This window comes from Pinus tabuliformis, chromosome 6 (genome assembly GCF_031772625.1).
Source record: "Pinus tabuliformis cultivar Carrire ecotype Pingquan chromosome 6, CPIR1, whole genome shotgun sequence".
In the NCBI taxonomy this organism is placed as follows: domain Eukaryota; kingdom Viridiplantae; phylum Streptophyta; class Pinopsida; order Pinales; family Pinaceae; genus Pinus; species Pinus tabuliformis.
Genome location: NC_142292.1, coordinates 1505332133 through 1505404221, shown reverse-complemented (window position 1 = coordinate 1505404221; position 72089 = coordinate 1505332133).

Here is a 72089-nt window from a genome sequence, read left to right as displayed (position 1 = left end):
TTTAGCTCTAATGAATTACAATCCTCCTACTCTAATCTACGCAACTGAAAGCACTTGAACTATAAATGAATCCTACTCAATCACATACAAGAAATCAAATCAGCAGACTGTAAATTCTAAGTGCATATCAAAACAGAGGAAATAAAGTGCTGCAAGGAAACAAGTAACAATACAACGAAGAGGAGGTCTATTGCTCTCAGGTTGGGCCCTAACCTGAGAGCTATAGCTCCCTTAAAAGCTCAGAATTAGATCAAAATCTGCTTGCCTTTATTCATAATCAAAAGTCTGATGTCATGCCAAAACTGGCTTACAAAAACAAACACCGAGCTGTAGCTCGTGCTCAGAAAGTACAATAATAGTTCAAAGGTTCAAAAAGCTCCTATCAAAGGCTATGGCCTTCATATTTATACACAATGAAGATCAAGCTGGCTTCCTCCATTCGTGGAGCTTGGCTGTCCAACTGAAAGTCAAACTGCTGTAAACTACTGATCCTGTAGAACATGTTGGCTGCCTTTAAGCTCAGTGGGGAGAGCTGTTGGAGCTCGGAGTTAAGGTGAAAATCACGAGGGAGGTCATCAAGACTGTGGAAAAACTCCCTATGAACCCGCAATGTCACCTTTGTTGTCTCCTTGTCTCCATTTGCGTGGTCTTTTGCTCTCTTTAATGCCAAAAACCTGAAATCATCATGTATTAGCCACATAGATATAATGCCTGCCCTTCTTCCTACAAACAACACGAATACACTAAGAAATGAATGCATAAGTGATAAAAGATGAATGGTTGAGCAAGGTAAAATAGGCCAAATGAGCCCAAATTGTACCAAAAATTGGGGCTCATCATCTACGCACAGGAGCGGCAGTACGGACCTGGGTTTTCTCTTCTGTGTTATTTTGAACTGGCGCTACGCACTTGGGAGAGTGCACTATGCACCTGGAAATTGGGCTACAAACAGTTGCAAATTCCATCAAATCGCTTCAAAACTCCCAAATTCCTCCATTGTAAGTAAGTAACATCACTATTCTTGCTCAAAGAATTGTTGCATCAGTTTTGGGTTGTGTTGTCTCTCAAAACCATCAAACCCTAATTAGCACTAAATTATCTCATATATTGTAAAATACACTCATTTCTGTTGTCCCATATCATCTTTTACTGCTTCCCTAAACCCCATCTTCCCCCCATCCTCTCATACATAATTCCCTAGACATCATTCCCTAAACCTTTCCCTAATTCCCAAATCCTATACCCATACATCCCAAACCCTATACAATACTCCCAAAGCCTACACTATTCACTAACCCTACTTACACCCTACATCCATTTCCCATTCTTGTTCACCCTCACTTACTTTCCTATTCAAAACCTCTTCATACTCATCTTACCTTCATTCACCAATCCACCACTTTTCATTTACCATAAAGACAAACAGTTGTACAACAATGGAGAGGGACAGTGAGTATGAAATGGAGGAAGAAACACATAGTGATAATTCCAAGGAGAGAGACACTCAAGGCAAAAGACCTCATAACGGAGGAAAACATATCAAGGAGGAGCCCACCAGTTTGAGGGAACTATAAGCCTACCAATTTTCCCTTTCCTATTTCAGACATCAGTCATGTTTCGGTTTTTGTGAAATGGTGGAAAGGTTTAAATCTCATCATGAATTATCAAGGTTGTTTGTGACACATTTGGATAACAATGAGGTACACCTTGCTGGAGTCACATTCACTTTGTCACCAGTTGTCATTTCAATGGCTACAGGTATTCCAAATGTGGGTGAAAAGTGGAACAAAGGTCATTACATTGACAGGGAGTAATATGAACCTTACATTAAGGCTAAATATCATAACAAACTCTGTAGAGTATTCCCCTTTAAATTCTTGGATGATAGGTTTTCTCCATTGGTGAAGATCATCATCAAATACTTTACTTGTGAAGGAAGGTTCTCCCGACTGTATGCCTACCACATTAGATTGTTGATGCATTTCACTAGGGTGAGAATGATGAATATCCCCTACTTCATATTCAAAAACATTGAGAAGATGGCACTCATTGTAAAGAAGAAATCATAGCCCCAATAGCTAACCAACATCTACCACTTCTCTGTGATTAAAATCATTATTTTACATCAGCTGAACCTACTTAACATACCATGGGAGACCTTCATTTCTCATGAAATTTTCAAAAGCCCTCAAGTCTTTTCATCAGTGCCTCAAGAAGAGGGTGGACCTTCAGGATAGAAAAAGGTCCAAGAAACTAAAACTGTGGGAGTGCCAGTGTTTGTGACATATGTGAGGGGATCTACAAAACTTTTTGCAGCTGCCAGGTGAGTATTATCTCCACAAGGTGTGGAAGGGGTCTCGCCTTCATCTTCAGGCCACAGGCAAATGCTATCTCCACAAGGAGTGGAAGAGGCTTTGCCTTCATCTTCAGCTAAACAGGTGCAGATTGGGTAGCACAGCAAAGACAAGGGTAAAGGCAAGAAAAAGATGCATGAGAAGGATCTTAGTGATGGGAAAGAGAGATATTTTAACCTTGTTGATCATGAGGAGACACAAGGAGTTGATGTCATTGATTTGGAAACTCAAGGTACAAAGACTACTAAAGACATGATCATCAAGGAGCAAGAGGATGAGATACAAGCCTTGTCAGTCAATTTAGAGAGGGAAAGTGGATCATAAATTATCTAGAGAAAGAAAAAAACTGTTGACCGACAGGCAAGTCCTCATGGAGTTACAAATGATAAAGGAAGGCAGGAAAAAGATCAAGGAGGCCAATGTTCCATTAACCCCTATTGAACAAGAAATTGGGAATGATAGGGAAACATGGCTTGAGAGGGTTAGCCCCAAGAGCTAGCTCAATCGATCAAGTCAGGGCCTCACCGTTTAGGAGGTCGCAGGGTCAATTCCCAAAAGCTCTTGGGGTCAGGTCTTGTTATAGGTCGAGGGGCGTCAGCACTAGATTTTCCTGTGGACGTAGTGCCACCCGCTGACTGAAGGTTTCCATGAACCACAACATAAAAAATAAATAAATAAATAAAAAATAAAAAATAAAAAAATGGCTTGAGAGGGTCAATATACACCTTGAGGGGCTGCTTGAGAAGCCCAATAGAGACAAGAAGATGCTTGGCCCCATGGCCTATCACTATATGACCTGGAACAAAATATGCAATATAAGGATGAGAAAACTTAAGGCAAGGTTGAGGAAGGCCTTGAGGAGCAAAAAGGAGCAAGACAAGCTAAAAATCTTGGCTGAGGCCTCACTAGCCCATCAAAGCAATTAATGAGAGTGCCTTGTGCCAAATCTGGGCAAGTTTTGGTGAGTTTTTGTCATTTTGAAATTTTGAAATTTTCCAACACAGAAAATTGCATTAGGTGCGTAGCGCCACTGGTGCTACGCTTTTGACTGGAGGACTTTTTGGAGAAATGGTTTGCATATTTGGATTCAGCATGATGAGAACATCAATCCTTGAAAGTTTCAGCAATTTTGGATCAAATCTTGGTCACATAAAGGTCAAAAAACCATCAAATAATGTCCTGTCTGCCTCTTTTTAGACACACAACAAGCAGCCTTGGGAGATTCCACTTTTGATGGGGAAAAATACCTCCAAATGAAAAAATTGAAGATGTTCTAGAAACTAGACAAGAAGACCTTTCCAATGAGCTATCTTGGGCTAAGACCTCCAAAATCAGCTAAGACGTGGCGCTACACACCTGGCCAGTAGTGTTATGCATCGAACCAGTTTGCTCAAAAATCCAAATTTTGCCTAGTTTTTCTACAAGTTGACTTTTTCTCTCATTGGATGAATTTATGACTGTAAATGATGCTATGCTATGTAAATTTAATTGTAAAATTACCTTATAGGGTAGATTCATCATTTTAAAGTGGTTTGAGGGTTAATGAATCAGTTTCCATGGTTTTGGAGGCAAGTTGTTCCACCGCCTATATTCTTGTTCCAAGTTTAGATATGGTTGATACAGTCCCTTATCCCTTGGATTCAACCCCTGATGGCTAGCATAGGTGGTTTTCATGTCTATATTATGTATTTTCTTCCTCATTTGTAAAAGTTGGACTCTCTTGGATGCTCTAAGCTACATTGTACATCTCCACAGTAGTTTGGCAAGGAAATAAACCAGGATTTGTAGCTATTTTTGTGGGATTCTTGTGGTAATGTGTTTTTGCATTGTTTCTCCTTCTTCCATTAGTTTTTCTCATGTGTTATATGTGCCAAAATCTATTTCATTCTTATTAAATAAATGAAATCAAGATAGATAGGTAGAATACATTGGTAATAATGTTGTGCCTTGGGAATACATTTAGTTTTTGATGTTTTCAACTATTTGAAGAGGAGTCATGAGATTTGCATGCCCTCCTCGACTCCTCACCAGTCTTAGACCTACCATCTCACTCAATTCCAAGTGTCAAAACACCTACCTACCTCTCCCCACAGAACACCCTGCAATTCTGACTTGATTTCTCAAACCCAAAGCTGCCTGCTCCATTTGATCCAGTAAAAAACCTTCAAAATCAACAAAAAACCCTAGAGATACTATACCTAGCCTAAAATCCATATTTGATTCAGTCATCTCAAGTGAGATTGACAAGGATAGATCTGTCCCCCAACCTGGTATGTCTAGATACTAGGTTAAGCTTGGTTTGTGGTTATCCTAGGATTGCCTCCCTTCGGCCTGAGGTCAATCTAGGCTCTAACATAGTGGTGACCATACTGGAGAAGAAAGACAAATCACCCCAGTACAATTGAGAAGTTTTGAACTTTTGGATGATAGCGTTTAGAATTCAGTAGGCTGAAAAGGGGAAAGATGTAAAGCGATATCAAACTCTTGAAAATTTTGAACACACTGGCTTCAAGAAGATACACCAGGCCCAATCCCAATTCTGATCCTCATCCCATATTTGAAAATCCTAATCTCATTCCAAGGATACTCAGACAAGAAAGTGTATCAAGTCCTAGACTAGTTTTCAGATCTCATTCATGCCCACTAGAGTGGTTGTTCCTTGAACATCTTCCTTTTGACAAATACTTTGGTCTCTACCTGTTGAGAACCACATCTGATAGTGAATTGCTAGACATAGTCGCAGACCCAAAATTAACCGGAGAACTTGAAATCCAACGAGCCAACTTGATAAGTAAAAAAAATATTCAAAACTCTCCTCAGTAATCCATCACCGTTGATCAAATTCCTAAAGTCTCTGATTCGGCTTTAACATCTTTTGCTTCATCATCAGCTCCCCATATTCTAGTGAGTCATTCGACATCTCTATTTATACCTTCCCTCCCTCATCAGCCTATCATTACCCCTCAAATTCCCATTACTTCTGCTACATCAATAGCTCTTATTGTCACAAATCCTCCTCTTTCTCCAAGACCAATTTCAAATCTGCCTCAAGTCATGGCTTCCAGATATGCACCTCTTGTTCTGCCTCAGAATTTGGATGATATGCCTGTGGATTACCAAATTAAAATACCTTTGTTCAATGCACAGCACAGCAACATGTTGATAGGATGAATGACTTCTTTGATCTTCATGAGGTAGATGCCAAAAATGTGTCCATGAGGTTATTTGTGTAGAGTTTTGGAGGCGAGCTTTGAAATTGGTTTAGAGCATTACCAGCAGGATCTATCAATACTTTGCCAGTTCTTCATAGACAATTCCTAGACCAATGGGAGGTAAAGAAAAATCCTCTCCAAATTCTATCTAAGTATAAAAACAGTAAAAGGAATGTAGGTGAAAGTGTCCAAGATTATTGCGTAAGGTTCAATACAGTTTATAATGCTATTCCAACTGACATTAAACCATCGATGGGGTTAGCATTGATCAAATTTCCCGATGGCTTCAATGTTGATATGGCATATCAGTTGAGAGAAAGAGATCCTACCACACTTGAGGATATGCAGAAGAACGCAGCGAGTGTAGAGGAAAAATCTGTTGGCCAAAAGAGCAAGGATGAAAACTGAAAAGAAGGTTACTATCAAGGAAGAAGCATCTTTCTCAGATGTTAAGGTAGACCATATACACCGGAAAATTGAGAAGATGTTCGGTTGATTAACAATTGCAGACAAGCCTGAAACCACAATCATAAATTCAAACTTTAGAAGACAGCAACAACCTCAATTCAAGATTAAACAAAGGGAATAGATGGCACAAGATCAATCATCGCAGTAGCAAATCAAAACTCCTTTGTAGAAAAACTATGTACATGGAATGGAGAGTGAAGATGACAATGATCTAGTAGTGGAGGAAAATCATTTCTTTACTGTTGATGGTTTACCTATCTATCTCACGAAAGATGAAGAATATTCAGAGATCCCTGATGTGCAAAAGGATGAAGATTATATATTGGCAAATGAAGCAGTTTTGGAGGATGAGTCAGATGATTATCAGCATGGATATATGAATGCATTGATAGCACAGTAGAAACAATATTCATTGAGAAGCAGAGATGTACCAGTCAGCCTGGTTCAAAAGAGAAAGGAAGCGCAACCTAAGAATGACTCCTTGAACATTCAGAAGAAGGGGAAGGAGCCTGTTGATCCAAATTCCAGCAAAGGATCATCTGCAAATGAGAAGACCAATTAGCAAAGTGCGGCAAAGGAAAAGGTTGAAAAGAAGGACCCTCCAGTCAAAGAGGTAGATAAAGTTTCAGCTTTTAGTTTAGAAAATGAGATTGCTAAATTAAAAGTTTCAATTCCTTTGACTGAATTGATGAAGAATGGTAGTTATAAACACCAAGTGTCCAAGATTTTGAACATGGATCCTTTATACAGAGGAAAAAATTCATTCCTACTCAAAGAGATGGATGGACAAGATTGTTCAGGAGGACCAGTCAATTGTAGGCTCCTGAAGCGCTACTTTTTCTAAGGTGATTTCTGAAATCATGAAGTGATTATTATATATATTGTTTTTATTTCATTACAAGTGTTCAGAAGTTACAATTCATTTTAGCCTGGGGCCTGAGGTGAAGGCTATAAGGTTGAGTCATTTGTATCAATCTTTGAGTCTTGAGTCAATCTTTGAGTCTTGAGTCCATTTTCATAGTGTCAGTTTCAGTCTTTGAATTATATTGACTGTATTGCCCAATGGATGAGGCACTACTCTACTTATTCCATAGATCTATGATTCTTGGCACCTCCAAGGAGCTACCATCCCCATTGGAGCCAATGTTAGTGTTATTATCTTCACACTGTCATCAATGATCAAAATTCACTCTTTTGCATTCATATTAGGAGTCCCATTATAAATGAATTGCATTCCATTAGGTCATGGATCAACTGATGGTAGGCACATGTCAGTTTTTCCCTCATGACACATATCTGCTGACCTCTTTTCATGTGTGATTCAGTCAATGGTTCAGGTCCAGGTTCATTTTCATTTTATTTCATTAAATAGGTCTTAGGTCTTAAGGTTATAGTCTCATTAGGTATTAGGGTTCCATCCTAAAAATAGTAATGCTGGCACAAATCGAAAAATGGCCCTATAAATGACTCAACCCTCCTCAATGCAGAAAATATTGTTCAGATGAAAATGTGATTGTGGAGATCCATCCCAAAAATAGTAATGCTGGCACAAATCGATGAGTGGACTAGTTCTTTTTGTTGTGGTTGATCCTATTTTTTTAGGATCCTCCAGAGTTAACACCATGGACATTCCTACGTCATTTCAAATTATTGAACTCTTGTTTTGGAATGTTGACTGTGTGTTGAGTAAAGTACCATGGGACAATAGGATAATAAGATACTATTATTATTATCAATTATATTTTTTTCAAGAAATTGACAAATTATGCCTGGAGACCTCACTTATTTCTGGTATTTTTATCAATTTATTACATAAATATATATCACTACTTTTTACATGTATCACTCCTTTTTACATGGGCTTGAAGTTAGTTATATACTTTCCATGTCAATTTATTTTTGCTATCTAATATCCATATGGTTTGTGTTTAGATCCTTTATGATATAAGTTGAACTCTTCACTTTATGCATGGAGCCTAAGATTATCAAATTAGTTGTAATAATATTATTTTTTGGATTTGGACTCAGAGAAATTATCATACATTTGTTAGAAACCTTTCAATCTTATTATTTTGAAACACGGAGAACATCATCAATTTTATATACATAACTTTGGTGACATAAAATATGTAGTAAAGTGTTTGGAGGAATAGGATTTCATAGTTGTATTATGATGATGAATATGTTAATCATACCTTATATATAAATTTGTTTGATAATGTTTATTGGTAGAAAAATCTAATCACTTATCATATATTAGATTTTTTGTCTTTTTCAAAAAAATAGAATAAAATAATAAGTGATGAAAATGTGTTCAAATTATAACTAATTAAAGATACATAAAAATATATGAGGTAGTGATAGTCCATATAAGATGCAAGATTTTGAAAAATCATTGAAACTAAAATTTTTGGAATATATATATATATATATATATATATATATATATATATATATATATATATATTACAATTATCTTTTTATTTTAGAAATGAGATCTAATATAGATATATCATTTAAGAACCTTGAAAAATATAGAATTAATAATATCTATGCATGAACCTTAATGATAAAATAAATTAAGTAAAGAGTTTTCAGATCTCTATGGGAAACAACAACAAAAGATAGCCCATGCTCACTCAACAAAAATGAAATGAGAAGTTTATCTAGAAGAATTATATGCTAGATATACTCTAGAATAATAAGATAATCTTCCTAGGAGGTACATCACTTATCATTGAGTTCTATTTAAATAATCTATTTACGAGATGGCCTTGATGATATTATGGGAAATAGCTTGGAGTTATATTTTTCTCAATGTTTTTCTTAAATTAGCAAGCACACTTCTTGGTATTCTAACCCTTTCTACAACCCAACAGATCTACCTTGGTTCAACCATATATTGGCTCAAGGTGTTCACTATAAAGCAAATATCAAGCTTGGTGTTAACTAGGTACATCAAAGATACAATCAATTGCTTGTATATCATGAGATTGGCTGAATCTAAATATCCAATCCAAAGAAATAGTATATCAAGCTAAGATCCTTCATTTCAAAGAGGTCACCTCGCTCTTACACTGAATAAGATCATTTTGTCGTAGTCCGAGTTGCTCCCTCTACCAAGGAAGTAAATACTCCTGTAACTATTGCTCCCTTGATCATGTAGGAAAGCCCTTCTACCACTACTGCCCCCTTGTCACATAGGAAAGTCATTCTTCCAGTACTTCTCTCTTTTTCATGTAAGTAATTCCTTTTTCTATTGTTTCTCCCTATGTCATGTAAGAAATTCCTTATGTTATCTCACATGGTCTCCTTAAAGAATTCATACTACTCTTAGAGACCTTCTATATCTATGCATATTGACAATCTCAACCCATGGTCTCCTCTTATAGTCTTGCCCCTTCCACTTTTCCTAATTGTTTACTCTCTCAGTACTAAAATCTCTTCTATTCATTTGGCATGGTCTTGGATGTATGTACAATTTATTCCTCTCTAACACCAATCACTCTTGTTGATTCTATTCTCAATTCCTCAAACCATACAATAACATTTCCATTGGAGATTGGAGAAAAAATATCCTTGTATTCTAGTCCCTCTTATTAGGATAATCCCCTTGCCACAAACTTTTCTTTTTCCTTCCTAATGTTATCATCTACTGCCATATTCATTATCTTGGTATCCTTCATGATGTACCTATAAACCTCACTCAAGAGGCCATGGAAGAAGCAATTATAACCAAGGAAAAAATATAAAGACAAGAGGTTAACCAAGGAATAGGAATAATAAGAGTAATCAAGGGAGAAAGATATGAATTACTTATCTTTTGATTAGACTATTGAAAGTTGTATGAAATTGTCAACTTCCTCTTAATCCAGAATTTGATGAAGTCCATCTACACTCACATCAATCTTATATTTATTAGTCTTCTTATGAGGTGGATGCTCATCCTTGTCTTCAACATTAACTTCTCATGCATGTTTCTTTCCTTTCCTTTTTCTTGCATGAATTGTATGAGCTAGGGTTTATTCATATTGTGGATTCATAGGGCTATCAAGCCACACCAAGGACTCAACAAAAATATTGCATGAATGCCAAGTCCACCCTAGGATATCCCACTTATATTCCACAAGTTATTAAAGAGATATGTATGGATCACACAAACTCTTACATTCATCACTCCAAATATTTCTCTAGGGTTTCGTCCCACAAACCATAGGACTCCAAGATGAATACATTAATAAATACTCCTGAGCTTCCTATCTTGAGTGCTATCAAAATTTCAAGAGCTTCTTTATTAGAATACCCTTTATTCATTGATAGCTTACATTCATTCCCATCATTTAAAGGTTGTGAATTCGAACCTGTAAAAAGGAATCCACTAGCAATCATAAAACTTGATGGTCTAAGAACATTTTCATCAAATTCATTCTACCTAAGAACTATTTTCATGGTTTTTTTGTCTGTTGTCATTTGTAAGCATCTTTACTATCCTCTTTTTCCTTGATGTATCTTATTGTCACACTTCTTCTAACACATGTTATTATCCTTGTGGAGATATCAACTCTTTTTAATCTCTGGAAAATTTCTTATTGTAGTTATCATTCCTTTGATGCTACAGACTCTTTTTCACCTTGTTTTCATCTCCTTTTCTTGCCTAAAAAACTTCCCTTCATAGCCCTTCCTTCATCCCTTTATCAATTTTTCTCAATCATCCTGCTATAGAAACCTTTCCATTGGACATAAGGCATTCCTTCTAGGGCTAAAATTCATAAATTCAAGTCCATCACACTTATCTCTTCAATGACTACTCTTTAGCAAGCTCTAATATTGTGTTAAAATTTCTACAAGGTGAATAGTAGAAACCAATTTTCTAATATGATAATTATTACCTAATTAAATTTAACAAACTTATGTTTATTCCATTTATATCATTAACCAATTATACATAGAAAATATAAACATTAATGCAGCAAAAATAGTTAGATCATAAAGAGACAGCGGTGCACAATAGAGATAATAAATTTACCCTAGGAAATTCAAACTTGGGGAAAAAACCCAAAGAATTTTCTTATAGGATAAATTATTCTTCAGCAAGGTTTGCAATTACAAATTATCTAGAAATAAATGCTAAAATCCAAAACCAAATACCGGTCAAACCTAGTCAAATTCATACTAGTCAACCCTAGTCAACTTTATCAGAAACCAGGCCCTACAACCTTAATTAGCATTATTCATGCTTGGATCCTTATTTCTCTCTTCCACAAAATATATCTCTTCTTTTTCTTCATTTCGTTGTCCAAGAGGCATTAGAAAAATTGAAGAAGACGCTTACTTTCTTGGTGTAAAATGAGAAGTTACATTATCAATATATAGGATTCGAATGGGGAAAAATACCCAAGGGACATGCCCCTTCCTGGCTTGGCCAGATTGACCATTTTCAACGTAGATGACGCCCCAAAAAAATAAATTTTATGTAATTTATTTTAATTCGACTTGAATATTTCCTTAGCAAGAGAATAATGCCTCCTGATGCGACAAAAATCAACGCAAATTCCACTAGCTTAAGGCCCCTTTAAGATTCTTTTTTTCTTAATTCAAATTTTTCGATATATTTCTTCATTAACTACATTCTCTTGGTGTTTAACCATTTATCTTTTGTTTGTTAATTAGGTGAAAATTATTTAACTTGCGGTTGTTTTTTTCCAACTAGTGTGGCTTCTTGATCTAAGTATAGTAGTAAACTTGTTAAGATTGTTTATATAGAAAATACTGACTAAAATTGAACGACCCTAAGTAGATGTATATTTGTGATAATAATATTTTTTTTATTAATACTACTCCCATAATTTAAGTTGATGATGGTTGAATGTTAAGGTTTATTTATATGTGAATATTGTTAAGCATTGGAGCTGCACTCCATCAGTCCTATTATACCATAAAACAAAATCTATTGTACCTCTAAGGTATCTTAGAACATGTTTTGTTGCTTTCCAGTGAAGATTTGTAGGCTCCACTATAAACTAACTAAGTTGATTAACTGCAAAAAAAATATTGGCCTTGTGTTCACCAAGTACATCAAGGACCCTACCAACCTTTTGTATATAGTGTCATCAACTGCCTCTCCTATAGTAGAATCCTCTTTCCTCTAGTTATTAGTTAGATGAGTTTCCATTGGCTTGGAATCCTACAATGGAATATCTTTATTCCATATGTGTACCTCTTAACCAAAAAATAACTCTCCATCTCCCTTCCACACCTCCAAACCAAAGAAGTAGTGCATCAAGCCCATATCCTTCATCTCGAACTCTCTTGCAAGGTCCTCCTTGAAAATTTGGATCAACCGCTCATCTCCTATCAGTATCAAATCATCTACATATAGGACTAAGATGAGCAGACTTCCATTTACCATAATGTAGTATAGATTTCCATCTTCCTCACTCTTAGTGAATCCCAATCCACTGAGATAGGAATCTATGTAAGTGTACCAAGCATGAGGTACCTGCTTGAGACAATAAAAGGATCTCTTTAGTATACACACGTGTATCATTATTAAATGTCTCAAATCCCTCAAGATGATCAATGTAGATATCTTCCTCAGCCACTCCATTGAGTAAGGAAGTCTTAACATCCATTTCGTGGATCTTTCACCCAAACTGTGCTCCCAATGATATTATGGTCTTGATAGAGGAATATCTTGCCACAGGGGAAAATGTCTAATCATAATCAACTTACTCTACCTATGAGAAATATTTGGCCACAAATATGGCCTTGTACTTATCAAGACTACCATGAAAAACATGTACACTCAACTAGTATTCAATTAAAAAATGCAATGTGCCTTTTCCTCCACCTTAACTAGGAAATTCGAATTCCATGCATGACTAGGGCTATTTTTCATAAATTGACTAGTTAACTAAGAGATCGTTAAGCTAACAATAGTTACAACTACTCAACAAAACTCCTATTGACTCTATTCAAGACTAGATCGCATCTAACTTAGTTTCACTAACTATAACTCCATTAGATTTCTATATCTTAGAAATCAATGAATGCACAACTCTACTTCTATCCCATAAACTCCAATTGAATAATTTAACTTAGTGATTTGTCCATGTCACTCTTGCTAACTGAAACTCAAGTCATTGTGCTGATGTGGAATTTTGAATTTCTCCATTTGACTAAGGCACAGGTCAAGTGAAGCCCTTTCTTACTAGAATTTAACAACCCTGAGATGATTTCTTTAGCTGTAACTTCCTTTGTAATAGTGACAGAATTGAATATGAATAGATTGAACATGAAAATTGTTGATCTACAAGCCAGGCTTGTTTCCTCTAAGAAAAAAATTGCACAAGTATAGAATGAAAACCAAGCCTTGTGCATGAACCCCCCAAGAAGCAAAGTATTGCAAGCATCTATTCAAGAGGAGGTGGAAACATTAGAAGATGTTATGGCCCTGGTCTATAAAGAAGTGATGAGGTTGCATCAAGCTACATCAACAATTTCAACCTTAAAGGTTGAATCTAAAAAGATGTAGCCATGCTAAAATGGGACACGACAGTTATTGATAACATACATGAATGGACCACTCAATATCCAAATGCACCAGAAGCTCTCCCAAGAAAGGACTAGACAATTTCAAAAGATGATAATATTTAGATCATCAAGGTTCATTCACATAACAAGTTAACAAGAGATTTGGATAATGTGTTAGCTTCATATAGGCATTTTCTAAGTGGGTTGGAATATATAATTGAGGTGCAAAAAGTTCCTTATATTGGATAGGTTGGTGAAGTACGGCTACAAGAAGAAGTTCTGCAAGAAATCAAATCATTCCTCAACCCTTTCAAGAAAGTTTCTACCATGGAAAGCTTACATGTTACAAAGGAAATAGTTACCCAATATGTGGTGGAGGTTGTAAGGATATACACCAAGATCGTGACCCTATCTAATCATATCAAGGTAAAGAAGAACAATATGTTTCCATGTGCCCTATAATGTCTTTAAAGACATGGAGATGAGAAACAAAATAAGTTCATTGATGTGGCAAAGGAATACAAGCTTTTGCTCACATATCTTGTACAGGAATTGCATCTAGATGCCCAAATATGTCCATAACTAGATCAGTAGAATAGGATCTTTCCTTTAATGCAATATGATAACAGTAGAATAGAGACTGTGACAGAGTAGAGAGTCTCATGGGAATGTGAAAGGTCATGGGGTAACTCAAGAGTCACGACTCTTTTGTGCATATTATTTGAGAACTAATATATCTTTTGTTGAACGCAAGAAGTGATTTTGTATTTCCACTCAAGGGTTTGATGGGCTTCTCATGTGACAGTGCTATGGATATTTCAGCTTAATGTTTAAAGATTTATGAACTTTGGTGCACAACTTCTTCATGTGTCATCGAGAATCTAATTAGGATTCTACACTAGGGAGATATCCTTCTTATTACTGGTATATTTTAGTTTGTCAACACCTAGAAATGAAATTATTGTAGGATTGTGAGAATGTTGATTTATGTTCTTCTATATATATAATTTATATCTATAGTAGGACTGTAAAGAGGGATTTTCCTGTTATTTTGTGAAATTTTAATGTTCTAGTGGTATTCTTGGCACTACAAGCCTTCCACCTACTGTTACAAGTGTACAAATTAACAGAAATTTGCTACTACTGATGAATTACACCTAAAATCAAAAGATTACAAATTTCCTCTACAATTCTACAAAATGAAAATCACAATTTAGAAATGTTAAAAATAGCAACAAGAAATCCTAAGTTTATTTGTCCTTGAATTAAATTAGGAATTAAATCAAAATTCTATTCTCATAGTAACTCTTAATAGTTATCTAAGTTGATTTGACGTAGTTGGCTCAGTAAATTCGAGTTGGAAGTCTATCTAGAGTCATGTAGAGTGATTCCTAAATTTTAGGGGTCCACGTTGAGTTCTTTTGAGTTGTAATTAATTAACTCAGTCTAGCTGAGTTAAAGTCAGTTAAAATAGTTCAAACAATTGGAGGAACTAGTAGGAGGTCTAGTAGTGGTGAGCAACTTCAATGTGACTTCATTACTCAACCAGTTAACTAATGATTCACTCATAAATAACTCATGCATGTCAGTTCAGAGAAAGACCAAGATGAGATTAGAGTTCAGGGACAATGTACTATCAATTGTATAATTTTTCAAGATCTACATATGGTGCATGTAATCAGTAGAAGGCCTATGATGGATTACACAGTTGTGGTGATGGATTCTCCCAATTAAATATGGGCTAATTGTCTCAAGAATTGCGCAAGGATGTACGGGCTTGGCAAGAAGCAGATTTGGTTAAGTGTTGGCTTGAGCTAGTTTGTGAAGGAGAGAGATATATTGTACTTGTGCAAAGATTTTTCGAGTGGAACAAGCATTTTATTTTCTTATAATGTATTCTGGTTAATGCAATATAGATATTCGGCGTTTTGAGAAGTTAGTTTCCCTAGAAAAATATTGTGTTAAGTGTGATTTAAATTATTCCTTTTATGCTTAGTTTTCTCATCGATCAATTTTTGTTTTTGTTGATGAGTAAAGTAGATTCAAGTCTTTTGTTTTAGTATATTACATAAGTAGTTTGAATCTACAAGTAAAAATCTACATGGTATCGAAGTTGGAGACATTATAGAAAAGGACAATACGAGTTTGTTTTGCAGGTGAAATCAAATTTTCAGTTTCATACTTCAGAGTCAGCAACATGTCATTCTACGTTTTGATACTTGAGTATGCCTTGGAGGGTAGCTCAAATTACACATCTTGGAAGGACGGGATGGAGGCAGGTTTGGAAGAAAATTGGCTAAAGGAATCCATAAATCATGATATCCTAAAGCCTCCAACATTAGAGGCTAAAGATTTGGCTGAATGGAGAAAGTGTGTGGCAAAGGCAAGAAGGATTATCCTAGAAGGAGTTTGATATCATATTGTCTCGAATCACCACGGTAAGGAAACTCCATTTCCCATGTGGAATGCATTGATGGACTTGTTTCAAAATAGTCATGACAATGGGAAGCTAGCACTAAAGTACAAGCTCAAAAAGAACAATATGGAGAAGGGTGACTCAATTCTGAAGTACTCGACCAGTTCACCCAATGTCAAGATGAGCTTAGAAGTGTTGGGATTACTATTTCATAATACAATTTGGTGAGCCTAGCATTTCTAGGACTTCCCAAGAGCTGGTACAGTTACGAGGTCTCAGTTAATGGGAGGGAGAAGCTACCATAGTGGTTGTAATTATTGTTTGACTTGGTAGAGGAAGTGATTTGGCGGAACACCAGAGATGGATCATGTTAGTTCCTAGATTTACCTCGGGCTAAAAAGGTAGGATCCAAGGCCAACATCAAACCACGCTCAACCTGGTAGCTAGCCCTACCAGGTCAGTAGAGGGCTCTCTTCAGGTCAATCTCAGCAAATAATGATCGATGAGGGCTTGAGATGACTGACAGAAATACTGATCTTAGGCTAGGTATAAGTGCAAAAGAGTTTGATTTGATAAAATGGTGTTTTGTTGGCTCAAACGGAAAGATAGATTTTGGGTGCGGGGATTGAGGCTCAGTCCTGCAAAGATCTCAATGGGGCAAGGTAGGAAATCATTTTTGGCACTTAAAATTGAATGATATGGAAGTAATAGACAGGTGTGGTGTTTAAGAGGGTAGGAGAAACCATGGATCCTCCCCAAACAACTGAAAACATCAAGAAACTAAAGCAAACTTCAAGTAGAGCACTGCAATTTCAATGGATTCTACTTACACTCTTGTTTGTTTAGTTTAGAAGAAACAAGATAGAGAATGGCATACATAACACATCAGAAAATTCACAATTGCAGAGAAAAGCACTATACCAAGACAAATTTCCACATGGATCCCAAAGAGTGGTTCAAATCCTGGTCTCAATTCCTTAGCCAAAATTTTGATATGAGTGTACAATGAAGCTCAAGGCTTTCCCAAAAGTCCAACCATGCTAATGACTGAAAAACAACATAATATAGACAAAAATAGCTCATCCTTGCCTCTAGGGGTTGAACTCACATGTTTAGGAGCTGTTTCAACTAATTCTAAATTGAGAACTAGAAACTAGGCAACAGAACAGCATGCCTCTAGAACAAGGGAATTGATTCATTCACTTTCAAACAACCTTTAAACTGATAAATCTACCTCTACAAGTGAACATTTGACATATTTACATCATGATCCATCAATGTACATTAAATTACATCACAAATTTTCCATTAGGAAAGTGAAAAAGACAAATTGGCCAAAGCTGGGCGAAAAACAGAGCAATACTTGGTCAAACTGGCAATTTTTTCTCTATGCGCCGCGCCTAATTCTCTATGCATTGTGCATCTTTGGACCCACTTTTGGAGACCTTCCCAATGTCCAAATGAACTCCAGGTGTGCTTTTTGGAAAGGTCTACCTGTCTACTTTCCAACCCAAGTGGAATTTTTCAATTTTGCCTCCATTCTCTCCCCCCCCCCCAAAGGTTATTTCTCCCAACACTGCTTCCTGTGTGTCAAAATAGGGGCAGTGAGGTCATTTTATGAGTGTTTTTGACCTTTTTGAGGGCTCAAAACCTGTCCAAATTTCTTTTCCATTGGTAGGAAAGCATATTTTTTCATGACAAATCCAAAAATGCTGAGTTTTTGTCATTTGGAGGCTCCTAGCAAAAGCGAGCGCCACGTGGCGCGGCGCATAGGGCAGAAAAACCTATTTTTTGTGCCAAAAATTTCAAAAATACAAAAAGTGCTCCAAATTTTTTGAAATTTGGGCTGAGTCTTCTCCATAAAACATTGTGTTGGGCCAAGGAAGCCTTAGCCAATATCTGAAGTCCTTCATGCCCTTTTTTCCTCCTTGATGTTCTCTTCAACTTTGCCTTTAAACTCCTGATTCTCGCTTGGCACACCAAGTTCCTTGACAAGTAATGATATGACAGGTTTCTAAGCATATTCTTCTCATTGATGGCCTTTTCTAGCTTCCTCTCCAAGTGGATATTGGCTCTTTCAAGCCATGAATCCCTATCGGCATTAACCTCTTGCTCAAGTGAAGTGAACTCCACCCTCCTCCTTTGGGCAGTTTGGCGATTCTCCCGAATGTTTTGCAACTCCATAATCACCTGCTGGTCTTCCAGCTACTTGTTCCTTTGCTCCAAGTAATGTATTTTCCATTGGGCTCTATCCAAATTGATAGAAAAGGCATCAATGTCTGCCTGCTGCTCCTGAATGATTTCTCTAAGATTTGTGCTTTGTGGGCCCATATCAGTATCATCACCCTCAATGAGAATGAAATCAGTCTCCCGCTCACCTGATGGTCCTTCCTCCTGTAGTGGCCTCTTGCCTTTGTCCTGAACCTGTTGTGCTGATGATGGAAGCGAGGCCCCTTCCACCCTGGGTGGAGATAACACTCGCTTTGCTACTGCAAACAACCGTCTAGTGCCCTTCTGATAGGTGATGAACACTGGCATGGTAGCGGTCTGTGTCTCATGGTCCTTATGCCGATAAGAAGGTCCACTTGTCTCATGAAAAGCCTCTGAAGGTCCCTGTGGAGCTCTGAAAAACTCACGAGTGATGAAATCCTCCCAAGTAATGCCTTGTAAGCCAAGCTGATGAATGACCACAATTTTAATGAGAGCAAAATGGTAAATACTATTGAACTGCTGCTGAGGAGTCTTGTGCTACACTAGGGTGGTCATCTTCTCTATGTTTTGGCACATGAAGTAAGGGATGCTCATCATCCTTACCCTAGTAAAATGCATTAGCAACCTAATATGATAAGCATACAAACGTGAAAACCGGCCCTCACAGCTGAAATACCTCATGATCAATTTCATCAAAGGAGCATAAGCATCTTTGAGGTACCAGAAAGGAAATACTTTGTTGAGTTGTCTCAAATAGCTCGGTTTGATATATGGTTCATATTGTTGCTGATCAATTTGCTGCCTCTTGTTCCATTGCTCTCCAATGTTGGGAATACCGGTTGCTAGTGAAATGGATTCTGGTGTTAATGTGAAAGTGACACTAGCTAGAGTGGCTTGACCATCATGTAAATGGATCACAAACAAACGAGCCAATTCATGATGAAACTAAATGCTAGCAACCTTCTCACAAAATTCATAGCAGGACTGGTGCTGAAAACAAGAGATGGCAAGAGGGCAGGCCTGTAATTTAGCAAGAGTGGTTGGTTCTTCTCTAATATGTTTGCCACCTCTGTGAGGCCTCCTAGGTGCATGTACCTCTATAGGTGAATCACTGTGGGTCTCCTCTTCATAATCATATGAAGGATCAGATGCCATGTCTGCTAGTGGATGGAATATTTTGGAGCTGTCTTGATGAAAAATAGGTGATTTTGTGATGTGTTTAACCTTTGCCACCAAGGGAAACAATGATATGAGGGAGGGGAAACAATGAGGGATTTAGGGACTATTAGGACAGATTTAATTAGGGAAATAGAGAATTAGGGAGTGATTTAGGAGTTTTTGGTATGGGGTTAGGGTTTGGGAGTTTGTATTTGGGTTTTTGGGAAAGGGAGCTTGGGATATGGGATTAGTGAATTTAGGGGGTATGTGAATTTAGGGAATAGGGAAATGAGGACAACATAGAATAAGGAAATGGTGAGGTGAGGGAATCACTTGGCAGCCAAACAATTGATACAAAACCCTAGGCAACAATTTCCTTTGAAAATTTTGAAGAGATAGGGTTTGAACTTCTTATCCAAACATCATAAGGCAAACACCATCAAACAAGCACCAAATTTGGATGAAAAACAATAATAGAAGCTCAACCTACTTGTCAAGTGAAGACCCACACATTTAGAGTGATTTGGAGCAAGCTTTGTGTTGGCATTATGATGCATATGTTGTACTTGATGGCAACACTCTCATAGAAGATCATCTCACTTATATACATTCAGATGAATCTACAGAAGAGATATCAGATGTGACATATTACAGGATAGCTCAAAGGAATCAAATGGCAAGCTCTTTGTAAGCAGAGGTTCAAATATTGTTGAAATTATGAAGGACGCAGGTACACCTTACAGAAAGTGCGTCCCCGCAGGTAATCCATGCAGAACCCGCGTCCAGAGACGCCGGCCAGCCGTTCAGGAGGTGCGTCCGCCCAGTGCACACATTTCAAGGCAGAGAAAAGCATGTGGGGGTTTCTTGCATGGTATCTAGCCGACGGTTTTGCGTTTTTATGGTGTCGGCTCGTGGTATTGTTCCATGTTTTGGGGAGAAGCTTGCCTATATAAAGCAAAGGAGTTCATTTGGATTATGTACCATCTTTGTTGAATATCTTTTGGTGAGATCTAGTCCAGATCTATGAAGGCGAATCTTCTAATGGACTATGATCGCTATGGCGCACGATCAGATCTGTAGATCTGACTGGTCGGGTTAGTCTTGAAGTCTTTATATCTTTCATATCTAAAGAGACGCAGGTGCAGTAAGGTTTCAGGTGCGTCCGGGACGCAGGAGCGAACCGGTTCAGGTGCGCCGGACGCAGGCGCAGAAGGGTTCAGGTGCGCCGAGACGCAGGCAGTTCAAAAGACTCAGAGCGAGGGACGCAGGCTAGCAGTTGAGTAGAGTGCGTCCGGGACGCAGGCTAACAGTTGAGCAGGGTGCGTCCAGGGACTCAGGTCAGCAGTTGAGCAGGGTGAGTCCAGGGACTCAGGCTAGCAGTTGAACAGGGTGAGTCCGGACTCAGGCTGGCAGTTGAGCAGGGTGCTTCCTTCTCTTAAAATCTTTGTTTATCATTGTTGCATCCTGGGTTTGGTCCTATTATTGTTGATCTAGTTACTACAGTTGATTGGGTGTTTCAGAAGGTTGTTTGAGCTTCAATGTTGTTGTTGGATCCAGTATGAAAATTGGATGAAATGTGGCCTTTCAAGATTATGAGTTGTGCCTCAATGTATCCAGTATGAAAATTGATGAAACGTGGTACTTAGAGGGAGAAGATTGTAGGCCGGCGCCTACGTACTAGTATCTAAGCTAGTACAAGAGCTAAAAGAAATCTTTGGAGCATTGTAGCAGGTAGTAGCCTGCGTACTAGTAAATGGATCGGCTAGTACAAGAGCAAAGGGGCTTGTAGCTCCCGTACTGGTATAAGGCTGCACCAGTACAAATATTGTAAAAGAATTTTCTTATTAAGAAGAAGATTGAGATGACTTGCAGCAGGTGGTTTTCTCCCGCATTGGGTTTCCACCTTATATCATTGTGTTCATATGTGTGCCTTGTGTGTGATGATCTACTTTATGTTACTGCATCTGTTAACTGATAATATGGTTGATAATGTCCTAATGCACTCATTGAAGATCGATTAACTTAATCTTAAGAAGTTGTGGAAGTAGCATATATGAATCTGATTATGGAATTGAAAAAGTTTTATTAATGTGATAATACTGATTCACCCCCCCCTCTCAGTATTATTTCCAACAATTGGTATCAGAGCAGGTCCTTTGATAGAAGCTTGATCGCTTGAAGGAGATCCGTGGAACAATGGGAAAGAAGCTTAAGAAGAAAGCTAATAAGAAAAAGAAGTCATCTCAGAAGAACTATGACAGTGGAAGAATCGATTGGGGATTAGGCATAAGAAGCTCTTCAGATTCAGAATCAGATTCAGAGTCATTATCAGGTATGAATGTGTTATCCTCTGATGTTCCAGCTATATTTCCTTGTGAAAGAGATGAAAGTGATAGCGAAACTACTGAATTTGCTCTTATGGGTGAACAAGAAAGATATCAAATAGAGGCAGAATTTAAAAGGCTGACAGACAAAATTAGAGATCAACAAGATCTATTAAACAAAAAGGAATGTGATTTCAAAGAAGAAGCTACCAAACTAAGGGCACAACTAGAAGAAGGAAACAAGGTAAGAAAGCTACTCAAGGACAAGGAAGACCAATGTCAAAAATTGCAGCATGAAGTGACATCATTAAGAAAAGAAGTCAACGAAAGAAGCACAACCATCAAGAAACTCAAAGATAGATCCAGCTACTATGAAAATCTTGAAGCTACAATCCTCTCACTAAAAGGAGATCTTGAAGAATCAAAGAAGCAGAATACAGATCTACTCCAAGCTATTGCAAAACAAGAAAACGAAGTCACCAGCTTAAAATCTCAACTGGAATGTGCCTTCCGAGTTCGTCAAATGCAGCAGGATCTGTATGAAGAACAAGAAAAGGAAATTCTCAAACTAAGGGAACAAATGGAAGAAGGAAGGAAAGCTGAAGAAATTTTGAAAAAGAAATCCCTTGAAAAGGAAGAACAGCTTCAGGTTGAGGTAAATATATTGAAAGGTAAACTAGAAGAAAAGGATAAGCTTTTACGATTTCAAGATAGCTCTAAAGTATTGGATGATATTCTTAGTAGTCAAAGGTCCCCAGCTATAAAGACTGGTCTTGGTTTCCATGAATCTGTTGAAGGTGAATCTAGTTCACAAGGTGAGGCAAGAAACTCTAAAAGGAAATCTAAAGTGATCAACGAAGAAGTGAAAGATCAATCTCATCATCAACCAAGGAAAGAGATTCCTCAAAGAAAATCCTTTACTCCTCCTATGAATAATGTTGAATGTTATGTATGTCATAATCTTGGACATGTTGCAGCAAGATGTAGAAGAAGAAGAGTTCAAGACCATTATGCAGAAAGGTCATCTCAATCAAGGTACTTTTATGGATATTGCTTTTCTTGCAATATGTTTGGTCACAAAGCTACTGATTGTTACAGGAGGAATATGAAACATGTAAGATGTTATGCATGTAACAAGCTTGGACATATAGCCAAGGAATGCAGGAACAAAGTTTGGGCACCATATCAAAAGGAGAAAATGTCATCATCACGCTTGAAGATATGGAGGAAAAAGGAAGTACAGTCAGAAAAGGATGGCACAGTACAATGTACAGACATACCAGAATCAGAGGAAGCTGAAAGTACAGGACGCAGTGCAGTAACAGGAGACCTGCGTGCGGACGCAGGCCAGACCAAGTCCAGGTGCGTCCAGGACGCAGTTCAGTAACCGAAAATCTGCGTGGGGACGCAGAGCGACTGAGGATCAGGTGCGTCCCTGAAGCAAAAGGACGCGGCGAAATAGTTATTTTGGGTGCGTCCCTGAGTAAAAGTACGCGGCGCGATAGTGTTTTTGGGTGCGTCCCTGCAGCAACAGGACGCAGCACAGCAGAAGATGAAGTGCGTACCTGTCTCAAAGCATTTATTGGCTGATTCTTCTTGATATACATGATCAGATTTAACAGATGGCACTGGTTCAGGGGGAGCATATGTCCTGAATGCATTGTTGGCATTATGGTCCTTGGTGACAATGCTTATGATTCATCTTGCTATGGTTATGAGTTGATCACATGATCAGATTTATGGTTGATTCTCTAATGATGCTTGCATGGAGTCTTTATTTTCCTTGGCACATACATAGATGAGGTTGGCTGATTTCATGGATGATTATTCAAAGTCGCATTGTTGAAGACATGACGATGATGAGTCACTCATATGCAGCTGTTGACATGTGTATGATGCATGATTTCTTTCTTGGCACAAATGGATGAGGATTGTTGGCTAGATACAGGGATGATTATTCATACATATGTTGATTGATGTTGATACTCTCATTTGATGACTCTTGATTCATGTAGATCTGGATGGTTGTGAGTTGATGTTGACAGATACTATGGAGCAGATTATACAGTGTTGTTGATGATGTTTGTCATTTGAAAGGTCATAGCAAAACTCATGTTGTAATGGTCTATTGTAGTCATCTCTTCAGGTCATGTAACGGCCTTTGTCCCCCCCACTATGCATGGGATGAAGATGTAATATATTTGGTTTTCATATTTCTGATGTATTCCCACTTGGTTGGATGGATGATCCTTATTGTGATGGGTGATGGATGTATGTATTGAGTCTTTTGGTGATAGGAAGGTCATTTATGATATATAGAGTCATGTTCTTCTTGTAGAACATCTTTTTGCAGACCTTGCTTATAGTCAGGGGGAGTTTGAGCATGAACAAGCACTATACAGCAGAGCAGACATCTCAGCTTGTTCTCAGAAAGACCATTATCAGATTGGAGCACCATGACATATACAAAGGGGGAGCTCATTCAGAGACTTCAGCAGATCTGGCTCATAGTCAAAGGGAGCATGTTCTTAGGGGGAGCATACCCCTTTGCCCTTGATGTCAAAGGGGGAGAGTGATTCGGTGTTGTTGCCATCAAGTCCAAAGGGGGAGATTGTTGGCATTATGATGCATATGTTGTACTTGATGGCAACACTCTCATAGAAGATCATCTCACTTATATACATTCAGATGAATCTACAGAAGAGATATCAGATGTGACATATTACAGGATAGCTCAAAGGAATCAAATGGCAAGCTCTTTGTAAGCAGAGGTTCAAATATTGTTGAAATTATGAAGGACGCAGGTACACCTTACAGAAAGTGCGTCCCCGCAGGTAATCCATGCAGAACCCGCGTCCAGAGACGCCGGCCAGCCGTTCAGGAGGTGCGTCCGCCCAGTGCACACATTTCAAGGCAGAGAAAAGCACGTGGGGGTTTCTTGCGTGGTATCTAGCCGACGGTTTTGCGTTTTTATGGTGTCGGCTCGTGGTATTGTTCCATGTTTTGGGGAGAAGCTTGCCTATATAAAGCAAAGGAGTTCATTTGGATTATGTACCATCTTTGTTGAATATCTTTTGGTGAGATCTAGTCCAGATCTATGAAGGCGAATCTTCTAATGGACTATGATCGCTATGGCGCATGATCAGATCTGTAGATCTGACTGGTTGGGTTAGTCTTGAAGTCTTTATATCTTTCATATCTAAAGAGACGCAGGTGCAGTAAGGGTTCAGGTGCGTCCGGGACGCAGGAGCGAACCGGTTCAGGTGCGCCGGACGCAGGCGCAGAAGGGTTCAGGTGCGCCGAGACGCAGGCAGTTCAAAAGACTCAGAGCGAGGGACGCAGGCTAGCAGTTGAGCAGAGTGCGTCCGGGACGCAGGCTAGCAGTTGAGCAGGGTGCGTCCAGGGACTCAGGTCAGCAGTTGAGCAGGGTGAGTCCAGGGACTCAGGCTAGCAGTTGAACAGGGTGAGTCCGGACTCAGGCTGGCAGTTGAGCAGGGTGCTTCCTTCTCTTAAAATCTTTGTTTATCATTGTTGCATCCTGGGTTTGGTCCTATTATTGTTGATCTAGTTACTACAGTTGATTGGGTGTTTCAGAAGGTTGTTTGAGCTTCAATGTTGTTGTTGGATCCAGTATGAAAATTGGATGAAATGTGGCCTTTCAAGATTATGAGTTGTGCCTCAATGTATCCAGTATGAAAATTGATGAAACGTGGTACTTAGAGGGAGAAGATTGTAGGCCGGCGCCTACGTACTAGTATCTAAGCTAGTACAAGAGCTAAAAGAAATCTTTGGAGCATTGTAGCAGGTAGTAGCCTGCGTACTAGTAAATGGATCGGCTAGTACAAGAGCAAAGGGGCTTGTAGCTCCCGTACTGGTATAAGGCTGCACCAGTACAAATATTGTAAAAGAATTTTCTTATTAAGAAGAAGATTGAGATGACTTGTAGCAGGTGGTTTTCTCCCGCATTGGGTTTCCACCTTATATCATTGTGTTCATATGTGTGCCTTGTGTGTGATGATCTACTTTATGTTACTGCATCTGTTAACTGATAATATGGTTGATAATGTCCTAATGCACTCATTGAAGATCGATTAACTTAATCTTAAGAAGTTGTGGAAGTAGCATATATGAATCTGATTATGGAATTGAAAAAGTTTTATTAATGTGATAATATTGATTCACCCCCCCCTCTCAGTATTATTTCCAACACTTTGGCAGTTTTCGGGCTTTCTAGTTGTATGCGTCGTGCAACAAACCCAATGCACTGCGCCTAGTGAGTGCGTCGCGCCCATGCAAAATTGAACTGCAGTTTGAGGCCTAGTGCGACACGCCTCTGTCTTTTGGCCGATTTCACCAATTTTGCCTTGCTCACCCCCAAAATGACTTTGCTTTTCTTCCAAGAGTGTAAATAAACTTTAAACATTTGGAGTCATGACTTATATATGGAGATTTTAAATTCTTGGCTCATAAAACCAATTTTTGCAATGTTTTAAAAATGAATTTGTTTTTTACTCTGTTTTTGGACTTTTTTCACTTTATTAAAACTTGTGATGGACTGAATGACCTGTGCTTTGTTTGTTTTGCAGGTAGTTGGAGCTATTGGGGCTAGGGAAAGAGACCAAGTTTACAGAGGGAGTGATTCACATATGGAGAAAATAAAATTACATAAATTTATACCATAAAAGCAAAATACTTTGTTTTTCCTCAAAATAGAGTTTTGAGGAAAGACACATGTCTGAGAACTTGATGATGAAATTTGTTGATGCTGGAACCTCCTCATGGCCTGCTGGTAATTATTGGACACTTTGAAACATTTTTTTACGAAACCCTAATGAAACCCTAGACCTAAATGACAATGAAACCCTAAGGCAAAACCTTTGCAATCTTTAAGACAAAAGATGACTGTATATGCTTTGAAATGAAAAAACATGAGCCAGAAGGTAGATAACATGAGGGAAGCTATAGGAAAGCCACTATCGTAAAATGATCCATGCGTCTAATGGAATGCCGCTGACTAAGCGGGACACCTAAGATGCAATGCAACAAGAGGATTTGATCTCTGATGGAGGGATGAAGATACCGACACTAACATTGGCTCCAATGGGGATAGTAGCTCCTTGGAGGTGCCAAGAACTATAGATCTCTGGGAAAGTAGGCAGTGCCTTCGTCCATTGGGCTATGGAATCAATAACTTCGACAAAACAAAACCGAACTCTTGACTTAAAGACTCAATTTCAGGACTGAATGTGACTCAAATTAACTCATTTTCAAGACTGAAATTGACCGAAAGACCTGACTCTAACAAACCAAACCAAAACTGAAATCAAACCTCAGCTTTATAGTCGTCGCCTCCGGCCCCAAACTGAAGAATGAAAACAGTACACACTTGCAATGGAATTTAAACAAACCGGTATATACAGTGATGAATAGGACAGTAGAAAATAGTTCACACATAATACCGTTTGAGGAGCCGACCATTGACTGGCCCACCAAGATAGTCTTTGCCATTCAGCTCTTGCAAAAGGAAAGCATTCTGGCCCCAATGTGCAGCAATCTTGTATGGTCCTTTCCAAAGATTTTCAAATTTGTCGTGCTTACCTTTCTCTTCATTCCTTGCATCCCATTTCAGCACTATGTCTCTAATTTCAAACCTGTCCGCCTTTTCTTTTCGGTCATATATCCTCTTAATTCTTTCCTACAGCTTGGAAGTGTTCTAAAATACCTCCTCTCTAGTTTGCTACAAATGTATCATTTGATTGATCCTCCGCTGCAAACTATCATCTTTGTTGCTAGCTTCTTGCAATAGTTTAACCATTGGGACTGCAAAGAAGTCGGGAAGACTGTGTCCACACCGTACACAAGCTCAAAAGGAGACATGCTGATAGATTTCTTTTGACTTACCTTGTCTACCCAAAGTACATTGACCAGCTTTTTATGCCAACTCTTCTTGTTAATTTCTAGCAGCTTTTTGGTGATGTTGACAAGAGATTTGTTTGAGGATTCCGCCAATCCATTGCCTTGTGGGTAATAGGCAGTTGCACGCCCCAAATTGATTTGATACTTATGACAAAATTCAATCATTCTTTTCAATTTAAAGGCTGCTGCATTGTCAGTGATAAACTTATTTGGACATCCAAAACGAGACAAAATGTTGTTTTTAGTAAATGAGATAATTACCGAATCGGTATCTTGCCTTGTAGGAATTGCCTCGATCCATTTGGTGAAATAATCCGTCACTGTGAGGATCCACCTATGCTATGCTGAAGAAGAAGGATGAATCTCACCAATAAAATCCAAACCCCACTGCTGAAATGGAGCACTTACTTCAATGGGCTTGAGTGGTAAAGGTTGCAACTTCCTCTTACCTTGAAAAATTTGACATTCGTGATAGCTGGCCACTATTTTGTACACATCAGCAAAAATAATTGGCCAATAATACCCCGCTCTCAAGATTTTATTGTCTGTTGTTTTCCAGAAAATATGGCCTTCGCAATCTCCCTTGTGAAAATCTTCCATAACTTGTTTATCTCTTCTTCTACTAAATAATTCAGCAAGGCACCACCGAGATCTTTCCAATAAAGTGAACCATTCATGATACAAAATTTTGCAGCTTTCAATTTCAGTGTCCTACTTTTGTTCTTAGCCATTCCAGGTGGTGATGACAAATTTTGGAGTACATAAATAATGTCCTAATACCAAGGAGAAAGAAGGAAAATTTCTGATACCTGAGTGGGCAGATTTTCTTCATCTTGCTTGGACATAGCAGCAATTAGATTAATGTCCAAGGCATGCAGATTTGACTCAGCAATTAGTTTAGTCAGTCCCTATCCTTTAATGAGCTTTGTCATTTTGATTTCCACGTCATATTCCAACAAGGTAGCAATCCATTTTCCTCTTCTTCCCTCCGGGTCTGTTTGCAATAAGACATCCTTGACAGCAGCATTAGGGACATAAGCAAGGATGTGAGAATGCAAAATATAAACCCAAAAATCTTTCAATGCTTTTACCAACGCAAGGGCCTGTTTTTCAATAATATTATACTTCAACACCGCATCCCTTATGGTTCTGCTAAAGAATGCAATTGGTTTCTCGAGCTGGTCTCTCTTCTACATCAAGACCGCTGCCATAGTATGATCCGAGGCAAATGAAAACAAAATAAAATCCTGAGTATAGTCCAGGCTGATCAAAACCAAAGCTGAAGAAAGAGCTAATTTCACCAAATTTAAAGACTTAACTGCTTCCTCTGTCCACCTTACTACACTATCCTTTTTAAGCATGTTTGTGATTTCTCTTAAGTGTTTTGCAAGATGGGCACAAAGCGACGTAAGAAATTTATCTTACCATTGAAGGATTGGATTTATTTCTTACTTTGTGGGAAATCAATCTTTTGAATGGCCTCTACCCGAGCTGGATCGATGCGAATGCCCTCCTTTGAGATAATATGCCTGAGAAGCTTGCCTTCATCCATGGAAAACAAACGTTTCTTTGGATTGAGAGAGATGCCATACTTCCTACACCGCTGAAAAACAATCTTCAAAGGATAGAGGTTATCTTCATCTGTATTGGAGAAAACTATTAAGTCATCAAGATAAACAACTAGAAAAACATCTTTTTCATTAGCAAATGCTATATCCATTGCCCACTGAAAGGTTGCACCAGCATTTTTCAATCCAAACGGCATCTTTGCATAAAGAAAAGTTCCCCACAGAGTGGTGAATGTTGTTTTGTCACGACCATCCTCATGGACCAGAATTTGGTTATAACTCGAATAACCATCGAGTAGTGACATCCGTGATGCTCCAACTACTCTCTGAAGTATGTGATCCATCTTGGGAAATGGATAATTGTCTTTCAAGGAAACTTTGTTTAGATTTCTAAAATCAATGCATAACTGGATCTCACCTGTTTTCTTGCGGATGGGCACCAAGTTTGAAATCCAATCTGAAAATCTTATGGGAACTATGATACCAGCATTATACAACCTATTCACTTCCTTCTCGATTGAGGGCAGCAACTTTGGATTTATTCTTCTTAGCTTCTGACGAAAAGGCTTTTGATTTGGCTTGATTGGGATGACATGCTGAATTATGCTTGTGTCATATGTCTTCAAATCTAAATAATTCCAAGCAAATACATCAGTAAAATAGGATAAAAAACTGATATACTTCGCTTTTACCTATGGGGGCAATTCTTTTGATAATTTCACCATCATGGGATTTTCAGCTGATCCAACGTTCACATCCTCAACTCCTTTTTCAGTTGGCAGCAAGCTCGGTTTTCTAGCCACATCGTCTTGATCGAAGAGCTCCTCTAAAGGTATTAGACCTTTAGGAATGATGTTGTCTTTGAGCTGCAAAACTTCCATCTGATTGACATCCATATCCTCATCACCATCATCATACTCCACATCAATAGAAGTGTCCTTGAATTTACCTTTCTTTTTTAGAAATTCATCGATCTCATCATCATCTTGGAACACTTGCCAATACCTTTGACTGTCAGGGACAGCTGGGCAATGCTTCACGTGAATCTCAAACTTGTTGTTTGAATTCATCAAAATTTTCAAATTACTTGCTGCTGTTGCAAGTGAATCTGAAATGACATTCTGAGCATGGGGCACACAGGTTATAGTATAATCAGAAAATACTTTCAAGATATCCAACACCGCATTGCAGTTAGCTTGGTATTTTCCTTTCACCTGCTTTATAACTAACTCAGAGTCGCCATACACTGAAATCCTTTTAGCATTCAATTTTCTAAGCACTTTCAAATCAGCAATTAAAGCTTCATATTCAACCTCATTTTTTGAACAGTCAAAAGCTAGTTTATAAGAGCAAACCCTTACATTGCTTAGCACTTTGTTTGGGGTGAAAATAGGGCTGCGTATCCAAATGCCAATTCCAGCACCTTCCCTTCCTACCGCGTCATCAAAGTTCATGCTCCATAGGCCTATTTCATCCTCTTCCAAATGTTGAAATCTTTTTCCTTTTCCTTGTTGTCCATCAATATGTTGCTATTGTCAAACTACTGATTGCTCAGCGGTACCATCAAGTCTTTGCCTTTCTTATTTAAGACTTCTCTAAAATTTTCAGTGATCTTGGGAATGTCTTCTACTTCCACTATTTGGCTATTTACATCATTAAAGCTATCTGAATACAAAAGAAATGATTCTAGATCAGTATGTACATAGTTGATTGGATGATTTACCGGTTTCCCCTTGCTAGTGATCATGTACTTCATTTTCTGTTCCCGGTATAGTTTCCTCATCTGACCGAACACAGGAATGGTAGCATAGGAGAAATCAAGTTGCATTGTCCTTTTAATCTTTGCTCCCCAAGATCTGGAAATAAGCATGCCAAATCTAGGAGGTATATCCGCCACCACCACGTCCATCAAAACATTTTTAGCCGGAATTTGATCCAAACTGACCACCAAATCCTTAACAAGACCAATGCACCTTACTCTACCAAAATCGAAAGAGTAAAGGTCATGATATTTTCTGGTGATATCCAATCCTAATTTCTCCATGATGGCTTTCGGCATAATATTATTGGTTGAAGGGAAAGTACCCCTAGAGTCCTTTGGGCTGAGACTCTACCAGACTGAAAATTGCTTATACAAAGAAACACACACACACAGCCATCTTTTTTACTTTTAAGCAAATTCTAATGTTTTAGGGTACATACCTAAGGTCCTACGTCCGAGAAGACCGTTAGGGTGCAAACCCTTCTTGGAGTTCCCTTCTTCTTTCTCTGACCTGCAAGACAAACAAATCAAAGAAATCAACAGTACATGTATAGAAGTTTATGTATAAATCATCTTTATGCTATAAAGTTAGTTATAAATAATCTTTAAGTAACTACTTTCATAAGAATTCAACACAAGAATCTCATAAGCATAAAGAAAGATTATTCGGGAACAAAGACGTGTTTCTTTATATATAAAGGCAAATAAAGTACATATATCGGAAAGATATCACCTGAACACCTTCAGCAGGCTCCAAGCAAGCTTCCTCCCGGATTCGTTCCAGCCTCCAGCCTTCAACAAGAGCTCCTTCCAAGTCTTACTCAATGATGATGTCAAGGATGAATGATCACCAATACACATGGAAACAAGGGTTTCCTATGCAAAATGGGGGAAGTGCAGGATGCACCAAGGACTTCAGACCTGGTCTAAGGGAAAAATCTCAGCATAATAATCTTGCTCTCCTTTCTCTCTCCCCTTGGCCTTCCCTTTGATGTCTTTTTATACCCTCTCCAAAGTAGTTTTTTAGTTAGGAGTTGGTTGGGAACAGTTGGGCCACGGGCACTAACAGGTGATCCAGCAGGTAAACCCGCGATCACCGCCCGAAAAAGAGGAAATTATATTTTTTTAAGTGTTTTAATAGATACACGCGGGTTGGGTATGACAGACCCGCGTGTACACGCGTTTAACACAGGGCAAAGTCGCGTACAGGGAATAAAACACTGTTTTTTAAATTTTTGGACCAGGTCTGGAAGGAGGGGTTGCCCTAGGCCATAAGTGCAGCATCACAAACCATAAGAGTGAGATTTGGAGCTATAACAGATGCCCCCTAATGTATGAGGTCAGAAGGGGAACATGATGGCCGAAATACATTAAGTAAGTACAAGGAAAGGAACTCTGCCGAAAAACCGAGGAGGACTTCACCGGAATTCAGCCTGCCAAGCCACCGAAAGGAGATCAGAAAGAAACACTGTCTGAGGCGGGCATACCCATGCTCAGGAAAAGTAAAGCATGTCCGCATATCAAGTACAAGCGGATCCACTAAGTATACAAGTATAAATGACTGTAAAAATACATAATGGATCATCTGATCATAATGAGTAAGTACATGTCTGAATATCACATATAAAACTGTCAATGATGCTGAAAGATGCAACGGATCACTGAAATCAAAGACTGATCCCATAAGGTACCAACTGAACATGATGGAATAGGATGGTACTACACTGCAAACTCAGGTGCCAGCATATAGAATGTCGCCATGACTGACTGCAACATATAAGGTGGAATGGTATCAACTAGCAGCAACAGGAGCAACTGTCAAGTGAACCAATGAATGCTGATACAACCTGAGGTCTTCACCGACCGCCGTGGTACATTTCTACACCATGGGAATAAATGATCTGAAGTCGACCATGTGAGAAATCGTTTGATTACCGGTCATTGATGTATACCGTTAACAAACGCGAGACTACTCACCGATAATGATAATGAGCGTCAAGGTACCCAGTACAATCTAACAAGTGTGAATAGATGAGCTGAAGTCGAACACCTGTAAGAATCTATCAATCAGGAGACAATGATGGTTTCCCACTGTCGATAGCGAGGAATCTGCCACTAATGACTGCAAACCCCAAGGTACTGCCAAATGGACTCTAGATCTTTGCCCCAGAGCAATGAGTCGGAGTCGATAGGGAAAGATCCGCTAGAAGGAAGGCATTAAGGCATCCTCCATCAATCTAGCGCGAGTGTAACCCGTAGGCCAATAATGTGGAAGGAATCGGACGAAAAAGATGTAGTAACCCAACCGAAAGTACGTTTCCGGCGTACACAAGATGTGGCTAGCGCACGGCAGAAACCCTCTGAACCAACCAATAATGAAAGCTGACACAGAGGCGAGGTATCCACCAATAGGGTCAAATGGAAACCAAGGTACTGCACGAATCCCAATGTGTGATAATGTATGCTGATGTCGAACACAAGGGAAACCACTCAGTCAAAGACCCATGATACTGATCGATGCTGAGCACAAGGTGACCTATCAATAATGAAAATAGGGCCAGGGTGCGGTCTCTAGGTCTGCCCTCAGAGCAATGTGTCGTCGTCGATAAGGACAAGACCCGCCAGCAAGAAGTCAATGGGGACCTTCTCAAACCGGCACGAGTGAAGGACCAATATAACTGATGTGATGATAGACATGACACTGACAACCAAGGATGGCCGACTGAAAAATGAGTCAAGAGACACCGCAGAAAGGCCGACTCAGGCTAACTTCCCTTGAACAAAAGCACGACTCAATGTGACTATGTGGCAGCATATAATGAATCTGTATAAGTTCGTCATGCAGGAGGCACGAACGAACCCTCCATATGATTGGAAGAGATAACCAATCGGGGGAGAACTGACTCGATAACAAGGTTATGGCTTACCTAAGTCAAACTAAATCCCACCCAAGCGGAGGAGACTTTGTTTTGAGTGCTTTGTTCAAGGGCGACACGACTGACTCTAGCTGCCAACAATAAATGGAAATAATGTCCCTGTTCCCGCTCTTTTTGGAATATTTAATTTTTTTTGTCTTTTTCTGATAAGCCGGAAAAAGAATAAAAGAATGCTATGGTACAGTGGAAAGAACGAGTGTCGGTGAAACAGATGCTCTAGTTCCTGGGAAAAGAACGTTCCTATGCTCAATGCAGGGAGGTGAAAAACTGGTCAGTGACACTCAGAGGTATGTCCCTTCCACGGATCTGGGTATGTCAAGCTGCAGAGGTCAAGGGTATGCAAGGTTGATTTTTTGCAGACGTCATGGTCAAAAGTGGGCTTAAACACGAGTCCAAGTGAAGCCGGCTATAGGCCAAAAGGTGCAAATGGTCAACATGCAATGCAGAAGTACAACTCAACACACATAGGAGCCTCTAGGGTATAAGGCCAGAACGAAGCGAAGAAGCAAGGAAGAATGAGTCTTCAACGCATAAGTCATGGCGGGACTACAGAGGACTCCCGAGCCTACTCAAAACGAAGCAGCATGGGCAACAAATGTCAGTGAGGTGCTAACTAGGATGCCCATGTAAAAGGATGGCTCTACCATCATGTCATGATTTAAAGAATCGGCGAGTGAAAATGGCTTGCGAACCATAACATGATGGGGTCGACCCTACGGCAGATGTATCGGTCAAATGGAGGCTAGTATGCATAATGCAACGGAAAAATGGTGTCCCTAACCTATATGCCAGTGAGAACACGATACCTGCCATGACGGGTCAGCAGTCATGGAACCGCCTCGAACCGTCGAAAAATGTCCAAAATGTCCTGAAAAACGACTCAATCTCGACATTCCAAGCTCCCAAGTTAAAAGTGACATGAAACCAAACAAAATAAAATTTTGAAAAAATTTTGCATTTTCAAAACTTATAAAAAGAAATTTTGGACTTACCATTTTCACCGTTTGACTTGGAGAGCAAATTGTGGAGCAAAAGGAGCAAACTTTCCCCGTGACTTATTCAACCGTTCAAACTTGCCGAAAACTTCCAGGTAAGCACTAAACTTGTCTTGCAATCAATTGTGATAGTTTTTAGGAAGTTTAATTAATGTTTCACCGTTAGATTTTTTGCAAAAAATTGCTCTGCGGCGTACACGCGGGTTGGATGTATATAAATCGCGTATACGACGGCCCTACACGCGACTGTGTATAGGGTAAACCGCGTGTGCGCAGCGAAAAATTTTTATATAAAAAACTAATGGATGAATTTGATTTTTTCTTCCAGGATGACTCTCACGTGGCGTGAAAGAGAGCACTCAGCTGTAGATAATGAAGTTATGGAGAATGATGAGGCATTAGATGCCTTACGGGGATGCGGATTGTTAAAATTCTTTAAGTTGCCGAATATGAAAGCAAATGTGCGTCTGCTCGAGAGACTTATTGATTACTGGGATGTCGAGGAAGAAGCTTTTATGATTGATCAAATGCCACTCAGGATAGAAGTGGAAGATATATATTTCATCACGGGCCTTTCCCGAAGGGGAGAGGTAGTCCACTCCCGGGGCAGGACCCGGAATAGTCTCAGCGTAGACGACTATGTACAACTTTACTGCCCAGGTCATCGGAAGGTCGGGAGTCAGATCTCGATCCCACACGTGGCGAGTTTGTCACTGCGGATAATCCTGTTCACCATAGCTCGAGTGAACGGGTCATCTTCGCTACATCAGGCATCACGAGTAAACATGAGCGTAGCAGTGGACTGTCTCACCACGGTGTTTGACTGGTGTACTCCTCTACTTGCCAACATGAAGGAGCAGCTTGCTTCTATCAGGAAGGGACAGACCAAGAACTTTGGGTACGGAACCATTTTATGCACATTTTTCTTCGAGAAGGTTCCTGCAGTCCGCCCCAGGGTAGCAGTTCCCATCAGTAGTCCACGTGATCCACGTATGGGCCGGTGGGCTGACTTGATGAAACGTCTGGGGGGTGGGGAAGTGCCCAGGAATGCATTCGACGACGACTTTTTTGCTTGGTGGGAGCAACAGATCATCGCCATAGACGACTACCCCTATGCTGGACTGGATTTCCGAGGAGATCCTGACCTAGTGCTGCCACCAGATGCAGCATGGGGCGAGATCGGTAAGATTTTTTGATTTTTTATGATTTTATGATTTTTAGGATTTTTCAAGCATAATGATGAACTTTGAAAAATATATTTTTTTGATGAGATTCAAATGACTGATATGATGATCATGTTTCAGACATTGGGCCTGTGCGACCAGATGGATTCCCACGGCACGGACGGCGTGGCCGAGGAGGCGAAGAGGCGGCTGCGGATGCGGAAAGGACCCTCGCCAACGTGCAGCGACACTTGGCGAGATTGAGCTATCAAGTACCGATGGCCGAGATAGAGGACCTTCCTCCAGATATGCAGCGTCATGTGGTTGGGATGCCACGTGACTGGGTTCGCGTTTTTCGGCGCGTGGCCAATGCTATAGTTAGTTATTTAGCTGCTCATCCAGAGCCGAGGCATTAGATATGCCTGACATGATTATGGGCATTTGAGTCCCAATTTTGTATATTTTTGGACACACATATGTACACTCGAAACGCTTTGTGATATATATATATATACAGTTTGACTTTTTGATGCATGATGAATGATTGATATGCCAGTCTAATGCTTGATTAGCGATAGAATCAGCTAACCAATTTTGAGATCTTGGAATGTGCAAATAATTAATGTAAATAAATGATCTTTGCAACAACCTCACCCTTAAATATTGGCGATATAATGATGGATCTCTAACCCGATAAATGTTATTTAACTGAGACACTATCAATTGAGAATCAAGATACACTACCAACGAGTCGATCCCGTAAGAGATTGCCTCGGATAATAAATTGATAACAGCTGTATACTCGGCCATATAGTTTGAAGCAGGACCGATACACACGCCTCTCGATGTCATCAACTGACCAGTTGGGTAATAAAGTACCCAAGCTGCGGAAGCAAGATTCCGAGTGTGCCGACTAGCACCATCGGCGAATCCAAAATAAACCAAATCATCCATCAACACCTGCCAAAGCGGACCAAAAGTGCTGATATCAGAAAAACGCTCGATAAGATATGTACAAATATACATAAAATACAAAGAAGCCATTGCCTGGTAAAACTAAGCAAAATACTTCCTGAGGTAGAGCCCGTCAGGGGGCTCCGCCAACTGACACCTAGGGATGTTTATAGGTACGACGATCGAACCAATCAATACACTCTCTTCGGCAAATAAATGTGTCGGAGCCAAAGGGACCGTACAAACATCACTAGTCGAACTGGAGGACCGAGATTCTACTTCATGCACAGGGGAATGAAAGTATAACCGACGATGTAAATCTTCCAAAGGTCGATCTACGGCCGTCATTGCTTCGAATATCGCTTCATCCGATGGAAAAACAATATCCGAGCAATCCGATGCAGAGGTGGAATCAGGGGTCCGAAAATGAGCCACATCACCATCTATTTCTTTCCCAGAGGAGATAGTAGAATGGTTATCTACAGCGTTATCGATAGATTCACATCTAGGTTCTGCTGCAGACATAAGAGATTCTATTTCACCCACCTTGTCGTCACCTGATGTGGTCACAGATGAAGCTAAGGTTCCAGGATTCGAAGAATAAAGAGTTTGGACAAACTCTCTCCGTAAAGGATCCCTGGAGGATGAAATTGTATCTATACCAACTGTAGGAGGGGGAAGGTTAAACGTACCCATCAATGAAGAATACATCCCGACTCCTAGACTCTCAATAGGCGGACGGGGGTTACCCACTAAAGGAATGGTAGAGTCAGAGTTTGCTTGAGGATCAGCTGGACAATAGTCCAATTGGTCAACCTTAACGATTTTCCCCTCATAAGGAAAGCAAATGACACGAAATAGAGTCGAAACAACGGCTTCCATCTCGTATACCCAGTTCCTTCCTAATAGGAGATTATAATCTAGGTTAGCGTCTATGACTTCTACTTCAATATTAACGACCTTTCCTCCAACACATATAGGAAAAGCCGGGATAATCCCGTACGGTCTATGAGAGTGACCATCAAATGCTGTCAATAGGGTGGGTGAAGGAACAACCGTCGGTGATCCAATGGCCTTCCAACATGACATAGACATGACACACGTGGAAGCTCCCTCATCTACAACCGTCCGGAAAATATTCGTTTTCTGGTAGGTAGACTTTATCTGGAAAGCCATGTGATGAGGAAGTCTCTTTTTGACATTACTCATATCAAAAGAGAGAGCTAAGGAATTACTTGGATCTACTGCCCCCATTGCCAATAGCAAGGCACTTCGTTGAGCAGGACATGTCTGGAGAACCTCTAACGCGGACATAGCACATGGACTCTGAGCCAGATCCTCGACAATGGAGTAATTCTGGGCTGCCCTAATATTAGGGTTGATAGTCGCGCGTTTAGCTGAACCTTTCGGCACCCGAGGTATAGTCTCAACAGAAGGTCGCTCAATATGAAGTGGGTTGTTAGTTTCGGGAACTGATTTACCCTTAGAATTTTCACCTTCACCATAATCGCGTGACCGTGTGGCCACATTAGCGTGAGCACCCATCATGAAAACATTTGATGACTTATCCCCTTCCTGGTTGCCCCCAGAGGAGGTCCCAGGATTCGAATTCGCGCCAGCAAGAAGTTGCTGCCCTTGGGGAAACGGGTTAGTCAACACAGCTTGCGAACTAGAAGTCCCTTGCTGTGCTAACAAGCGCTGAGCGTCTTCGATTTTAGGGCAAAGATGAGTTAGATGGTCTCCACTGCATAACTTGCAAGGAAACTTGACTTTCTTTCTCGACTCATTTCCACCACCACTAGCGTTGTTGCCGGATTTATTTGCATCGGGCTTCCCATCCGAGTTCTTCTTTTTACCACGTCCTTTCTTTTTTCCATCGAAATTTTGATTTCCTTTGGGGTTATTGGATTGGACGGCGTTAATGGAAGAATTTTGGGAAGCAGGAGGATTAGACATTGTGACTTGGTTGTTAGGAGCAGTTTGTAATGACAACTGCTGCAATTGATTTAGCAAGTTCACTGTAGTTGAGTCTACAGACCCCACGATACCATCCGCATGCGGACCTGGCTTTGGCTTAGCTAAATCAACCTTAGATCCAGGAGCATCTGGCAAGTACTTTTGGAGGATCCCAGACTGAGAGTAGATCAGCTCTAACTGCTGGGCCCTGAAAATGGCTTGCTCCTCAGAATAGACCCCAGACATGGAGACATCCTTGGAGATCTCAGGTTGCAAAGACTTCAAAAACCACTCTAGACGGTACTCCGGAGGGATTTCGGCTTTAATGAGCCTTTTTCTCCGTCTCCATTCCTGTATGTGATCAGAAATGTGGGTTGCCTTATCTTGACGAAAGGTAGCCAGAAGTTCAGTTCCGACATCATAGCGGACAGGCAACTGAAAGTGATTCAAGAAGATATTAGCTAAGTCTGCGAACGATGTAAAGCTGCCCCCTGGCAACTCTATGTACCATTTAGCCGCATTACCAGTCAAGGTGCGCTGAAAAAGTCTCAACCTAACCGAATCTTCGATGAGGGAGTTAGATGAGCACCACAAATGGAATGTGGTTACATGATCGCCCGGATCTTCACCACTCTTCCCTTCGAATTTTGGGATGTCCGAAGGGAGTTTGGTTGGGACCGGAGGCCAGGCTGGATTGTATCTGATAGGGTCGTTCGTTAGCTTAGTGAGATCTGGCAAGTTTAACGTTGCCAGAAATGGAAGCCTAGGAGGACCTAGGGGATTCCACCCAGACTGGGCAGAACTCCCCAAGTTCTGAAAAGATTGTCCTGGGATTTGAGAGGCACCAGGCTGCCCCAAGTGACCAGTAGAACCAGCTGAACCAAAGGGCAAGCCTTGTGGTCCAGCAAAATTCGGAGTTTGACCAACTCCTGCCGTATAAGCTCCATAGCTTGCAAAGTTTCCTCCTATAGAATTGTAAGGAGTCGATAACCCCTGATATGGGTTCCAAGCCGAAGCGAGGGGAGGAATACTTTGAAACATGCTAACCGTGGAATACGGCATACTTCCTTGTTGACCGATGAATGGATTCGCAGTTCCTGCGTTACTAGCCCCAGGGTTATTCCAACCTTGGAAAGGATTGCTGCTTTGTCCTATTGAAGAAAAAGGCATGGATCCTACCGTTGGGTTGGAATGTGGAATATGACCACTTCCAAAAGGAAAACCCTGAAATGAAGCCGATCCGCCCATCATGGACGTAGCGGCATTGAACGGAACTGACGGAATACCCTGCGATTGGGTGCCAAAAAGGAAGGAACCAGTACTAAAAGCATTGGTTTGGGCATTTCCACTCGTGGACGGAATGGAGGTAGACCCAACCAAAGATGTGCTAGCAAACGATCCGAACAAGGAAGCGGAGGGGATGGAAATGGTTCCTCCCCCTTGCACCGATGTTGGGGTTTGCATAGTCGCAGCACTTGTGGAAGCCATGCTTCCAGTAGTGATCATAAATGGTAAGCGCGTAGCGTAACCTGGACTCGCTGGTGTATATAATGGAGGCCCAACGTATTGCAATACGTCTGGGTAACTAGATGGTAGTGGAGAATTTGGAATCACTAATGATTCTGAAAGTTCTTCTACCTCTACGTTATCCTCCGCTTGAAAGCGAACTTGAGAAAAGACTGGAGCGTCCCTCTCTTGTTCAAAAGTACCAGGCCTTGCTTGGCCGCTAATATCCCTGAGAGGAGGATCAATCCCCGATGCGTCAGCCGGCGTGGGACGGACCCCACCGGTAGTATTCCCTCTGCGCCTTCTAGGAGAAGGCTCTAAACTAGGTGGCGAGAGACCACGAAGTCTTCGAGACCGTCTAGGAGACCGGTCAGCCACTTTGAATTTTTTGTTATGATCTTATCTAAAGACTCAAAAAATTAAAAGCTAGGCCAACTAGGAGCACAGAGCACACACTAAAAAGTTCCTAAAGATACAGCCAGTCAAACAACTTTCAAGTATTTCCGCTCCGGGTGATTGAGACCGGACACCAAAATACGAGAAAGTGAATCAAAGGGCCTTCCGAGGATAGTCTGGGATGATGAGGGCCCAGTCCTATCAGCGAAGGTATCAGAGGAAGTTACGCTGACCTCCTAACAACAGTCTGCGCCGGTGCAAGCCCCCAAGCTTCGCAAGGGTGCCCTCCGGAAGTACTGTCGAGAGTGATACAACGTCGACCTCAGGTGCCACGGGATTCCCCTCCGCAGCCACCTATGCAGATCCCTAGGAGAGGCAACTATGGGTACCAACTCGTCGCAGAAGCCAGGCGGAACAGTCGTGAGGTAAGTTCGGACAAGTAGGAGAGGGGGTATCTCTCTTCCCTGTCTTCACAGACCCTCGTGCTTAACTCCCAGATCCGGAGTCTTCCTGGTCTCCCTAACGCTATTGGATTTACTCTCTTTAATCAGACTCTTATGTTTGACGTTTTGTGTGGCCTTGGAGAGTTAACTCTCCACTCGCCTAATCCAAGGCCCTAAAATCCTAAACTTGTTGGTGTAATAACTAAAACAAAAAGTTCTAGTGGATTTTAATTAAGCGCTTGATTTTATTAGGCTGTTCTTTAAGTCAAAGGTAATGGAGGTGAAACTTGTGGTGTTTTATGGACGCAAAAGAAATTAATAAAACCTAGCTACATGCACATGCACTTTTGTTTTCGATGAATAGCAATTTCTATGAGGTTCAGAAGGCACTTGTAATATAAACAAAAAATTTTCCTTTTTCTTTTCAGACTCCACACTCACAAAAACTAACAAAACTAAATATGCCTAAAAAGAGATGCAAATCTTTCCCTAATGCAAGAACTAAATGTGGATGCACAATTCAAAGACTACTCTAAAAACAAAGAAGGAAAGTTGCTGCTTTACCAAATTTTGTCTTGCCACTGAAATGCTTAGATAGAAGATGATTTGTTACTAATCATTTCGTCCAAACAATAAAAACAAGTTTTAAGATAAAAAACAAAGCACTTTCACTTCGCAAAAAAAGGAAATCAGATGAGAAGCAAGTTTAAGAAAGCGAAACTCAAAAACTTTCAAAAGATTTTCTTTCAATCAAACCAAAAAGTCTTTTTCAAAGGAAAAACTCTCAAAAATACTGACACCAATGATTGATAAACAAGCAACCAAACACTTTTGTGAATTGACACCAATGAAATGATGAGAACTCAACAAAAATAAAATGTGTTCGAAGTCGCTTTTGACAATCAAAAGCAGCAATGAAAGTCCAAGAAATCAAAAGACAAGTTTCAAGGAAATGGTAACAAACAACTTTCCCGAAACGAAGGAGCAAATGGTCATAAAAATGATTTCGTTAAGCAAACACAAATGTCATGAAAACAAAATGGACACAAAGATTTTAAGACAATCTTCCCACTCTGCCGAAACAGAGCAATCAAGATTCTTAAACAGAAACCTTGTGTGTCAAAAATCAATGACGCTTGCAATCAACGAAAAACAAGACTAGCACTCCTAGAGAGAGTTCGAAACAAGATGCCCCCTGTTAAACAGAGAACTGTCACTGGGAATTGACTGCTTTAAACTGACCCAAACCACCAGACAGACATTCAGCCTAAAGAAAAATTATAAATCTTGAAAATTATGTGATATACGCGCCTGCAATTATTTGCAGAATGCGTGTACACGCGACTGTAACTAAGGAAACCTGCGTATACGCGGGTTTACTTAGTGCAACTTGCGTATATACGCTTCTGTAATCCAGAAAAAGTGCGTATATGAAGTGTTTCAAGAAAAATAAAAAACACAAACTGAAAAACTGGAACAGCTTGGAGTTCAAGAAAATATCAAACAGTCAGAACCAACAAACAGAGGGACTGAGCCTAGATTGGCTTGAGGACTACCCAAACTAGGAACAACAAGAATGTTGTCCCCAGCGGAGTCGCCAATTCTGGTTGAAGGGAAAGTACCCCTAGAGTCCTTTGGGCTGAGACTCTACCAGACTGAAAATTGCTTATACAAAGAAACACACACACACAGCCATCTTTTTTACTTTTAAGCAAATTCTAATGTTTTAGGGTACATACCTAAGGTCCTACGTCCGAGAAGACCGTTAGGGTGCAAACCCTTCTTGGAGTTCCCTTCTTCTTTCTCTGACCTGCAAGACAAACAAATCAAATAAATCAACAGTACATGTATAGAAGTTTATGTATAAATCATCTTTATGCTATAAAGTTAGTTATAAATAATCTTTAAGTAACTACTTTCATAAGAATTCAACACAAGAATCTCATAAGCATAAAGAAAGATTATTCGGGAACAAAGACGTGTTTCTTTATATATAAAGGCAAATAAAGTACATATATCGGAAAGATATCACCTGAACACCTTCAGCAGGCTCCAAGCAAGCTTCCTCCCGGATTCGTTCCAGCCTCCAGCCTTCAACAAGAGCTCCTTCCAAGTCTTACTCAATGATGATGTCAAGGATGAATGATCACCAATACACATGGAAACAAGGGTTTCCTATGCAAAATGGGGGAAGTGCAGGATGCACCAAGGACTTCAGACCTGGTCTAAGGGAAAAATCTCAGCATAATAATCTTGCTCTCCTTTCTCTCTCCCCTTGGCCTTCCCTTTGATGTCTTTTTATACCCTCTCCAAAGTAGTTTTTTAGTTAGGAGTTGGTTGGGAACAGTTGGGCCACGGGCACTAACAGGTGATCCAGCAGGTAAACCCGCGATCACCGCCCGAAAAAGAGGAAATTATATTTTTTTAAGTGTTTTAATAGATACACGCGGGTTGGGTATGACAGACCCGCGTGTACACGCGTTTAACACAGGGCAAAGTCGCGTACAGGGAATAAAACACTGTTTTTTAAATTTTTGGACCAGGTCTGGAAGGAGGGGTTGCCCTAGGCCATAAGTGCAGCATCACAAACCATAAGAGTGAGATTTGGAGCTATAACAATTATGAGAGGCTCCGGAATCAAACATAGCATTATGTAGCACAAAGTCATGCACCCAGAGACTGATATAGAAAGGAGCGACATCACTATCTTGGGACTGACCTTCCAATGCTGGCCCAAAAATCAGCTCGGGACTATCATCCTCCACGTTTACCATATCGGATGATGGATCTAAGCTAAAAATTTTAGACACCTGACCTTTATAATTGTTGTTCTTCATCAACTTAGTCAAAGGAATGGATATTTTCAACTTAGAAATTTCGTTTTCTAAGTTAAAACTGAAACTTTTTCTACCTCTTTCGCTGGAATATCCTTCTTTTCTGTTTTCTCCTTTGACACATTTGGCTGATTTTGTCTTTCATTTGTTGATGTCGTTTTGCTGGTGTTAGGATCAGCTGTCTCTTTTCCCTTTTTCTGCACATTGGGAGGATCATTCTTTGATGTTGTTGCCTCCTTCCTTTTCTGAATTGGATTCACAGGCATATCTCTATTTCGGAGTGAATATTGCCACTGATGAGCTCACAAAGCATTCATATATCCTCTTTGGTATTCATCGAACTCTTCCTCAAGAATTTTCTCATTTTCCAAAATGAAATTCTCATCTCTTTGTTCAGCTGAATTCTCGGAGTACTCCTCATCTTCAATGATGAAAATTGGCATATCATCGGGCGTAAAGAAATGATTTTCTTCTCCAATCATATTCTCCTCTTCATCTGATTCCGAACCATGAACAAAATTCTGCTGTAAAGGTGTCTGCACTTGCTGCTGCACTTTCTGATCTTGGGCTCGCTGCTTTCTTTGTTTGATCCTATATTGGGGCTGCTGCTGGCCATGGAAGTTAGGATTTCTGATTTGTGGTTCAGACTTGTCAAGTTTCATTCTATCAATCATTTTCTCCACCTTTCAAAGCACTTGATCTGACGAGGAAGACTCTTCTTTTATTGTGACTTTCTTTTCAGCTCTTGCTCTAGCTCTCTTAGCAAGCAGATTTTCTTCAACACTAACCACAATCTTCTGCATGTCTTCCAAAGTAGCCAGATCTCTCTCTCTTAACTAATAAGCCATATCAGTATCAAAACCATCTGGAAACTTAATCAAGGCTAGCCCCATGGGAGGCTTTATATGATCAGGGATTGCATTGTAAACTAAATTGAATCTAATACAGTAATCTTGAACAGACTCACCAACATTCCGCTTGATGTGCTCATACTCGGAAAGGATCTGAAGAGGATTTTTCTTCACTTCCCAACAGTCTAAAAATTGTCTCTCTAGATTGGCCAATGTAGTGATGCTTGCAGCTGGCAAGGCCCTGAACCATTTCCTTACTTCACCACCAAATGTTTGTACAAACAGTCTCATGGTTACATTTTATGCATCAATCTCGTGGAGATCGAAGAAATTCGTCATTCTGTCGACATGTTGCTGATCTGTAACACTATGAGGAGTGCCATCAAACAAAGGAATTTTTCTTCGATAATCGACGGGCATATCATCCAAATTTTGAGGCAGTACAAGAGGTGCAAAACGAGCAGCCATTGCTCTTGGTGGATTTGAAATTGGTCTTGGGGATGTTGAGCTAGTGGGTGCAGCTGATGTATGGGGAGTATGAGGAGGTTTATGCGGAGGCGAAGCAATCTTGGATGTTTGAGGAGTAGAAGGAGTGGAAGGGGGGACACTACTGCAGATTTTTGATCAGCAATAGTAGGCTGCACACGAATGGTAGGAATGAAAGGAGGTTTGGTGGGAATTCTTGAGCTAGATGCAATTGCAGATGACCCAAGGGTTGCAAAAGCAGTCTCTAAGAAATCAGCAATATTAGAAGCCACAATTAAAGTCTGGAGCTGATTCAAGATATAATCGTCAATAGATTTATTGGCCCTTTTAGTTTCAATATTTCTAAGAAACTCAGGATTTAAGGCAGTTGAAGCAACAAGGCTTTCAGAGTTGGTTCCAAACAAAGACAACTCAAACTGCTCATCAAACTCAAGATCCTCTAGATACTCAAAACCAATAGGACACGATTGAGCTTTGAACACGGGAATGACAGAACTTCCTTGGCGAAGGATTCTTGGAATAAGATTGGGATTTTCGTAGACAGGAGGGGGATCAGGATCCGGATTTTCTCTGGTATGTCTGGTAGGAATGAAAGGAGGTTCGATGGAAATTCTTGAGCTAGATGCAATTTCATATGACCTAAGGGTTGCAGAAGCAGTCTCTAAGAAATCAACAATATTATAAGCCACAATTGAAGTCTGGAGCTGATTCAAGATATAATCGTCAATAGATTTATTGGCCCTTTCAGTTTCAAGATTTTTAAGAAACTCAGGATTTAAGGCAATTGAAGCAACAGCGCTTTCAGATTTGGTTTCAAACAAAGACAATTCAAACTTCTCATCAAACTCAAGATCCTCGAGATACTCAAAACCAACAGGACATGTTTATAAGACTAGACCAGAGATTGACTGAAGTAGTGTTTATCTACTTGTGCTAATGCCAAGAAAAAACGTTTCGAAGGCTACCTGGTTAATCTTCAAGCTCCGTATGTAGTTTATAAAATGAATAATACTAACAAAAAAACAATTTATTACCCAGTATGGTCGCCACTATGTTAGTTCCTAGATTTACCTCAATCTGAAAAGGTAGGATCCAGGGCCAACGTCAAACCATGCTCAGCCTGGTAGCTAGCCCTACCAAGTCAGGAGAGGGCTCTCTCCGGGTCAATCTCGGAAAATAATGATCGATGAGGGCTTGAGATGACTAATAGAAATACTGATATTAGGCTAGGTATAAGTGCAAAAGAGTTTGATTTGATAAAATGGTGTTTTGTTGGCTCAGATGGAAAGCTAGATTTTGGGTGTGGGGATTGGCGCTCAGTCCTGTAGAGATCTCAATGGGGCAAGGCAGGCAATCATTTTTGGCACTTAAAATTGAATGATATGGAAGGAATAGACAAGTGAGGTGTTGAAGAGGGCAATAGCAACCATGGATCCTCCCCAAACAGCTAAAAACATCAAGAAACTAAAGCAAACTTCAAGTAGAGCACTACAATTTCAATGGATTCTACTTACACTCTTGTTTGTTTATTTCAGAAGAAACAAGATAGAGAATGGCATACATAACACATAAGAAAATTCACAATTATAGAGAAAAGAACTATACCAAGATAAATTGCCACATGGATCCCAAAGAGTGTTGCAAATCCTGGTCTCAATTCCTTAGCCAAAATGCTAATATGAGTGTACAATGAAGCTCGAGGCTTTCTCAAAATTCCAACCATGCTAATGAATGAAAAACAACATAATATAGACAAACATAGCTCATCCTTACCTCTAGGGATCAAACTCACATGTTTAGGAGTTGTTTCACCTAATTTTAAACTGAGAACAAGAAACTAGGCAACAGAATAGCATGCCTCTAGAAACAAGGGAACTGATTCATTCAGTTTCAAACAACCTTTAAACTGATGAATCTACCTCTACAAGTGAACATTTGACATATTTACATCATGATCCATCAATGTACATTAAATTGCATCACAAATTTTCCATTAGGAAAGTGAAAAAGACAAATTGGCCAAAGTTGGGAAAAAACAGAGCAATACTTGGTCAAACTGGCAATTTTTTCTCTATGTGTCGCACCTGACTCTCTATGTGTAGCACCTGTTTGGACCCACTTTTGGAGACATTCCTGGTGTCCAAATGAGCTCCAGGTGTGCTTGTTGGAAAATTATGCCTGTCTAATTTCCAACCCAAGTGGAAGTTTTCAATTTGGCCTGCATTTCCCCCCCCAAAAGTTATTTCTCCCAACACTGCTTCCTTTGTGTCAAAATAGGGGCAGTGAGGTCATTTTTTGAGTGTTTTAGACCTTTTTGAGGGCTCAAAACCTGTCCAAATTTCTTGTCCATTGGTAGGAAAGCATATTTTTTCATGCCAAATCCAAAAATGCTGAGTTTTTGTCATTTGGAGGCTCCTAGCAAAAGCGAGTGCCACGTGGCACGGCGCATAGGGCAGCAAAACCTGTTTTTTGTGCCAAAAATTTCAAAAATACAAAAAGTGCTCCAAATTTTTTGAAATTTGGGCTGATTCTTCTCCATCAAAAATTGTGTTGGGCCAAGGAAGCCTCAATGAATATCTGAAGTCATTCATGCTCTTTTTGCCTCCTTGACGTTCTCTTCAACTTTTCCTTTAAACTCCTGATTCTCTCTTGGCACACCAAGTTCCTTGAAAAGTAATGATATGACAGGTTTCTAAGCATATTCTTCTCATTGATGGCCTTTTCTAGCTTCCTCTCCAAGTGGATATTGGCTCTTTCAAGCCATGACTCCCTATCGGCATTAACCTCCTGCTCAAGTGAAGTGAACTCCACCCTCCTCCTTTGGGCAGTTTGGCGATTCTCCTGAATGTTTTGCAACTTCATAATCACCTGTTGTTCTTCCAGCTGCTTGTTCCTTTGCTCCAAGTACTGTATTGTCCATTGGGCTCAATCAAAATTGATAGACAAGGCATCAATGTCTGCCTGTTGCTCCTGAATGATTTCTCTAAGATTTGTGCTTTGCGAGCCCATATCAGTATCATCATCCTCAATGAGAATGAAATCAGTCTCCCGCTCAGTGGAGCTCTGAAAAACTCACGAGTGATGAAATCCTCCCAAGTAATGCCCTATAAGCCAAGCTGATGAATGACCACAATTTTAAAGAGAGAAAAATGGTAAATACTATTGAACTGCTGCTGAGGGGTCTTGTGCTGCACTAGGGTGGTCACCTTCTCTATGTTTCAGCAAGTAAGGGATGTTCATCATCCTTACCCTAGTAAAATGCATCAGCAGCCTAATAATAAAGAGCTCATGCTAGTGAAATGGATTCTGGTGTTAATGTGAAAGTGACACCAGCTAGAGTGGCTTGACCATCATGTAAATGCAACAGAAACAAACGAGCCAACTCATGATGAAACTGAATGCTAGCAACCTTCTCACAAAATTAATAGCAGGACTGGTGCTGAAAACAAGAGATGGCAAGAGGGCAGGCCTGTAATTCAGCAAGAGTGGTTGGTTCTTCTCTAATATGTTTTCCACCTCTATGAGGCCTCCTAGGTGCATGTACCTCTGTAGGTGAATCACTGTGGGTCTCCTCTTCATAATCATATGAAGGATCAGATGCCATGTCTACTAGTGGATGGATTGTTTTGGAGTTGTCTTGATGAAAAATAGGTGATTTTTGTAATGTGTTTAACCTTTGCCACCAAGGGAAACAGTGATATGAGGGAGGGGAAACAATGAGGGATTTAGGGACTATTGGGATAGGTTTAATTAGGGAATGATTTAGGAGTTTTTGGTATGGGGTTAGGGTTTGGGAGTTTGTATTTGGGTTTTTGGGAAAGGGAGCTTGGGATATGGGATTAGTGAATTTAGGGGGTATGTGAATTTAGGGAATAGGGAAATGAGGACAACATAGAATAAGGAAATGGTGAGGTGAGGGAATCACTTGGCAACCAAACAATTGATACAAAACCCTAGGCAACAATTTCCTTTGAAAATTTTGAAGAGATAGGGTTTGAACTTCTTATCCAACCACCATAAGGAAAACACCATCAAACAAGCACCAAATTTGGATGAAAAACAATAATAGAAGCTCAACCTACTTGTCAAGTGAAGACCCGTGCTTTTAGAGTGATTTGGAGCAAGCTTTCGTAGTTTTCGAGCTTGCCATTTGTATGCACCATGCCTAGTGAGTGTGTCGCGCCCATGCAAAATTGAACTACAGTTTGAGGCCGAGTGTGCCACACTAGTTATATGCGTCGCGCCACCTGCCCAGTGCACCACGCCTCTATCTTTTGGCCGATTTCACCAATTTTGCCTTGCTCACCCCCAAAACGACTTTGCTTTGCTTCCAAGAGTGCAAATAAACTTTAAACATTTGGAGTCATGACTTATATATGGAGATTTTAAATTTTTGGCTCATAAAACCCATTTTTGCAATGTTTTGAAAATGACTTTGTTTTTTACTCTGTTTTTGGACTTTTTTCACTTTATTAAAACTTGTGATGGACTGAATGACCTGTGCTTTGTTTGTTTTGTAGGTAGTTGGAGCTACTGGGGCTAGGGAAAGAGACCAGGGTTACAGAGGGAGTGATTCACATATGGAGAAAATAAAATTACATAAATTTATACCATAAAAGCAAAAATACTTTGTTTTTCCTCAAAACAGAGTTTTGAGGAAAGACACATGTCTGAGCACTTGATGATGAAATTTATTGATGCTAGAACCTCCTCATGGCCTGCTGGTAATTATTGGACACTTTGAAACATTTTTTGACGAAACCCTAATGAAACCCTAGACCTAAATGACAATGAAACCCTAAAGCAAAACCTTTGCAATCTTTAAGACAAAAGATGACTGTATATGCTTTGAAATGAACAAACATGAGCTAGCAGGTAGATAAAATGAGGGAAGTTGTAGGAAAGCCACTACCGTCAGATGATCCATGCATCTAATGGAATTCCACTGACTAAGCAGGACACCTAAGATGCAATGCAACAAGAGGATTTGATCTCTAACGGAGGGATGAAGATACCGACACTAACAGATCCTCATCAAAGTATGATGACGAGGAGAATCGTGCCTCAACTAGTAAGGCAAAGAAGGGAAGGGGAAGTCATCCCATTCCAAATCTGATTCTTGTCAGGGGGAAAGAAGAAGGAAATTTCAAAAATCAAGTGTTTTCAGTGTCACGAGCTAGGACACTTTGCCACAAAGTGTATGCACAAGAAGGTTGGTAATAATCCCTCAAGAGGAGCAGCACGTGAAGTTCTTTCTTCACAATTCAAACTGGATTTTACCCTCATCACTTAGATGGTGTCATCGATGATGGGTAGTATGTGGTCTCTGGATAGTGGAGTTTCATTCCATATGACCAGTAATAAAGAGCTCTTCAGTAACTTGGAGGAGAAGGATATCCAGATGCATATCGAGATGGATAATGATGGGGGGTATAGCATAACTAGCATCAGTACAGTTACCTTTCAAAGAAAGTCTAGTTCTCCCTTCACCTTGAGAGATGTTATGTATGTTCCAGGTTTGAAGAAGAACTTGGTTTATATTGCCATGTTGGAGGATAGAGGATATGATGTGATATTTAGTAAGGGAAAGGCTTTCCTTCATCACATAGCCACAAAATAGGTGAAGCAGATAGGGATCAAGTGAAGAACCTCTACAAATTGGAGGTAGAATATTGTGTTTCCTTGGGAACTATAGCAGAGAAGGTGCAGAGCCAAGACATTGGTGAGTTGTGGCATGTGATATTGGGTCACTTGCACAATGACGCTTTGAAGATCTTGCAAAAAAATTCTACAGGACTTCCCAAGGGTACACTAGAGCATAGAGACACATGCAAAGGGTTTACATTATGGAATTACACCAAAGCTTCCTTTCATGACAAAGACATTCAAGGAAAAGCAATCCTTGATCAAGTTCACTCAGATGTGTGCAGATTGTTCTCGACGGCATCCATGGAAAAGCACAGGTATTATGTAATATTTGTTGATGATTTTTCTTGTAAGTGTTGGATTTTCTTCATGTTGACTAAAGAACGGAAATTCACTAAGTTTTGTAAATAGATAAAACCCAACACTAAATATAACACTTGAAGTATTTTTCTTTTCTAATGGATTCCCTGCCCAATCTGCATTAATGAAGACTTATATCTTCAATCCCTTTTTCCTCTTGTACCATAACCCATACTCAGTTTTGGCTCTAAGGTATATTAACACATGCTTTTTTGCCTTCCAATATAGCTTGGTAGGCTTCACTGTGGCTTGACTTAGCTGATTAACTACATAATGCTATGTAGGGCCTTCTGTTCACTAGATACATCAAGGATCCCATAAGTTGTCTATAGATGGTAGCATCTATTTCCTATCCTGAAGAAGAACTCTCCTTCCTCCAGTTTGTAGCTAGAGGAGAGTCCACGGGCTTGTAGTTATCCATGTGAAATCTCTAAGGTATTTCCAAAGAATACTTTGCCTGAGTTACAAACATCTCACTGTCACCTTTTCATACTTCTTTCCCAAGGAAGTAATGCATCAAGCCCATGTCTTTCTTCTTGAATTATCTTGCAAGGTCCTCCTTTCAAGAGTGGATCAACGACTCATCCCCTATAAGTATCAAGTCATCAACATACAATACCAACATAAGTAAATTTCCATCTACCACAATGTGATAAAGATTTGAATCTGCTTCAATTTTAGTGAAGCCCAATCCACTGAGATACATGTCAATCCGAGTGTACCATGCTCGGGGTGCCTGTTTGAGACAATAAAGGGCTCTTCTAAGTCTAGTAACATGTCTCTCCCTGTGATATGCCTTTAATCCCTATTGTTTCTCCATGTAAATTTCTTCTTCAATAACAACAATGAGAAAGGGAGTCTTCACATCCATTTGATGGATCTTTCACCCCATTTGTGCAACTAATGATTAAATGGTTTTGATTGAGGAATATCTTGCCACTCAGGAAAATGTTTCCCATAGTCCACTCCCTCTACCAGAGAGAAGCCTTTGGCGAAAAAATTGGCCTTGTTATTCTTGATGCTCCCATTAGATGCATGCTTCACTTTGTAGATTCATCTGGAACAAACCACTAACTTGTTCTCTAGTCTCAGCACCACCTCTTAGACATTTGTGACACTCCTCCACCATGGCATCAACCCACACAGGTTCAGAAATTGCTTCCTCAAATGAAGAAGGCTCTGATTCAATGAGTTCTATCATGAGATCCATATAACCACTGTATCTATCAAGTGACCTCCTTTGCTTGCGCAAGGATGTAGGAGCTCGCACATTCTCCCATGCATCCTACCCCAATCTGTCATATTCTCTAGTTCTCTTCCTCTCCTCTCTGAAATATTTTGATTGAGTGGGTACCTCCCTTTAACCTCATATCTACTCCTCTCAATTTGGATACTACACAACACCCTGAGGCTTTTTTTGAGGCTCCTCATTAGGAACTAGAGTATCCTCCTCCAGTGGTATACTCATCTCTCACTCTAGAGATCATATCATGGCCCTCTCCTCATCAAATTTGACATCTCTCCTCACTATTATCACTTTGAGTGAGGGAAAATACATCGTATGGTTATGTGGAGTCTTTGTAAATCCTACAAAGACCCCCATCTCACTTGTAGGCTCCAATTTATTCCTACTATCCTTGGATACATGAAAATACACAGTAACTCCAAAAATTTGAAATTGAGATACATCTGGCTTCCGCCCATAGAAAGCTTCTTCGGATGTGATCATGCCAATTATTCTATGAGGAATCTTCTTTTGTAAATAAATTGTGGTGTTTCATGCTTCTTCCCATAGATGTAATGACAGCCATTGATCATGCAACATGGCTCTTGCTACTCCCATTATGATTTTCTTCTTCCTTTCAACCACCCTATTTTTCTATGGGTTATGAGGCGTTATAAATTCTCTTCTAATGCCCTATTTGGCACAAAATTCCTTGAAGTTGTTAGATACAAATTCTCCTCCTTTGTCACTTCTTAGGGCATTCAATTTCTGACCAATCTCCTTTTCAACCAATGCTTTGAATTCAACAAATTTTGAGAAAAAAATCTTCCTTGTTCCACACAAAGAAGATCCAACATTTTCTATAAAAGTCATCAACAAAAATTACATAATACCTATGTTTTTCTATAGAGATTGTAGAAAATGGTCCACATACATCAGAGTGGACTCGCTCCAATATTTCTCCTCCTCTTCTATCTTGGCCCTGGAAGGTGGATTTGATATATTTCTGTAATGTGCATACCTTGAGGACATCATGTTGGTCAAGGATGCATTTCGAGAGAAACTTTTAGGGGCTAATATTCGCAGGTGGGCTAACTTTCCATGCTTTTTCTAAAAAAAAGTTTCACCAATTTCCATTTTTTTCTAAAATGATTGCACCCAAATTATATAGTACAACATTATTTCACCTTAAAAAATTCCAAATATTGTATCGCTAATGTAAAATCATTGGAAATCTAAATATTTCTTCAAAAATATCAACAAAAAAATTATAATTTTCATATTAGGAACTATTAATGTTTTCCAAGGTTTCTAAACTTTAGGACAAACTTCCATCCTTAAAATGTTCTATGTCTGATGATAATCTGCTGCATGATTTTTAAGGCCCCATGGCGTAAGTGTCGCATGTGCCTATTCCAAATTTCTCCAACATCTTGACTCTATAAATTTTCTTCCTTGCTACCTAGTGCAGTGCAAGCTTCCACCTCTAGTTTGTAGATATTTTTCACTCTAACTCCAATTTGATTCACCTTCCCAGTAGCTACATGCATTGGAAAGGATTTCCCCTTACTTGAAACAATAGCATAGCCTATATCCTCCAATATAGTTACAAATAACAATCTCTTCTTCAGCCTAAGTACATACATAACATCTTTCAGATGAAGATGGGAGCCTGAATCCCTCTTAAAGGTTACGGTTCTAATTCCATTAGTATTATACCTCCTATCATCCCCAAGTTCTATGTGAATATATAAATCATTATCCTATAGGTTATTGAATAATTCTTCACATCATGTCATATGGAATGAGGTGCCTGAATCTAGATACCTCACACTCCCCATTATAGTGTTGACCATGCATGCAATCAGGGTGAAGTCTAATTTGAATTGTGAGCCAATTTCTTCATCTCTTGATCCTCATGAAGGCTTCTTGTTAGACTTCTTGTGTCGAAACTTTGTTGCATAGTCCCCATATTCATGTCAGTGAAAAAATTTTATCTTTCTTAGGTCTGTCTTCACGTTGTTCTGTTGAATAATGTAACTAGGTTTAGTCTTCATAATTGTGTATTGTAATATATTTATCAAAATAAAGTTTTATTATTAATAAAATAACTTATTAAATCATGGGTTTCATGCTTGGGTGATCATTTTATTTCAAATCCTCCATTGTAGGCTTCCAGCTTTTATATTGAGTCAATAGAGTCATTTTCAATTTTGTTGGGCTTTTGTAGCATGTAAAAAGAATTACTTTGGAGTCAAATAGGTCATTTGACACCTCCACACCAAGTCGGCCCTTACCTGATGAAGTCAACCTACATTAGGGAAATTCGACCCACAAAAGATGCTATGTAAAGAGAAGCAATTTGATCTATTTAAATCACTCACTCACCAAGTTTGATACACAAGAAGGAGAGGAAGAAAAGGTGTGAAGTTGTTAAATAAGGAAGAAAATTGCATAGGAAGACAAAATCAAAGTTTTGGGCTATCTATCTCTTACACGTGTGAAGTTATCAGGAATTTTTGGGGGTTGAAAATATGAAATTTACTGCATGTTGAAGTTCTATTGAAGGGGAGGCTGAAATTCTGCTACTGCAAGGTCGAAATTCTAGGTCTAAGTTGTTGTTGGGAAGTTATCATTTGGAGAAGAAGGAAGGTTTGAATTGGTGGTTGGAGGAAGTATGTGTCTAGGTCAAAGAGTCTTGGATTATCTCATATCTTCTTATGAATCTACTAAAGGAAGAGTTCTAACTAGGTTTTCCCCACATTGGGGTTTTTCCCTGGCTGTGCACCTATATCTTATGTCTCTTGTTCTTGTGATATTCATACACATATAACTTGGTAATTTCTTGATGAAATACAAAATAAATAATAATTAAAAGAATCCAACATAATTCATAAGCAATTATCAAGATAGAGGAATCAAACCCTCAATCCTACTAGCATTGATTTCTCAACATGGTATCAAAGCTAAGGTCAAGGAAGGTTGTAGATCACTTTATTGGTTGGAAAGGAAAGGTTAATCCCTCTATGATAAGTTGTTTGAATATGGGATTGAATATTATAAGAATTGCAACATGTTGCATTGGAAGGATCACCTACAACTTATCTAATAATGTCAAAAGCGAAGTGTTATTGGCTGCACTCAAAGATACACTTGATGATGACAATACATGGATCATTGATAGTGGAGATTCAAGACACATGAATGGATAAAGTAGACAAATTCACAATCTATCAAAGGAACCATCATCTCATGAAGTGCAGCTAGGAGACAATAATAGTTATGAAGTCAAGAGCCTAGGATCGACGTCATTGAAGCTAGAAAATGGAGCAAAGCTACATCTCAACAATATCCTCTATGTTCCAGGTTTGAAAAAGAGCTTACTTTTAATCTCTTGTTTAGAAGATAAATTAGATAGGTTTTCTTTTGTAGATGGTAAAGTTCTGGTTTGGGGAAAAGTATTCAAGCATTGATAAGGCAAAAGCTATTGAAGTACATGAAGGAAGGTTATATATAATCATAAAACCATCTCCTCAAGCCCAATTTAACATGGAGATCAATACTATCAAACTATGGCATAGAAAATATGGGCATATACATTACAGGTTCATCCCCTCTCTTAATCAAATGGTAAATGGCATCACCAACATCAAAGAATATTGTGAAGGAATATGTAAGGGATGTGCTTTGGGAAAGAATACAAGGAAATCCTATACAAGCCGTGAATCAAGGTCTAAGAAAATACTAGACCTAATTCATTCTGATGGGTGTGGACCTATGTCTAACAAATATCTTGGAGGTCATATTTATTATGTGACCTTCATTGATGATCATTCTAGAAATACATGGCTCTACCTTCTTAAGACAAAGGACGAAGTATTTAAAAAGTTCAAAGAATTTGGTTCTAAAGTGGAGACCCTAACCGAAAGAAGGATAAATACTTTGAGATCCGAAAATGGTGGGGAATACACTTCGAAATAAATAATTTCACATTGCAAAGAAGTGAGTATTAATAAGGAGCTCATTGTTACCTACAATCCTGAGCATAATGGAGTTGTAGAAAGGAAAATTAGAACACTTGAAGAATGTATATGAATGATTATTTTTATCAAGATCTAGTAAAGTTTCTATGGGGAGAAGCAACAATGACCGCAGTATATATACATAATAGAAGTCCTCATAGTATCCTTGAGAATATGACATCTGAAAAATAATTCACGTGAAAGAAGCCATGTGTGGACCATCTTTGAATCTCCAGGTGTACTGTATACATCCATGTTACAAAGGAGAAGAGAAATAAATTAGATTCTACAAGCATTAAAGGGATCTTCATTAGCTATAGTCTTTATTCAAAGGCATATAGAATCTACATCAATGAAGGAAGACAAATTGAAGTTAGCAAGGATGTTATATTCGATGAAAATCATACCTAAAAAAGATCCAATGATATTCTTATTGATTTTGATGATGAAGATATACCATTATTTGAAGAAGGAGAGCACCATGACAAAACAACTACAATCGAAGAAGAAGAAGAAAAACAAGAATAAGAAGGATGAAGTGAACCTATTCAACCCGTGATCATACTCAAAACAAGGAAGATTCCAAATTGGTTAAAATCTACTCTTGAAGATGTCGAAGGACATGGAGTTGCTGGAGGAACTTTTAGAGAAAGAAAAGACCAAAAAGATATTCAGGATATGCAACATACATGACAAAATTAATATAATTTGAACCAACTACATTCGAGGAAGTTACTAATCAAGAATAATGGAAGAAGGAAATGCAAAAAGAATATCAATCCACTGTGAAGAATGGGGTTTGGGAAATCATCCCTAGACTAAGTGACAAATTGGTTGTCACTTCAAAATGGATTTACAAAATCAAACATTCTATTGATGGAAGCATAGACAAATACAAAGCTATTTTCATTGTAATGGTTTTCTCGCAAAAGGAAGGCATGGACTATGAAGAAACCTTCACAACTACTGCAATATATACTACTATAAGATATTTGCTTATGTTGGTTGCTACAATGGGATGGAATATCCATCAAATGGATGTAAGAACAACATTTTCTAATGGAACCATTGATGAAGAAGTATACATTGAATAACCTGAAGGCTTTGAAATAAATAGCAAGGACACTCATGTCTGCAAACTCAAGAAAGCCCTATATGGCTTGAAGCAAGCTGCCAGGGCATGGTATGCAACAATGGATGCATATATTTTAAGAATTAGGTTCATCAAAAGTTCTGTAGATCCAAACCTCTACATAAAGGTGGTGATAATGAACCAATCATTATTATACTATATGTGGATGATTTATTTATTAGAGGTGTGGAGTGAAGAATACAATAATGCAATAAGATGCTAGCAGCCAAATTTGAAATGAAGGATTTGGGATTTATGCATTATTACTTGGGTTTGAAAGTCTTGTAGAATCCTACAGAGATATATCTTGGGCAAGGAAAATACATAATCAAACTATTGCATAAATTTGATATGATGGATTGCAAGCCTATGACTACTTGCATGATCAATAATCTCAAGAAGCTGAGAAGCTCTGACTCTAGTCTCGTCGATCTTACTAGATATCATACATTGGTGGTTCTATGATGTATCTAGTAAATACTATACCTAATATATGTTTTTCATAAATATCCTCTGCCAATTTCAGTTTGAGTCTCATTGTGACCATTAAATCACTGCCAAGCATATCTTGAAACATCTACGTGGCATAATACATCACTCTGTAAAGTATGATAGTAAGGAAGTGAAATTAATAAGTTTTACAAATTTAGATTGGGGTGGTAGTCAGACTAATGGAAGGAGCACTATAGGTGGATGTTTTAGTTTTGGATCTGCCAGGATTTCATGGATTTGCGGAAAACAAGATCATGCTGCATTAAGCAGTGTTGAAGCAGAATATGTTGTTGCATGTTAAGTAGGAAAGGAAGTTGCATGTTTAAGAAAACTTATGTCATATTTGTTTTGGAATCCTATAGATCCTATTTTGATAAATTTTGATAATCAAATTAACATCAAAATGTTTGAAGATCCCATATTCCATGCAAGAATCAAGCATAGCAACACAAGTACCACTACATTAGGATTTTGTACAAGATGGGGTCTTAAGATGAATAGGTAGTTGATGTGCTAAGGAGTTCTCGTCTAAATAAGAAGTTTGAATATCTTAGAAGCATGCTTGGGTTGGTCGACATTCTAAATTTAGTTGATAGGAAGAGTTGAAGCATCTAATGGCAGATGCTGGGGAGGACATATGGTCGACCTATGTATGTTTGATGTATAGGTCCCAAAGAGGGAGGGTAACATTGGTCATAGATCTATGACCTTGGATATGTACCTAGATCCCTCGGCCAATGGTTAGTCAGTAAGCCTAATGGTATCTAGACTAGCTGAAATCTTTAGTCCATCTTAGACCCACCCGGATAGATAACCCTGGTAAGGTATCTAGTGTGTGGCACTAAATTTTCCTGAACTCTTCGTAGTTCATGTGTTTTGATATCTTCCACGCACTTGTATATATATGTAATTATGAATACATCCCTAAGAATGTAACTAGGTTTGGTCTTCATAATTATGCAATGTAATATATTTGTCAAAATATTTTATTATTAATAAAATGACTTATTAAAGCATGGGTTTCAAGCTTGGGTCATCATTTTAGGTCAAAGCCTGAATTGTAGGCATCTAGCTTTTACATTGAGTCAATAGAATCATTTTCAATTTTCTTGGGCTTTTGTATCATGTAAAATGAATTACTTTTGAGTCAATAAGTCATTTCAAAAATCCAAACCAAGTCGGCCCTTACCTATTGAATTCGACCTACAATAGGGAAACTTGACCTGCATAAGAGGCTAAATATAGAGAATCAGTTTGATCCATTTGCATCAGTCACTCAACAAGTTCAATGCACAAGAAAGACAGACAGAAAAAGTGTGCAGTGGTTAGAGAAGGAAGAATATTGTAGGGGATGACAAAATTGAAGTTTTTGGTTATCTATCAATCGCACATGCAAAGTTACTGGGGATTTTCTAGGGTTGAAAATCTAAAATTTATAGCAGGTAGAAGTTCTATTACAGGGGAGGATGAAATTCTATTGCTGCAAGGTCAAAGTTCTAGGTCAAAGTTGCTGCTAGGAAGTTATAATTTGGGGAAGAAGGGTTGACTTGGTGGCTAGAGGAAGTCTTTGTCTAGGTCAAATAGTCTTGGATTATCTCATTTTGTCTTATGAATCTACTGAAGTCAGAGCTCAAACTAGGTTTTTCCCTAGTTTTGCACTCACATCTTATGTCTCTTATTCTTGCGATATTCATACACATATAATTTGGTAATTTCTTGATGAAAGACAAATTAAGTAATAAGCAAAAGAAGACAACATAATTCACAAGTAATTATCAAGATAGAGAATTCAAACCCTAAATTTTACTAACATTGATTTCTCAACATGTTCTGGCTGGACTATGGCTTTCTTTGGGCCTTCTTGCCATTAGATTTCTTTCCATTCCCAACCAAGGAAAAATTATCTTCCTCCTCCGCTTTGGATGTTACTCCATCTCTAATGTTCCTTTAAATTTATTCTTGTACCAGATCAAACCAAAGTCTTTCCCAATTTGGTAAGTTTTCCCTTCCATTTACAGATTCCTAGTTAATTTTTCAGGTTTTTGGAAGGCCAAGGAGAGCTAGGCTCACTAGCTCAGAGGATAATATATTTTGTCCTACTCCTCTAAGTTCATCTTGAACCTGAGTGAATCTGGAGAGGTAGTGTGGAATGGTTTCATTTTTCTACAAGAAGATGTTTTTGAGCTTATCCCTCAATGCCAATTTCCTAGCATCATTGTTATTTTTGAATAACTCAGTGAGGCTCTTCCATGTAGAAAATGGATTTTCTTTTCCAAGTAAATTTGATATTAAGTGGTCTCTCACACCCTCGAAGATGATCCTCCTAGATTTTTCAGTATCCTTCTTCCACTGGGCTAATTGTTGTGCATCTGATGTCGTTGGTTTTGTAATGTCAATTTTCGTGTAATCCAACACTCCATTATCATAGAGTACAATTTCCATACTTTCCTTCCAAGTTATGAAATCTGAGTTTCCTTTTAGGGCATTGTCTAATTTCAATCCATTGAAATATATTTTCTGACATGGAAGAAAAATATATTCACCGAATTTGCAAATTGAAAACTCTGAAGCAGAAGATCTATTGATTGGTTTCTTTTATGATTTTAGGCTCTAATACCATGTAAAAATTAATATAAATTTTCTAATATTGATGAATTTGAACTGAAATCAGGAGACTAAAAAATTCCTCTACAATTCTACGAAATTAAAAACAGAATTTATAAACACATGCAATGACATGAAACCATCAAAACCATAAGAACACAATGATTTAGATGGGAACCCAACTAGCAAAAAAATCTCTCTGCTACTTTTCATTAATCAGATGAGAATGAGAAACTATGACAATGTTTTTCTTCAATCCTGAAGCACACCCTGCACTATAAACATGTTATTTTGTTGACCGTCCTACTCTGGAAAACAATTATCCAACTCAAACCTCTATCGACCTCGTATTTCCTTACACAATTCTTGAGAAATTCAACTCTTAAAAAATAGGTTAATTCCCTATTTCCTTACAAAATTCCCAAGGATTTATCACTCACATTAATGCCAATCATGAACACTCACATAGTATACAATTGATAATTGCAATGTGCCTTTTCCTAGATAGGAAATTTGAGTTTCATGCATGTCTAGGTTGGTTTTAGCTAATTGACTAGTTTAACTGAGAGATCACTAAGCTAACAACAATTCTACTAATCATCTGACCTTCAATTGACTTAATTAATTACTTCAACTGAGTTCAACTTAAAATAAGTGAACTAGATTGCTAAATTTTAGGAATCACTACATGCACAACTCTACTCCATTCAATTGTGTTCAACTGAGAATAACTAAACTAGATTGCTAAATTTTAGCAATCACTACATGCACAACTCTACTCCAAGCCTACAAACAAGCCTACAAACTCAAATTTACTGGCATGCAAAACTCTATGCCAAGCCTACAAACTCAAATTTATTGATGGCGCAAGATGTGCTCTACAATCATGTATAGATTAGATGTGTAGATGTAATGTAAGTATGTCAACAATTTTAAATGTGGGCCCCATTAAAAAATAAAAAATAAAAAGTTAAAAATTATATCACGATGAGTGTAAACATTTATATGTTGACTTAAATAATAATAAAAAGTTTAAAAAAAAATGCTAAAAGTAATAAATAAAAAGTTAAAAGTAATATAAACCTAGTATTTTGAATGAGTGTAAATATTTAAAAAATGTTAAAAGCAATAAATAAAATGTTAAAAGTCATATAAACCTAGTATTTTGAATGAATGTAAATATTTAAATGTTAGATGTGCAGTCTGATTGGTTCTGTGGCCGTCAAATCCGGAGGAGGAAGATCAACGACCAACATTTGGTGTGCTAGTTGGTGGGCCCAAAAGGATAAAACCACTAATGGTTTACCACCTTCATCGGGCACCATCCAAACCAAAGGCAGTTTTTATGAAAAGCCAGTGATTCCACTCAGGAAGCACCACGTGGTGGAGGAGAAGAAAAGCAAACCGCCTTCATCACGCAGTAATCAGTGGGCTTTTAAGCCGCGTGATATGGACACCAGTCGTTGGATCAAAATGAAGAGATTGACGGTCAGCATTGATCATGCAGCTTCACCTCCACGCGGGTTGATTTTTGACTGTCGGTTTGTTAGGAGTCAAATCAATGGTGGGTTCGGGAAGTGGACTTTGATTCCACTTGCCCGCTTTCCGTTCTAGGGCTATCTTGTCATTGTTTCTGTTTGTTTTTTGGAGGGTTGTTTGGGTACTTTGAGTATTTTTTCTCTCCCTTTGTGGGAGTCTGCGCCTCTGTGCGTTTGATGTAACCTATGTAAATCATTCTTTTCCTAAGATAATAAAAGGACCTTCTCTTGCTTTAGCAAAAAAAAAATATGGATATTCATCCCCACTTTACCGTGGATATTATTAACTTGTAAAAAATAGGCTTTATTACAATACCATGGGCCAATACCATGGCTTATCAATACCACATGCCCAAAACACATAACTTATCTCACAATCAAAATATATTATATCAGTATGAAAATGTTCTTAACCATGTATATTGACTTCCACTTTACCATGGATATTATTAACTTGCAAATATGCTTTGTAACAATAGCATGGGCCAATACCATGGCTTATAAATATCACATGCCCAAAAAACATAACTTATTTCACAATCAAAAGTTTATAATAGTATGAAAATAATTTTAACCATGGAAATTTATCCCCACTTTACCATGGATATTATTAACTTGTAAATAAGCTTTGTTACAATATCATGGCTTATCAATACCAATTGCCAAAAAAAAAAAAACTTATTTCACAATCAAAATATTTTATAACAATATAAAATGATTATTAACCATAGATATTGACCCCCACTTTTACCATTGGTACTTATGAATAGGCTTTGTTACAATACGATTGGCCAATACCATGGGTTGTCAATACCACATGACCAAAAATCATAAATTATTTCACAATAAAAATATTTTATTTTAATTTAATTTTATAAGATTTTTTAATTGAATCTAAAAGGAAAAGGTTATAATTACTTCTGAGATATATCTAAACCTTGTATCCTCACTACTACTAAAAATATTCCTATAGAAATTAGATGAAAGTTCTATTAAATTTTAAAATGAGAATACTATAAATATAAAGACATGAAATTTATATAATATAAATAATATTATTAAAAACCAATATAGATCTATCCTAAGGATCTAAGTGGTGAGAGAAAGCAAAGTGACTAATGATAATAGAAGAAAGAGAGTGCATGATTTTTTTTATTTTAGTTGACATGATTGATCCAAAATATAGGTTCAATATTTTACAACCAATTAAGTTTTTTTTTAATTTACATAATTTCCTAAACATAATAAAATGGGTCAAAATTAAGAGATGGGGGCAAAAGGGTTGAGAGAGAGAGAAGGAGGAAAGAACAAATACATAGAGAGAGGGAGTGACAAGCGAGAGATGGAGAGAGAGTGAGGGAGAGAGGAGAGGGGGGAAGAAAAAGAAGGGGAGAGAAGATAGATAGGAGAGAAGGGGAAGAGAGAGATGGAGGTACAAATATGGAGTGGAGAGATATATGGAGAGAGGGAGGGAGATAATGACAAGGTTGGAGTGATCCAGGTGGCTCTAGACACATTTAGAAGTCCCAGAGGACTCAAAAAGGGTCAAAATTCAAAGTGGCCAAATTGTTCCCAAACTAGCACCAGATCGAAGTGCTTGTTGCCCTAATTCCAACGGTGTGAACGAAACTCAAATCTGAGCTCGTGTAAGGAACAAAGAGCCAATAAAATTTTCAGTCAAAGTTGGGTAGTGGTTCAGGTTTAAGTGTCCTACAAACTCACCCTCAACCGACATGGGAACCTAGCTCCCGAAAGCAGGCGAATTTGTTGGATACTTAATTTGTATAATATCCCTTATATTAGACAAAATAAAAAATGACTATTATATTTAAAAATATATATATATATATATATATATATATATATATATATATATATATATATATATCTATATATATAGATAATAGGGATGGCGGGCCACTAGCCCTACCACCCCCACCGGTTAGTTTAAATATATTAAAAAAAACAATTTTTTAATTAAAAATGGTCAACGGGCCATGACCCTTGGTGGCTCCAGCTCCATTACACAATAGAACATTAAATATAGGTGATGGGCAGGCCACCCCAAGTGATCCCAACCCACGCCCCCACCAAAATACAACGTATATAAATATGGGTTAGTGGGAATTGAATCCGCCCGGCCACGTGGCCAGCCAGCTCCACGAGCAGCCCAGCCCAAAACATCCAACACATAACCGTATACAACCAACGGTCAAACCAAAATATAACTGCACCATATTAAAACATGCCCCAAACAAAATATATGCAACAGCATGTCGGAAACAGGAGGGGAAAAATTTGATCCCCGACCCCTCCTCATCCACTTCTCCATTTTTACCAACGCTCCAATAGCACTTCTTTGAAAAACATGCCCTCAAATTTTATTATAAACCTTGATTTCTGGTGGGCCACAGTATTGCAGCAATAATGTTGCAACTCCTGGAACTCCCTTCTTTAATTTTATCAACCCGGTAGTTCGTAACAAACTTGGAAGTGACGGTGTTGTATGCACAAATACTAGCTCTTGCCGCAGCTGTCACTTGGTCAACTGGCACAAGTTCACTAGGGCTCAAGCCAACTTCTATGAGCTCTTAGAAGAAGCTTTTTAACTGATGGATGGAAGCTAACTCAAAGGAAGCTGATCTACTTGCAGAAAGAAACTAAAAGCCAAAATCATAAACCCTAGCAAACCCTAATTCTACCATCTAGTCCTACTAATGCAGAGGAGAGAATACAAACTATTAGAAGAGATGCCATTACTTCCATGAAGGTAAAATGCACATGCCTAGGCTATCTCTATCTGAAGGAAACATATTTTTGTGTTTTCAAATAAGTTATCAGAATTATCATGGATGTGTTTTAACTGGCTTTTTACTGTGCAGGGGTGGATCAAGGAAGGGGAATGCTTGGAAAAGGTTGGGAAGGCTCAGAGAAGGTCTAAGGAGTCCCTAACACCCTTCCAGAGAGTTTCACAAAGTTTGGCTAACCAACAACTTCACTTGTGAGCTTCTACAGGAAGTTTGCAGGGGTTCTACAGGATGTTTCAGTGATTTCTACAGGATGTTCAGGAATTTCTACAGGATGTTCTAAAATTGGATTTTGGAGGATGGGTGAGTGAAAGAGGATGCATGAATGGATAGAGAGGTAGGGTAGGGGTCTGAAATGACCCAGTGACTGATGGATGAAGTGATGGGAGGATGTGGAAAGCTAACTTGACTTAAGGAAGGCTAAGGCAATGGAAGAGCAAGAAGGTAGGGTTACGTGGGCAGAAGAGTAGTTGTGAGATGAGGAAGCTAACTAGGAGATGGAGCAGCTGACCTGGACGAAGCTTAGGTGGATGAGAGAGAGATGGATATGTCCTGCACGGTGTGTACTTAACCGAATCAACCAAATCCTGCACACAATCAAAATCTTAGCTAATCTATCCTAACTATCAATGAAACAAATGAACAACAGCTTTATTTCCAAAGAGAACCATGTATAGCACTTAATCAAAGAAACATCCACAAAGGTCTGAATGCATGACTAACTTCTACAAATGAAGACATTACACCAAAGATTGCATGGTCAAGCAAACTAGTGTTTTTGTTGGGCAGCACTATTTCTGCAATTCCAGCACCTGATCCAATAAGGGAGAGGTGAAACTGAGAGTGCAGGCAACCCTTTTGCTGGAGCTTTATCAATTATTATCCTATCAATATATTCTACACATCTGAAGCAATTATATTCATCAGCAATGACCTATTTAACCAACACAACTAAATCTTGCTCAACAAAACCACGTTTCAAATGCAAAAAGGAAAATCACAATGCTTAAAGGAAAGATAACAATACAAATAAGGAGGCCCTAGGCTCTTAGGTTGGGCCCAACCCCGAGAGCTATGGCTCCTATAGAAAACTCAGAGCTGATATCAAATCTGACTGCTTCCCATTATCAAAAAATAATCATAAGTCAAGAGTTATGCCAACAATGGCTACAAAAGAACAAAACAGAGCTAGCAGCACTGTAGTACAGAATATGCAGGAGTTTTTCCAAAAGTCATTTTCGAAGGCTAAGGCCTTAACATTTATACACCATGAGGCCCTAGCTGGCCTCCTAAATCTATGGGACTTGGCTACCCAAACTGTGAGTGAACAGCTCCTTCCAAGAAATATGTTTGGATGCCTTCTAGATCTGGTTTTGGTGGCCTTTGGAGCTCGAAGTTGGGAGTGAAGATCCCGAGGGAGGCTATTTAATGCCATATACAACCCCCTTACGAATCCTCAACCCAAGCTTGGCTGTCTCCTAGCCCATGTCTGCTCGGTTTTGCTCCAACATGTGTCAGAAAATCCTGAAATGAGCACGTGTTAGCCACCTAGGAATAGTGACTACCCTTATTCATACAAATGACATAAACATACTAAAAAATAATGCATAAGTTATGAAAAATGAAGGATTGAACAAGGGTAATTAGGCCAAATGAGCCCAAAATGTTACCAAATTTGGGACTCATCATCACCCCCTGCTAAAATGATTGCTCATCCCTGAGCAACTAGTCCAGCTCCTCGTCTTTCATTTCTTTAATTGCCACTCTCACATCCCAGGCTTCTGAAGTAGTATCCTCCTCACTGTCATGGAACCCGGCCTTCTTTTCCACCTCTTCCCACTACTTATGCTCTTCTTTTTTTGTGCTTCCTTCTACCAATCCCAAAAGAAAAGGTGGGCTTAGCTTGAGGCCGATCCAGCTGGCCTGTAGGTTCTGCATGGACTTCTTGTAGAAAGGTACCTCTACTAGGCCCTCCCTCATTCTAGTTGGAGTGTGATACTCCCTGATTTTGAGGCTGTGGGACAATGTGTTCCACCTTCGGGTGCAAGCATGAACACAATTGTCCCCTAATAATTGCTCCATATCCTCAAAATGTGCTATAGCCTGAGCCTGCTGATCCATGTATTTTAGTAAAGCCTGAGGGTTGGTTGCTAGGTGTTGGTGGGCGGATATCAATGCAGTGGGGTCCCCTGGCTCTGCTCTAATTAACAGTGGTTCATGTAACTCTTGGTTCATAACATCTTTGACCTCTGTCGCTCTCTTTTCTTTGTGGTTTAACCATGAGGTAAATTCCATCAGCTGCATATCTCCCACGACTGTGTTGGGGTCCCATGAATTTATGTTAGGAAGGGCCAAATTATGGAGGTAGAACTCTGATAGCTTGGCCTTGCCCTCTGTGGAGCTGTTGTTGCATAAATCTGTGAACTGTTGGGGGTTTTGGATCTGGGAGATACCCCTCTGTGCTAACGCATTAATTTGGAATTGCAGCCACTGGTCCCGTAGGTATAGGCCATAAGATTTGGTCGGATGCCTACATTGTAGAGCATCCATAGCCCAACTGGCCATGCAGGCCAGTTGTGCCTCTTTTTCTTGCAACTGTTGTTTGAGAGCTTGTATCTCTATATTTGCTTGCAATTCCCTTTCCTATAGTTGCTGGATTAGTTCCTCAAGATCAGCTTGCATTCCTTCTTTGCCTTGAGGTTCTGTTGTAGTGTCCTCTGATGTTGTGCCCCTTTCTTTCCTCTGTTCCTGTAGCTGCAGTTTGAGCTTCTCATTCTCTTCCTGTAGAAATACTCGCTGGCAGTTTCCCACGTGTTTTGCCATAGCTAATTCCCTTCTTGCCTCCTTGAGTTGTTCCTCCAAGGGGCCTATATCTACTACTCCTTTAGATTTAGCTATCCTCATCCATGTGTGGGTCCTCACTCTTTCTTCCTCCAGCGCAAAGAAAAGCGGCACTGTGAATTTTTGTGGAATAATTTTCCCAGCCTCCAAAAAGTTATAATAAGAGCTCAAGCTAGGCTGGGGGCTAGGCTCCATAATGTGTTCTACCTCTTCTTCCCTTTGTGGTGATGTGGCTGCCTCCCCCTCCATTCTTTCGGTCTCCTTGAGCCTGGCTAATGTTTCCTGTAGAACTGCTTCAGCATCCTGTAGAGGGGTTTTTGAAGCTGACCTTTCCATTCTCTCCCTCCAGGTAGTTGTCTTCGGGCTCCCCCGCTCATAAGTGACTGATACTTTGGAGGGGGACTTCTCCTTTGACAAGGTAGGGGTGTCTTCAATGGTAATTGGGTCTTTGGATGGAGGTTGGGGCCTGTCGATTTTAATTATTACACTTCTCCTCGCTTTGAAATACAGAGGAGTCTCCCTCTTTCGTTTCTCCTTTGGCTTGGCAGAGGTACTTAGGGTGGCCAGCACAGCTGCTGCCTCCCTGGCAAGAATTTCGGCCATTTTCTCCTTCTGTTTTCCTTTCTCAGGACTTCTTGTAGAAAGCCCTGTAGTGGCTGATTTCTGGCTTCCTGTAGAAGCCATTTTTAACTTTCCTCTAGAAACAGACGACACCATTTTAGCCTGCTTGGCCGAGGGTGCTTTTTCTTTCAATTTTGCTAAGGCTGCCTTAGAGGTTCCCTCACTGACATGGACGTTTTCAGTCCTTTCCACCCCGCTCTGTAGTCGTTTCTCCCTGGGTGTTAGTGTGGTTTTGTCACCTTCTGTTTTGGCAGCTTGGTCTTTCTCTTGTTTTCCATTGTGTTATTTCTTTGGTGTTTTGGCCATGGTTTCTTGGCCTTTACCTTTCTTCTCTGCTTGAATGGGTTCCTTCTCCTCACTGTTGGAGGAGGTGAGCTCCTCAGCCAACACTCGGATGTCATCATCCTTCGTCAAATTTCGAAAGGTTTCCCAAGAGAGAGGGATGGTGTACGTGTGGAGTGCATCTTCCACGAGGAGCTTAATGAGCCCATGATGGCTTATCTGGTCTGGCATTCCCTCTCTCAATTTGGTGGCACACTCAGTCATGGACTGCAGGAGGAAGTAAGGAATGCTCAAATTTTTCTCTGACGGTAGGTCCATTTGGTGCCTAAGTTCTGTGAGCAGCCGGAAATGATATCCATACACGATGCTGAATCGCCCCTCGCATCTGATATACTTCATAATTTGGAGGCTGACCTCACTCCAGAACGGCTGTAGGCTAGTTCTTCGAACTCCATTCTTGTCTTCTGATCATTGTTCCTCTGGCAAAAAGAACTCCTTCTTAGCTCTCTAACCCAGTTTTCTCTCCTCCTTATCCCAAGGTACCCCCATCGGTAGATCAGTGACTCTGCTAATGAACTGTGGGGTGAGTCTGAGGGTCAAACCTCTAAAGTTGACAACGGCCAATGTCTTTGACTTTGGCTGCAAGGATCGCAAGAATTCTTCTGCCACCTCGTCATCGTGACCTTGAAGCTTGTCACAGAATGACATCCATCGTGCACGAGAAAACAGGTCCACCACCTCAAGGGTTTCCCGTAACTTCTTTGAATCTGTAAGCTCTTTTCTAATGAACCCTCCTGGCATGGTAAACACTTGTTGTGTTGGCCTAAGCCTGCTTGCTCGTATACAAAAGTGGGTCTTTGGGATTTCCTTAGACAGAGCGTAGAGCTATGCCTCTGTTATGCACACAGTTTATAAAATTCATGACTAACTATGAGTGAGCCTTGACAGTGGCTCAATTATGAATGAAACCCTGGAGAAAATCCCGCATACACACTACGACGACAATTCTCATGCAACAATACGAAGACGCTTGCAAATTCATGCATAGGTTGTAATTCACTGTTTCCTACCCCTTTAACACGTCGACTTCACCACCTTCGGAACCAATTGCATGGGAGGACTATATTTAGGCTTACCTCATTCCAGAATTGCCACCTTCGACGTGAACAATTCAATTTCCTTCGTAACGTTGAGCTTCCTGTAGCGCAGCTTCCTGTAGAAGTCGTGCATGGGTGCTGGGGAGCGCTTCAGTGGTTCTGGGCCTTCTTTGCAGCAATTGGATGTTGGAACAGGCCGAGAACTCGAAGTAATAGCCTTCAGAAAATTTAGGATGCGTACTCGACTGCAAAGTGGTTGAGAATAAATGAGTGCAGTGCGCCATATGTGATCTAGCCGGCGGATTTGAATTTCTGCAGAATTCGTGGCGCGGGGGTGAGCTGTCCTTGTCGGCCTGTTGGCCGACGTCACCTGCTATCATTCTGCTGCATGTCTTCCTAACCGCCGAATCATTCCCTGTATATCTACCGCCGCCACTCCTGTTAGATCACCGCTTCTCTCCGACTGGACGCTTCCCACGTGTCCATTTCCTGTCTCATCGACACAACCAAAGCTTTTCGGATTGGACGAGGCCATCGGGCTGGTTGTGGTGGCCATTTGAATGGCTACCTGACTTGTTCAATCCATTCATTTTCATATTTACACACATTTTAGAGCATCGTTCATGTAATTTGACGAAACAGGGTGAGGCACTTACCTGTGCGGCCATGGACGTGATCTTTCTCATGCTTCAGGACGAGAGGTGACGGATCCGCTTGCTGTCACTCCGTGCACAAGCACGGGAGCTCCTTTTCGTTGACTGCTACTGGTTACGAGACTAGTTTCCTGGCTGTGGATGGTGCATGTGCCGGCTTCATGAGTTGCAGGTATCTTCATGGTGTGTGCTCTAGCCGGATCAACTGCTACAGGATTCCTGTAGGACATCCTGTAGTCGTTTCTCCTCCTAGGGTGCATGCCGAAATGGTGGAGTCACGTTCACAGGTGCAGGGTCCTCGGATCGCCTTGACAGGTAGCGCATTGGGCCTCTGCATGCTTTATTTTCCATTTGAAAATTATTTCTTCTGAGAGTCCAACATTCTGGTATGACTGTGTAGGTATTTCAATCGTATGGCAGCAATGGTGGTGGAAGGAGGCGACAGTAGTGGGTGATGGAGACAAACATTGGTTGTATGCCTCCTTATTGAGCTTCGAGCTTCAAATTCTTCTACATAGTCGGTCCTGGCCCATCCAAAGAATCTACAGGAAGTTTCCTATAGAAATACAGAACTTCCTATAGAAAGTCCTGTAGCTTCCTGTAGAAGGCTAAACTATGACCAAATTGTGCCCAAACCTTGGAAGAGATGAGTGTTTATGGAGGGAATGCTGGTGAGGTCGCCTGGTAGCATGGTAGGGACCCTTGTTCTTGAGTTGAGAGGCCTCCTTTTTGCATGGAATACCTGTAACCTGCATTAATTTCCAAAGATTGAGCCTGTTTTTCTGTTTCGGCCTCCTTCTTTTTTCCTTCTTTCCTTTTCCTTTGTTTTTTTTTTTTTTTTTTTTTTAGGAAAGAGCAGGGGCGCCTCAAGGAGGTTTTCACCCCTACTATCTGCCTTGGGCGCCTCAGAGAGGTTTTCACCCAAGGGTCTTTTTTTATTCCAATTTTTTCAGAGAGACAACAGGGGCACCTCAATGAGGTTTTCACCCCTACCATCTGCCTTGGGAGCCTCAGAAAGGTTTTCACCCAAGGATATTTTTATTATGATTTTATTTTTTTATGATGCTCAGGGTATGCCCAAAACAGAGGCAGAACCCTTCTCTATGACCAGCACTGATTTTTCCACAGTTTTGATGAACTCTTGCCTCAAAAGAGGTTTCCTGTAGATCTTTAGTCGATGGCCATTGACGAGCATGGGGATGGCTTCCTCATCAATGGTCTGAATAAGAACAGACCCATTATCATTACACTTCTCCACTACATATGGTCCTAGCCATCTTGTCCTCAGCTTCCCCTTGAAATCCTTATGTCTGGAATCATACAACAG